The 72,089-nt window shown below is 45.9% G+C and overlaps 1 protein-coding gene across 1 annotated transcript; it reads right to left on the bottom strand.

Moving 5' to 3' along the window:
* Nucleotides 1-277: 277 nt before the first annotated feature.
* Nucleotides 278-43,382, bottom strand: LOC141121706 (von Willebrand factor A domain-containing protein 5A-like). The gene is made up of 20 exons (XM_073611422.1): nucleotides 43,187-43,382; nucleotides 38,776-38,836; nucleotides 36,636-36,838; nucleotides 35,668-35,890; nucleotides 31,651-31,820; nucleotides 28,626-28,740; nucleotides 27,644-27,813; nucleotides 26,429-26,517; nucleotides 19,556-19,700; nucleotides 19,092-19,171; nucleotides 18,619-18,733; nucleotides 17,478-17,636; nucleotides 15,149-15,246; nucleotides 14,012-14,217; nucleotides 13,799-13,882; nucleotides 12,298-12,354; nucleotides 10,649-10,732; nucleotides 7,707-7,849; nucleotides 7,222-7,348; nucleotides 278-412 (listed from the first exon to the last, which is right to left on the bottom strand). The coding sequence occupies exons 2-20, from the start codon at nucleotides 38,834-38,836 to the stop codon at nucleotides 333-335; spliced, it is 2,409 nt and encodes an 802-aa protein (XP_073467523.1). The 5' UTR covers nucleotides 43,187-43,382; the 3' UTR covers nucleotides 278-332.
* Nucleotides 43,383-72,089: the final 28,707 nt, after the last annotated feature.

A 72,089-nucleotide genomic window follows, 5' to 3' on the forward strand; every position in this document is an offset into this window, starting at 1 on the left:
CCGCATTCATCTTTGCCCAAATTCCTTCAGGGGCCTAGGACTCTAGCTCTGACTGGCCGGAGCCACGTGACGTCACTCAAATGTGCACAGGAGCCGTTCCTTCAGAGAGCATGTGCTGATGACATCATTGGTGCAGTAAACAGTAAATATCTCCTGAACGGCATACGTTTAGGAGATATTTACAGTACCTATTAGGTAAGCCTAGAATGAGGCTTACAACCTCTTTAAGACTAAGATTTCAGTTGGATAACATGAGTGAATAGGAAGACGTACAGGCTTTTATCTTCAGCAGCACAGCTTTTATTACACATGAGACTTCTCCAGCTACACAATCAGAGACCAAAAATTGCAACATCCACCGATGACTTAAAAAACTCGTTTCCGGCTTTGACCACCTCTGCCAGGGAGGAACCTGAGAAGACAAAAAAAAAAAAAATTAATAAAAAAGAACTTAAATTTTTCTCCCCCTCAGATTACAGATTGTCTTAGGAATTAACAGCGACATTCAATATCCCAAACTTGTGCTTTCTCCAATGCTGTAAGCATACAGTACATCAAAACCCAAATTGGACGACATTTTGATTGCCATTTTCATATTTCCCCCCCCAACCACTAGATCACTAGCACTATAAAGCCAGCCATAGATGGAGTGATTTTCTTTCCTACAACCATTGTTGATAGGAGAATACCCCTCACAGAACTATTGTGGGGGGCGTGGAGAGGTGGAAGGAAGGTTGCCAGGAGAACACACCGATTACCGCTAGTGGCTATAATCACATGAAAAAGCTGACATACTGCTTATACCAAAGTTGATGATTCAAATCTCAGCCGGTACCTGCTGAACTGGCAGAGATTCAAACCGTCCATGGCCGGCTTAAGTTATAAATATGGACGATGTCTGAGCAATTTGTTGTAGTTTCCAACAGGGATGTATGCGACTAACACACGAGTGTATTTGGGAAACAGTTTTCACCCTTATAGCAGGAAGCATCTAAGCAAGGACCTTCATATGATGTTGGAATTTTAATGAAAGTTGCAAAATGTTTATAAAAAAAAAAAAAAAAAAAAAAAAGCCGAGTTACTTACCAGTAACTCAGTTTCTGAGAGTCCTCCAGGACAGGAAACACGTTAACCCCACCAGATAAAAAGGGCGGTCCTCCAGGCCCCACGTCAGTATTTCTCAAGAACCGTAGGACGTACCTGTAAAACATATGCATAATAAACATAACCAAGACAAAGCCGGGTGGGAATCCAGCTGTCCCAGAAGACTCTCAGAAAAGGAATTACCGGTAAGTCTAACTCAACTTTTCTCTAAGCGTCTTCCAGGACAGCCATGATACGATGAGCCAGAACTTACCAGTCTAGGGAGGGACAACTGCCTGAAGGACCTTACGACCAAACGCCTGCTCCTGAGCAGATGGGAGATCCAGGCAATAATGTTTAACGAAGGTCGAAAAACTGGACCATGTGGCAGCCTTGCAAATTTGTTCTGGTGAGGCTCCAGCCCAAGGACGCAGACAAGGCTCTTGTTGAGTGCGCAGTGACAAAAGGCGGAGGAACTTCCCTAATTTTGTAAGTTTCAGAAAAAGCTTGCTTTATCCATCTAGCCAAGGTGGCTTTAGATGCACCCTTTCCCTTGTGTACCAGCACCTCCCCCAACACCTTTGTAAAGATGCGTGGGGCTGAGGATAGACCAAAGGGGAGGGCTTGAAATAGAAAGTGCTGAATCTCTGTTCCCATCTTGACCGCTAGTCAAGAATCTTTGGAAGGCTGGATGAATAGGGATGTGCAGATGGGCATCCCTCAAATCCAAAGTGGCTATGAAGCAGTTTGGGTAAAGCAGGTTTTTGATTGATAACACTGTCTCCATACGAAAGTGCCTGTACTTGAGCGAACGGTTCAGAGACTGGAGGTTCAGGATAAGCCGGTATTTTCCTGACAGCTTTCTGATGACAAATCAATGGGAGTAAAATCCCTTGCCCTGATCCGACCGGGGAACCAGGATCAGGACCTTTTGATCCATCAAATCTCCAATTTGGAGACCCTGGGCCTTGCTTTTACCCGATTTTGGGGAGGAAAGGTGACCAATAAAATCGCTCTGGTGGCTGGCAAGAAAATTCCAGCCTGTACCCATTGGTCACTAGGTCCCGTATGAATGGACTTGGCGATTGCTGCCCACTGTGGGAGAGAAGCCCTCAATCTTCCTCCCACTGGGAGATAAGAGTCACTGTGGCTTGGTGGGTTGTTGGAGTTTTAAACAAGACGCCCCTTTTACCTCTGCCCTGTCCAATGCTTTTTGGGCCCATTGTCCCTTTCTCTAGGACCTTGCTGCCTACTTTGGCCATGCAAAAAAAAAAAAAGAAAAAAAAAAAACCTCTGGCCATCGGCTCTCTTATTCTCTGGAAATGTTTCTTTTTTTTTTAAATCGGCTGTGTTCCAGCGCCTCTTGCAGACCTGGGCCAAAAAGATGATCACCTGTTAAGGGAAGACCACATAGGCGTAACTTTGAGGCAGCATCGCCTGACTAGGTTTTAAGCCATAGGCTTCTTCGGGCCGAATACACTAGCTGTCATTCTTAGGGCCCTTTCACACTGAGGCGGTTTGCAGGTGCTATTGCGCTAATAGCACCTGCAAACCAACCCGAAAGTGCAGCCGCTTTGTCTCCAGTGTGAAAGCCCCGAGGGTTTTCAAGCCGGAGCGGTGCGCTAGCAGGACGGGAAAAAAAGTCTTCGGAGCGGTGAAGGAGCGGAGTGTATACCGCTCCTGCCCATTGAAATCAAAGGGACAGCACGGCTATACCGCCGGCAAAGCACCTATGCAGAGGAGCTTTGCAGTGGTATTTAACCCTTTCTCGGCCGCTAGCAGGGGTAAAACTGCCCCGCTAGCGGCTGAATACCGACGGTAAAGTGTCGCTTATAATAGCGGCGCTTTACCGCCGACGCCACCCCCGCCCCAGTGTGAAAGGGCCCTTACTGAGTCTGCAGAGAATCAGCCAAAAACCCCACTGCACGAAAGAGGGAAAGATTTCAGAATCTGTTTTCTAGGAGATACTTGCCAACAAGTGCGTTTGTATTAACCATACTTCTAAATTTCTGGTTACACAAGGGGAGGCCAGAGCTGGTTTAAGACTCCCAATGGCTGAGTCCCAGGCTCTGTGAAGGATATCTCCTCTTTTACCCATCAGAACCCTAAGCATGCCCATATCAAACGCTAGGTCCTTGTTTTTTGAAAGAGATGCGTCTAACTTATGATTTTTGTTCCATGGCTGCGCTGTATCCTCTTCAAATGGAAAACTTTTTAGGTTACCAGAAAAGTAAGGTTTTCTCTGGATTTTCCCACTCCAGCTTGATAGTATCAAGAAGGGAACTATGCATGGGAAAAACTAGCCTCTCTTATGCAAACCTTTGTACATAAGGTCATGTACCTTCTCTTCTATATCAAGTGTCATATAGATAGCCTTTAATAAGTCATCTACATCTTCCAATGATAACTTATACCTGGAGCACCTTGCAGATTTTCTATCCTTGGGCCCTTTATCTGACCCTGGCTTCTTCCGGAGAAGAATGGGTAGATCCAGCTTCAGCCTCAGAGTCTTTACTCTCCGCACTCTGTGGAGCGCTAGGACCAGGTAAAAGTTCTAACAGGCGATGGACCTCTGAGGGAACTTGGATCTTATGCCGCGTACACACAATCGGACTTTACGGCATACTTAGTCCGGCGGACCTGAGTCCGCCGGACAATCCGACCGTGTGTAGGCTTCGGTGGACTTTTTTTCCCCCAAAAGTCCGCCGTACCTAGATTTGAAGCATGTTTCAAATCCTAGTCCGCCGGACTCAGTTCCTGACGGAAAGTCAGTCCGTCTGTATGCTAGTCTGGACAGGGTATTGCAACAAAATTTGTTTTTCCTATTGCAGCGAGCACGGGGCTTGCCAGGCCCTTAAGTCTCATATGGATTTTAAGGGGAACCCTACACCAAAAAAACGGCGTGGGATCCCCCTAAATTCCATAACAGACCCTGATCTGAGCACGCAGCCTGGCCGGTCAGGAAAGGGGGTGGGGACGAGCGAGCGCCCCCCCCCCCCCTCCTGAACCATACCAGGCCGCATGCTTTCAACATGGGGGAGTGGGTGCTTTGGGGGAGGGGGGCACCCTGCTGGGGCCCCCCCACCCCAAAGCACCTTGTCCCCATGTTGATGAGGACAAGGGCCTCTTCCAGACAACCCTGGTCGTTGGTTGTCGGGGTCTGCGGGCATGGGGCTTATCGGAATCCCCTTTAATAAGAGGGCCCCCAGATCCCGACTCTCCCATTCTATGTGAATGAGTATGGGGTACATGGTACCCCTACCCATTAACCTAGGGAAAAAAGTGTCAATAATAAACACTACACAGGTTTTTAAAATAATTTATTAGACAGCTCGGGGGGGGTATCTTCCTCCGACTTCGGGGGTCAGTCCGTTTCCTCTTCTCCCGGTGTCCGGTTGGTTCTTCTCCGCTCCCGGTGTTCCATGTTCCAGTTCTTCTGCCGGCTCCTCTGCTGTCTTCATGCCGCTCTTTTGCCAGCGGAGGCCCGGGCTTCTTGGCTTCTTCTCTCTTCTCCAGATGTTGACACAACGGTCTCTCCGGCTGGACTGCTCTGAGCACTCCGCTGTGACTTATATAGGCGTAGACCTCTGGGTGATGTTGACCCCGCCTCTAAAAACGTCACAGTCCCAGCATGCCCAGGGACTGACGTCATAAGGGGGCGGTGTCTCCGCCTATATAAGTCACAGCTGAGCGCTCAGACCGTCGTGTCAACATCTGGAGAAGAGGGAAGAAGCCAAGACGACAAGACGCCAGAAGTCCAGGCCTCTGCTGGCAAAAGAGCGGCATGAAGACAGCAGAGGAGTCGGCAGAAGAACTGGAACACCAGGAGAAGAGGCCAGAGAGCGGAGAAGAACCAACCGGATGCCAGGAGAAGAGGAACCAGAAGGACCCCCGAAGCCGGAAGAAGACCACCGAAGCCGTCTAATAAATTTTAAAAACCTGTGTAGTGTGTTTTATTGACACTTTCTCTAGGTAAATGGGTAGGGGTACCATGTACCCCATACTCATTCACATAGGGTGGGGGGCCAGGATCTGGGGGCCCTCTTAAAGGGGGCTCCCAAGTTCCGATAAGCCCCCCGTCTGCAGACCCCGACAACCAACGGCCAGGGTTGTCGGGAAGAGGCCCTTGTCCTCATCAACATGGGGACAAGGTGCTTTGGGGTAGGGGGGCCTGGTACGGTTCAGGAGGGGGGGGGGGGGGCACTCGCTTGTCCCCACCCCCTTTCCTGACCAGCCAGGCTGCGTGCTCAGATCGGGGTCTGGTATGGACCTTACAAGACCTAAGGGCCTTGCAAGGTGGCTCGCAAAGGTGTCACTCGCCGATGAAAGCGGCGAGATTGACTTTCTAGTCCCGTCGTACCCAAGTCACGTTCAAAATGAACGGACTTGTCCGTGTGTGGCCAAGTCCGTTCATTCTGAAAGTCTGCCGTAACTCCGGCGAAAATCCGTCGGAAAGACGGGCGGGAAGAATGTCGGACCAAGTATGCCATAAAGTCCGATCGTGCGTACGCGGCATTAGAGTTTTAAATGAGCTAAACAAGCTCATTGCTAACAGAAGTCAGCATTTTCTGACAGGAGACTACCGGGTCATCCTTAACTAGGCCGTCTATACAGGTGCGGCAAACTTCTTTGCTCCATGAGGAGCTCAGTTTGTTTCCGCAAACCGCACATTTGCTTTTTGATGGCGATGCTTGGGCCTCGTCCTGAGTCTTTGCCTGCAAGAGAACAAAATGACCCCAATGAATTTTATGCCACATACACTCCATAACACCCTGCACAGGTGGAAAGAGGGAAAAAAAAAAAAAAAAAAAAAAAAAAAAGTGCCCCCTTCACCTAGTCCCTACTGGTTAGGGAGAGAACACTCACAGGATGTGCAAGCTAGAAAAAAACAAAAACAAAACAAAAACACACTTCAGGCTTACCCGTGAGGTGCTGGGGTTAGGGCCTGCTTCCGCTGCCTGTGCAGGTATCACAGGGGAGTCCATCTCACCCTTAAGTGGTCTGCAGCCTCTGCCAGGTTTCACTGTTTTTTAACACCAGCCTCCCTGTTCACACCGTTTTAGAGACAGGAACTAGCGTCTCCGGCGCCCACTGATGACGTCACACACCTCGGAAGTGACCCCCACCAGGTACCACCTTGGAACGCAAGTTCCGTCCCTCCACTGCACACTCCAGCCATGCTGTTTAGCAGGGGAAAAAAAGCCAACTGCCGCCATGCGTCTCGCAGACCGGAGCTTAGACGTTCACCGCGGTATTCCCCATGCACTGAGAAGCAGGAACAGCAGCCACAAACCTACTCCCCTGGGTTGGATGTGCCACTCTGGGACCTAAGAAGGTAGGAATACCACCCCAATCAACACAGGAGCCAAGCTCATGAGACCTAGGGGAACCAGTTCCAGGAAACATGTTTAACCCCTCCCCCCGTCCAGAGGAAACACTAATACTAACATGGGGCCTGGAGGACTGCCCTTTTATCTTGTGGGGGCTAATGTGTTTCCGGTCCTGATAGCAGGAGTCCTAGAAGATGCTTAGAGAAAATTACTTGCTGTTTTGCTTCCCCACCTAAGAGGAGTTCCCTTCACTGGAATTAAGGCGCAGAGCCCAACCCCTGAAGAACCACCCCACACCATAATACCCCCTCCAAATGATTTGGAGGGGTGGCCCAATGCTTTTGGCAATATAGTGTGAGATATATAGATAGAATATTGAGCTAAAAGTTTGTAAAGAAGAATGCCCATGCTTGTACAACTAGGAATAGGCAACACCACGTCATAAAATGGTAGTCCCATCTTCCTTAAAGCAGTAGTAAACCGCTAAAAAAAAAAAAAAGGCCCCCTGCAGGTTTAAGTCATAATGTACTAATATGTACTGCAGCGCAACTGTCACAGCTCCCCGGAACTTTAGTCTTCATCCGGTCTCTTTGGGTTCACAGACTGGCTTTATGAATTGCCGGGGCCGGAATGACTCCACACCTGCGTATGGGAGCCCGGCCCAGAATAGATATATAGATATATAGATATATAGATATATAGATATATAGATATATTTAGATATATATTCTCACCAGCATTTTTGGGATAAATTGGAAGGCCAACTGTCTTCGATTGGTCTTCCTGTCTAACATCCTGCTCATCTTACCTGCACTGTCCTTGACCCAGGAGACAGCTTTTCCCTCCAGCAGCTCCCATTCATCTCTCTGGTCCAGACAGGAAGAATGAAGCCAGATCACCGCTAGGGCAGTTGCCCACACCGACCCCCCTACATTCTGCAAAAGGAGAAAGAAGATTTTCTTACAACAGGGTAGATTGAAACCTATATGCCACCTAAAATATACTACAACAGCATAAGAAAATCACTTCAACAGGACAACTGGATTTTTAAAACCAAAAAACTAGCCATAAAATCACCACAGGTTCCTTTACATGAAACCAACATGGCCTGGGTGGTTTTTCAGTCTGGTTACTTCCACAGGCTCTATATCTATATCTATATCTATATCTCACAACCAACAGTTCACAGCTTCTACAGTAGGAGTCAGCTGGAGAGCCTGAAGATGGAGGAAATGATCTTATAAATTCCATTTATGGTATTGCCCCCATTTTGTTGCAGCATTTATACATTACCGAAACAGGACAACTCTCTGCAAAATTCTCAGGTATTCCCAGAATGATGGCAAATTCAACGCTTGCTTCCCAGGAGCCATCTGCTTTTTGGAGAGCGATTAGTCTGTACAGGGCGGGAGTCTCCACTGTCGCAGGAGTAAGTTCTTTAAGAAGAAAAAAAAAAAAAGTAAAAAATCTAAAAATGTGATCACCCTGGTGCTGTTAAATTTCCTTGACTAAAACGACTAACATTTTGAATACCATTTTAGTCGACTAAAATGGGCATTTTAGTCAAAAAATATTAAAACTAAATTGAAAATTTGACTTCAAAATTAACACTGGTCTGTAGTGCATGTTCATACCTCAATACATTAAATGAGATTTTCCACTCCAGCAGTATATAAAAGGAGGTTGCAAAGTGTAGAGAAATGTTAAGTAATGCATTACAATTTAATTATACCCATTAGATTTTAGTCGACTAAAATGTACTGGAGATTTAGTCGACTAAATATGACAAACAATTGCAGAAGACTAAAATGGGACCAAAACTAAAATGCCAATTTAGGACTAAGATTAAATCGAAATTTGCTGCCAAAATTAACACTGGCTTTTCCATCAAGCAATGATTGTATGTAAAGAGCATTAAATAAGGGTATAGGCCAATAAGCCTTCTAGTATCCCTAGACAATAGACAAGTTTTTACAGGTCTTGGTTGAAGTTGGGAAGGTGCTGAAACATTCCTGCATTCCACTCCATCCAATAGCCCAGTCCTGTTGGAGATTTTTCCCAGTCCCAGAGAAAGGAAATTAGGGGATCCCTCTCCAAAGTGGATAGAAATCTTAAAGAAATGCCAGCACTTCAGAAGAATCCACAGATAGGACTTTATTAAAAATAGAACACAATCCACACAGAGAGCTAGCAAATTTCAGCCATTAGGCCTGGCTAAGGCCCAACTGCTGAAACGCTTTGGCCCTCTGTCTGGATTTTATGCTATTTAATAAAGACTATCTGCTTGTGGATTCTCCCAAAGTGCTGGCATTTCTTCAAGATGGTGAAAAGATCAGGAAACAAAAAAAAAAAAAAAAAACAAAAAAAAAACCCTGGTACTTTTTTTTCTTCTTTTTAGAGTCGGCGGTTGGCTCTCTCAATAGCCATTACAAGCAATGCTATGGTAAACCAGAAGCGATGACCCAACATGACTTCTGGATTACGCGGATATACACAGCGCCATTTTAAAAACTCAAAAACATTCATCTTGGGTGCTTTGAATGCTTTTAAGTGCAGAGAAGGGATCTGGGGTCTTATAGACCCCTCCATAAAGAGTACCTGTCGCATGCCTATTGCTGTCAAAAGGAGGTTTACATTTCTTGTGATAGCAAAAAGTGCTGAAAAGTTGTTTTTTTTTTAAAGCAAGTGTAATAAAAATAAAAATTATTAAAATAAAAAGTGGCCCCAAAGGTGAACCCAAATGCCACGTACACACAATTGGAAATTCAGCCAGCAAAAAGACCAATGAGAGCTTTTGGGTCGGAAAACGCGACCGTGTGTATGCTCCATCAGACTTTTGCTGGCGGAATTCCCTCCAGCAAAAGATTGAGAGCAGGTTCTCAATTTTTCGGTCGGAAAAAGTTCCTATCTGAGAATGCGATCGTCTGTACAAATTCCGCCGCGCAAAATTCCTACTCATGCTCGGAAACAATTCGACGCATGCTTGAAGTCTGAGACGAAACGCGTTGGGAGGACTCCACTGCCACCACGATTTTGTACAAAGTGCTTTTTATCACTTCATAAATGTAAGTGTTCTACCTTTTAATAAATTTTCATGGCTTACGGAATTATGCTATGTGGCCCCTCTTTTATTCCCTATGGGCCATCTTCTCCTGATGTGTAACCACCTGTATGGAGACGACTCCTTTATATGAAAGTAACTCCAGGCTCCAATCACTGAGGACTCAAGATCTCACCCCCATTGTCGGCTGACAATACAAGCTAGTTTGACTCAGAACGTATGTTCTTTTGAGTTCAAACCCACTGGTAAGCCCGCATTTATCCTGGTTGTGGCTTCATCACGTTGGTGTTCTTAATTTTCTATCACATTGGTTGTATGCACGGAGAGCGAGACCATCTCACCTCAGCATGGACTGTTATGAATCACTGCACACTGGATCTTTGAAGACTGCTTTAGACTTCATCACTTAATTTTATGTATTTTTGATTTTTCACATATCCCTTCATCACATGTGTTATTCATATTGATGCATATAAGTTTTCTGTGGTCCACATATTTATTCTATTCATGTTTATATTATAACCGCGGTAACTTACTTTGACACTTCAGCGCTACACTTGTTGCACCTGACGCATGCTCGGAAGCATTGAACTTCATTTTCTCGGCTCGTCGTAGTGTTGTACGTCACCGCGTTCTTGCCGGTCGAAAGTTCAGAGAACTTGTGTGTATGCAAGGCAAGCTTGAGCGGAATTCCGTCGGAAAAACTAATAGCTTTTTCCGGCGAGAATTCTGATCGTGTGTACGCGGCATAATATAAAAACCGCAACCTCCAAATATCCAGATTTTAATAGGGTCACTTTACTAAAGCCAAATAGACTGTGCACTTTGCGTGTGCTCCAGAGCTTAGTAAATAAGTGAAGCTTTACTTTGCAAAGAATACCCAATCACATGCAAGGAAAACAAAAACAAATCAAGCATTATTGCTTGCACATGATTGGATGATGGCAGTCAGAGCTTTTGCTCATTTTCCAAGCTCTGGAGCAACAGCACAGTATTTTGCTTTAGTAAATCTACCCCAGAGAATCCATAGAAGGATGTGCCATCACCCATGGTAGGTCAAAGCACTATGCAGTAAATGTCAGAACACAGGCACAGCTCCGTTACAAACTGGTACATTATAGACACATAGAAGTAAAAATCATTGGCATTATGTGTTCTGTATGCTCAGTATTACCTTGTGGGGTGTCACCTGGTAGCGGCCCAACGGCGGGGTCTCTTGCAAAATTGGGTGCATTACCTTCGCCACCTTGGCCAATGTCTGCACAGACACAAATTAAGAGCTGTCAAGTTGTAATCGAGGACTACCCACACAGAGCACACCCCTTACTAAAATCTCAAATTATATTTGCTCTGCCAAAGCCCATTCCAAAAGACTTCATACAGTATTAGGCGTAAGGCACGTACATATGCAAATTAATTCAGGAGCAGACTGCAGCCACACAAGTGTCCTCCAAGATGGTGAGAACAACCCAATACCCACCACAAGGAGTTCACAGGTCTTTTGGGGGACCCAGCTCCTTCTGATTAGGATAGGTTTGCCTGGTCAGGCCAGGGGCTGGGAAGGAGAAAAAGCTTGCAAGGCCTCTTCTTCCTAAAAGTAAAGACCCAACGGTGCCAGAGAATTTACTTGGGGTTTGGAACTCCAACGGCAGTCACTGGCACAAGGTCAGTGTGCCACATGATTTTGCAAAGCACCCACTACCAGGGCAGGCCTTCATGCCAACTCCTATCAAGCAGGACAACAGGTCTCACACCTGGCACATTGTGTTACCCATTTTCCATTAAGTACTTATAATGTCACAGAATTACAGGTTCCTTGGTCTCTCCCCCCCAACCTAGGGTTCTCGCCTCCCCCCCCCGATAAGGTTTAGACAAGGGATCCCTAACCAAGTCACAGAACACTGACACTCTTCCGGCAGGCTGGCCCATAAACAAAAGACACACACACACACACACACACACACACAAAACACTGTACACCCACTTGCTGACCAATGATATACAATTGCTGGACTTTAAGTAGTTATGCCAGCATCATGCCTGCCCCGGTATAATATAAATATATATAATTTTTTTAAGATCTGGCTGTCAGCTTTTTAAAAGCAATCCTAGCGGCTAACTAGCTGGTGGATTGCATTTACAAGCAGGAGGGGGCGTCCGGTATTATCGGGCTCCTCTGTCACATCGAGAGACGCGCCGACATGAAGAAGTGGAGAGCCGAAACAAAGCCCAGGTCGACTTTGATTGACTCTTGGCTATGGTAACCTGGAAGCGATGACCTGACATCACTTCCGGTTTACCCGAATGTCAATGGTGCCATTTAAAATGGAGGAAAAAAAAAAATATATAAATTATAAATAAATAAATTAGGGGGAGGGATTTGTGGTCTAGACCCCAGATCTCTCCATAAAGAGTACCTGTCACATGCCTATTGCTGTCACAAGGATGTTTACATTCCTTGGGACAGAAAATAATAAATAGTATATAAAAAAATATAAAACACATGCGCAAAAGGTGAATGCGCGTGTCGGCCCCACACACACGCAATTTGCAATCGTCCCACACGTGAGGTATCACCATGAACATCAGATCACGGACAGCAATGCTAGCACTAAACCTCCTGTGTAAATTTAAATTGGTAACCAGTAAGGACTTTGAAATCATAGCCCAGGGATAGTAAAATTTACATAATTTGTTGCCGTTGCACAGGCGAGAGCAATTTTAGGGTGCAGCATGTTTGGTAATTTATGCACCGTAACATTTAATATTTTACAAAAACAAAAAGTGCCAGAAAAGGCTTGGAGCTCAAGTGGATACTCTTACCTTGTGGGATTTCAAGTGATAGAGGAACACAAGCGAAGTCTGGCCCAGCAGCAGCATCTTCAGGAAGATTAGACACATTGTTAAAGCCTGTTCCCCTGGACTTCATACATTGCAAAAAGAAAAATTGGATGCAAATGCGCCCATTCAGGGGGTGCATGTGCCATTTTTACAGACTACAGCTGTCCGAGGGCTCTTTCAGCCTTAAAATGACCCATTAAAGTAAATAGGCGAGGTAAATGTGGGTCAGATGGGTGCCTTCCAATTGTCAGACCTAGTCTGGCCCATTATATTCAGCGGTCGATAGTGAATGTGTTTACTTGGCTAGTAGTTGGAACAAGAAAGGAAATAAAAAATAAAATAAGGCTGCTGCCAGATACACTCACCGACCATTTTATTAGGTACACCTGTTCAATTGCTTGATAACACAAATTGCCAGCCAATCACATGGCAGCAATGCATTTAGGCATCTAGATGTGGTGAGGACTTGAAGTTCAAGCTGAGCATCAGAATGGGGAAGAAAGGGAATTTAGGAGACTTTGAACCCGGTACAAGCAAGGTGTACCTAATAAAAGTGGCCTGTGAGTGTATATATTGTCCACCAATATAGATATAATCTACTGTAGGATAAGGGCAGCGCTCAAATCACAAATACAAATGAAGTGAAAAGCACGTTGCCCGTTTATGATGAAACGCATTGGGTGGGGCTTTCACAAAAGCATGGACTTCTGATAGCTTAGAAGTCAACATCTGGAGAGTACGGTGTGTACACTTAAAGACAAGGAGAAGAGCACATCTATTGATCACCTTTGCACGGGTGTCAGTGACTTATGAGCACAAAAGCACTTTGTTCACGTGGCTAATATTTGGATACACAAATATTCCTCTATATATTTAGGATTTATATGAGCACTGCCCTTACCCTTTGCGATTTTGAATGCCACGGTTCCCCCTACCTTACACAGGGAAGCTAGTTATGTGCATGCATTGTGGGGAAACATGCCAATGGGCCCTCAACACACCCACCCATCTAAAAAGCACACATGTCCCCAATGCAACGCCTACATCTAGCGACACCATCATAAACAGCACGAGCCTATACGGTGTCAATGCACTGTTAAAAGTAGCAATAGGGCAACGATAGTCCAGTACTTGGGAGGGTTTCCCTGTGGCCTGAGACTCATCGGCAAACGCTACATATATTTTAGTGGCCCCGACACTAGTGATCAGTAACTAAACACATGACCGAGCATTGGCTTCTCTGCTGCAGAGACCGAGGACTGGCTCAGTGTTCTCTGTACAGCACTATGGAATATGCCAGTGCTATATAAAACCACCAACAGTGTGAGATGGTGGAGGAAACATTTGAGTGCAAGTTCCCTCGGGTTGCAGAGACTGATGTGACTGGCTCAGTGACCTCCCTACAGCAATTCTGAACGTGTTGGAGCTATACGCTCCTAAGTCACCATTTGACCGATATGGATTTTCTAGGTGTTGAACTCACCAGCCATCTCAAGGATTTGAAGTGGAGCCATCCGTGCTGGGGCAGCGTAGCAACATACTGGTGGAGGCATAAAACAGGCCATTGCTGCAAACACAAAGTACATTCATAGTGCTGTGAGAGCTGAACACCATGGGCATATGGCAGAGCTTTAAATCAATCTTTAAAACTGCACAGGAAAAAACAATGTGCATTCACATTGGTTTTAAAACTTACCAACTGGAGGCATGAACCTCTGCACAGGAGGACCCTCCACACGTGTCTTGGAGTCCTTGTTGACGGCTACATAGGCTGTGAGAGAGGAGACAACACCAGACTGCAGACTGGTCTCCAAGATCTTCTTCTTCACTTCTTCAGACTCTTCAGAGTCACATTCCAAGAAAGAAATCAGATTTTTGGCAGCCAGTCTGTGGATGGTCGGTCTGAGAACCAAGAAGGGACACACAGGAGAAGAAGACTTAACACCTTATAAACTCAACCATCCTTTAAACCGGTTCCTTTTACTCAGGGGAGGGGGAAGGCCCACCCGATCTGTCAATGGAGGTGCGAAAAGGGGTATGACCACACGTTTAGATTGAAAACACTCTGCCCTACATTGGCATCCACGTCCCAGTGACAATTAGTTTCCTGTCTGCCAAAAGTATCGTCACTGGGAAAGAATATAATTTACCTCCAAAGAAAAAACTTCACAGTAAGAGCTGTGAAGCTGGACCTGTTCCCGAATATAACGGGATGAGTATTTAGGAGGTTAACACCACCAGGGAACATCCGATTGCCCCCCAGGGGAGGAGGGAGGAACCCCCCCCCCACACACACACACACACACACACACACACCTGTTGCAAATTGGACCACACTATTGCCTTCCTCTGAATCCACTGTAGGTGTAGTATTGGATATGTTGAGGCTTTCCATTTCTTATTTTTTTTCTATTGGCTTAACTAGATGGATTTGTGTTTTTCAACCTGACTTGCTGCTATACATGAATAGAAAACACACACACACACACACACACACACACACACTATTACTAGTGTAAGCCAGCTTAACTGTGGAACACACACTTTACTACCCATAAGTAATAAAAATAGAAGAGGAACTCTCCCTGGGGGATCCCCAGATGGCAATAAAAACTTGACAGGGGTTCAAAGAATACAACCCCACTGCATCCAAAATTGAGATATTCTTGGCTTGACCTACACTTTAAATTGGTTAGAAGATATCAAACCATCTTTATTTCCCTCCCCCAACAATACTAGTTTCTGCCTTGCAAACTTTTGTGTCTTCTGTTGGCCCCCAAGGTCAAGTGCCTAATGGAAGACTCCGTCACCTCCATCGATGTCTCTGGATTACCTGTCTACGTTGCTCATCTTCAGAGGAAACTGCAGTTCGTTTGTGAAAATTTCATCTTTGTAATTGTATTGTAGAGAGACCTGGGCTTCCTTCTCCAGCTGAAAAAAAAAAAAAAAAAGTCTAGAATGACTATGGTACTTATGTAAGGTCTTGTAGATAAATCTCTATGCCATTCTGTGCCACTAGATTATCTGAACATAAAGCTGAACTCCAGGCATAAACTATCTCAATAGCCACAGTGGAAATAAAATTTGCTGTGTGCACAAAATGCTTTTGCAAACCCATGGCCATTCGATCAAGGTCATTGGCCAAATATGCCAGTGGCCATATTTGAGCAATGATGCTGCTGCTACCCTGCCCCTTCGCTTAAGTGGCATCACCAGTAGTTCCTAGAACATGGTCATGGCCACTGATGGGGCCCGGTACAATAGGGTCGGTTGTACTGCCCTATCAGCTCTACAAGGGGGCCCAGAGAGACTGTAAAATTCTTTTTTTTTTAGCAAAAAACAAAACTGAATTTAACCACATCAGCACTCCTGCTTGCTTACTGGGGTGTAAAATTACATTTTACTAGGCCCCATCAAGTCAGAGGAGCAGAGGAGGTGACAGCAGGAGGGAACCTTTCACACAAACTTTCCAATTAGGTCTATCTGTTCATGCGGACCTGATTGAAAGCTCCATGTAGGTCCTCTGATGGGGCAGTATGGGGCCCCATGATTTCAAACAGCGGTCCTGGACGTGGTGGGTGCAAAAACAGAGCTGGCTTTGGAGTTTTGGCTCCCAACAGTGGGAAAATGTTTGGGAATCCATCTCAAAACACCAGAACAGTCAAAGTTAAGTTTAAACCTAGATGAGGCGAGGACAACCGTTTGCAAATCCCTACCCTTCAATGCTCAGGATTGGCTTCCTGATAGTGACAGCAGCAGAACATATATATAGTCAATGTGTCAGCATGAGCGCTTGCAGACCAACAGGAAAACATGTGACAGGAAAATGCAGAAGCACAATTAGGGAGACCGTTGTACCCCATAATAGGAAGTGCCTTTTCAAGAACATTATGGCAGGGTCACCAGGGATTTTAACAAAATACTTGTAGTGCATCCCACAAAAAGGAGATGCAAGTGAAATGGGATCCCCCACCCTGCACACCAAGTTTCCAGACACTCCATCAGAAAACAGTCCAGCATTTTGTTTGCGTTTTAATGAAGGGATAAAACTTGGATGGGGAGTAGGGGGTATTATGGGCTGCCAACTTGACTTCAAGAAGAGGAGCAGCACCAATCTGATGGCAACAATTTCAACAGGTATTTATTAAAAAGGTAATACATCAGCCTAGTAGTAGTAGTAGAGATCCAGGATGACTGCCACTTGACTTCAGACAGAGTCAGGGACAACTTTCCTATATGCACTCTCCTCTGCCCCTCCAGCACACTTGCTTGCAGAGCTCCACTGGCACACTTTCAAAAGATGATCCTGACAGTACCCAGTTAGATCTTAGAGCCACAGCCTGTTATAGGTAGGTACCAGAGGCCGCTTTAAACGTGTAGCAAAAGTCAGTGTCCAGTTTGCATCCCTGTGGCTGATGCCAGCACCACCTCTTCAGGCACTGCCAGCCTGCAGCTGCCCCTCACTAGACCTTCTGGCTACTACCATAGTCCTCCTAGACTGCTAACTTACCAGCCCACCCAGCTGACATCTCAGGAGATCTCCTGGTTGTGCTGACTTGCTTCTGCTGTCCTCACACTTGCTCCTGTGCATCCAGGAAAGGATTCCTCCATGTGTTGTAGAGGGTCCGTCCAGCACCTGAGCCCCAGGTTCCCCCTTCCAGAGTAGGGGGCACCCTCAAGGGCCACCGACAGCCTCCTCAGAACTCCATCTCCCACTGGCATGACCCATGAGTATTTATGGAGGTACCTGCCCCCTGCCAGCTCACTTTCCTGCCCCCCCCCCCCCCCCCATCAATACTTCAAGCACCTCCTCTTAAACTCCATCCACCATTTCTGGAGGCTTCTCCAGGGTTGCAGAGAGCAGGGGGGAGTTAGAAGAGGTGCTGCTTGCCGAATCATCCAATTGCGCCCCCCCCGTCACTCAGCCCTGACCCAGATTCAACCTAGGCCTGGCTGCCAGCCAAGCCAAATTTACCTACACTAATGACTATGTACACTAGCACCTAGCTAGAAGGGTGCTACATACTCAAAGATTGGAAAACTTTTGAAGGGAAAAAAAAAAAACACATAATTTTGTAGCCCAATTAGATTTTAGTCCTAATTTTTATCAATTTTTTTAATTTAATTTGAAATCTTGTGAAAAATACAATATACATAGTTACCTTTCCCTTGAACTGGACATAGACTATGGACCTCTGACCCTGGAAGATGACAGTGGGGGCCTGAGACACCAAATTCTGCTCCACATCGGGAGGAAGGGTCCAGTTTAAGGAAATTTCCTTTATGGTGGGTTGTAAGGCACATTTCAGAGCTTTCAGAACCTGGAGGGGAAAGAAGGCAGAGGTAATCATACAAGGCATTCCCACACTGGAATGTAATAGAGGTTGCATTTAAGACGTTGGTTTGTATTATAAAGCAAGCTAATGGTGGTCATATACATTAGCAGGGTTTCTCAACCAGGGTTCCATGGAACTCTAGGGTACCTTTAGAGGTTGCTAGGGTTCCTTGAGCAGTTTCTGCCTCTCAGATAAAGTTCCCACTGACATTATCTTTTTAGCTCTCTGTAAGGGGGTAACTTTTCCCCAACGACCAGAAAGCCATTTCAAGGGTTCCAGTGGGTTGAAAAAGGCTGCATTGGAGGGTGGTTGGACTTGGCAAGTGGTCTGACCACCAAAATTCCTCATTCCAATATATCTATACCTATGCATACTCCTTTTTGCAATTATAGGTCTCCGTAGACCATCATGCTGAGTTACCAAGAACATGTTTTGTTGTACCAGAATTTTAGTACAAATTAAACACACACACACACACACACACACACACACACAAATTGAACCAATATAAGAATTTGCAGATTTACAATCTGTATCGGTCTCTCAACCTTTTTAAAGTCAGGACCACCCTTAGAAATGTGGTTTCAGTCTCAGGTAACCCTTACTAAAAATGACTGCATCTACAGGTACATTAGTGGGATGGTCAATAAGAATTACAGTTATGTGGTCGACAGCAATAAGCCCCCTTTTTAGAGCTAGCTAAAAAGCCAATTGGTTTCAGTGGCAACAAGAAAATTGCTCCTTGTTTAAAGGAACCCCTAGCAAAATTTAAAAACCCTGGATGAGAAAGGCAGCTATATCTTTTTTATAGCTCTGAATAAAGGGGGAAGATCTTTGACCCCATGCAATGCACTGGATGTTTGGGTTTTTAAATGGATATTCATTAAAGAAAATGTGGACCCTTAGACATTTTGTTTGTTCTACGCACATATGGTCATTTGAGTATTAATCCACTTCAAAAACTCACTTTGGGCTGCAGACGATCTTTCCCAGTAATGAAGTCATAGTTGCCGCTTGCTACCCGGGCCATGCCTTTAATGAGAGCAGTGGAGGCTCCTTCACCAATCCCAAAGGTAAAACACCTATAATTGTAAAACAGTGTGCAAGGAATGATGGCATTCAACTCAAGGATAATACCCATAGTGTATTTAAATTCAGGGGTTGCCAAACTGCAGCCAGAAGGCTGGATGCAGTTCTTTGCTAGCCTCTATACAGCCCTTGGGGCACTACTCCCACCACTATTCCTACCACCAGGACATTTTGTACCCCCTGCTGGCCACAATCTGTCCCCCCTAAAGTATAGTAAACTGGCCCTTCGTTTGAAAACGTTTAAAGACCCCTATTTTAACTGAATCAAACTGACTACTTCAAACAAAGATCTGCCGGGTAGACGTTGGATACGACACAGTCTCCCTACATTAGACAAGGAGAGGGCATTACCGGTGATTGTGCGCATTTCTCTGGACCTCCGATATCACTTGCTGAGTGTTCCCCACTTCGCCATCTGTGAAGATAAAGACCTGGAGAAAAAAAAATAAATAAAATAAATTTACCACCGAACACTTAGGGCAAATGCTACTGAAGTCATCTTAGCATCCATCACAAACCTTCAAAATTATAAATGTCCAGAAATTGAGCCCTTGTAAATACTAACTCGAAAAGGTGAATAGATAAAAGAATTTTAGGCATATTTAAATTGGATGTACAGTTGGATAAATGGCTATTAGAATGTATCTGGTTTATAAACCAGATGCTCTGGATGGACAGGAGCATGCAAAAAGGCTATGCATTTGCCCAATAAATTTCAAATGGGAAAGAAACCCCTAAAGGTTTTATTTGATAGAGGTACATGTGCAAAACCTAAATCAGAGATGCCCATCGTTTTCATTTCCGACTCATCTTACTTGTCTCGGGTGTTGTGGTCTTCCAGCTGTTTTGTAGATTTTCTTTAGCGGCTCCAGGATCTCAGTTCCTCCCAAGTCTGCAGACATCTGGTTCACCTTATCAACTGCTGCCTCCAGAGTCTCCTGTGTGTACTCCATACTTTCCCTGTCAAACATCATCCGCAATTTATATACACAAATCTATAGACTACCTTTCACAAATAAGAGGAAAAAAACATGGACTGGAAAAGAACAGCATATAGGGATATAATGGAGGAAGGTGAAGGTGGAAGAGCGTACAACCTATTGGGGTCCAAGAGATTACAGAAAGTAGAAGAGCCTACATGTAGATTGTAGGCTCTTCCACCTTCAGTCCCCCCCCCTCCCTTTTACATATTAGGGTGTAAATGAGTATGCAGAAGGCAAAACAAGCTTATAATGTATTAGGATATATGGGCGGATACAGAAGGTAGAGGAGCTTACAATTTATTAGGGCAGTGGTCTTTAAACTCCAGCCCCTTGCTTGCCTTTATCCAGCCTATGGGCTATTGTTCCTCCCACTGATACGAGACACCATTTCTCCCACCAATAATGGGGCATTATTCCTCCCCCAATAAAAACCATGGGGCACCATTTCCTCTCACTGATAGACATTTTCTAGTTCTGCTGCCCAGAGTCCAGCCCCCTCTAAAGTCAGAAAGAGGCCCTTTCTGTTTAATTTTGGAGACCCCTTTGTTAGGGTAAAGGGGAGGATACAGAAGAATAGCTTGCAATCTAAGGGTATTAGAGTGAGGGAGTCCATAAAGTGGAAAAGCTTACCATAAAATGGGGTATAAGTGAATTGAGAAGGTAGAAGTGCTTACAATTAAGGAAGGCCCTACTGATCCAATGGCTTTCTGGCCATTGGATCAGTAGGGCAAAGCAAGTCACTGACAAAGCAAACATGCATCCTTACCTTGCTCATTTGTTCTAGGTAATTGAATCACTGAGCAACTACTCCTTTTGTACACATTTTTCCAGTTGTAATACCCAGTATTCTACAGCCATATTTTACCAAGACTTTAAGTCTTGTGGTATATGGTCACTGAAACAGAACTGGTGTGCAATATATTGGGCATAAAGTGGCTAATAGTTGACACCTGGCCATCACACCCATGTATAAGAGCTTGTTTGACATCCCATTCCAAATCCATAGCTACTAATATGGGAGTTGCGCACCCCCCCCCCCCCCCCCTTTGTGGCTATAAACCTCTGGGAAGGCTTTCCACAAAAATAAAAAAAGTGTCTGGAAATGTGTACCCATGCAGCCATACATGACCTATGTGAGGTTAGATACAGGCGTTGGATGAGAAGACCTGGCTTGCAATTCGTTTCGCAGTTCCTTGTAAATGTAGGGTTGAGGTCAGAGCTCTGAAGGCCACTTGAGTTACTCTACACCAAACTGTTCAGACCACATCTATGTAGCAAAGTTTGTGCCACAGTTGTGTGCAGACCACTTGTGTTCCTTTACACAAAACTGGTCCAACCATGTCTTCAGGGAGCAAAGATTCAGTAAAGTTGACGTCGGAGCTTTGTGTAGGACACTCAAGTTCCTCCATAGCCAAACCACATCTTTATTGCTTGATGCTTATAGAGCTTACTTTGTACACAGGCACAGTCATGCTGGCATAAGAAAACAAAAAGACCTTCACAAAACTGTCAAAGTTGATCCGACTTGTCTAAAATGTCTTTGCATGCTGTAGCATTAAGAGGTTGTAAAGTCAAGTAACACCATTTACACTATTGCATAGCTAAATGCAAGTATTTAACAGACCCATCTTTGTAGTTTTAGGACAACTTTCCTTCATCAGCTTAAAAAAAAAAAAAAAAAAAAAAAAAAAAAAAAAAAGCCCCACTTCAGGTCACGTGATGGCTCTTCATTCACAGACCTGCAGATGGGCATATTCATATTGGGGCTTCACGTCATAACGGGAAGTGACGTTTGCTGCCAATCATCCGCATTTCCACTGAAGAAACACAATCATAGACCCAGTGGCATTACGTCACTTACTCTTCACCTTTCCCTAGCTGAGCTCTGTTAATTGAAAATTGAAAAGGCGCCCCCCCCCCCCCCACACACACAGATAGCAAGGATAACTTGCCACAAATTTGTGGCAGTGTTGAATTGTGAGTCTGTTAAAGTGGGATTCCGGCCATAAAAAAAAATTTTAAGTCAGCAGCTACAAACACTGTAGCTGATAACTTTAAGTACTTACCTGTCCTGAGTGCCTGCGATGTTGGCCGCCCGAGGCCAAACCATCCCTCAGCTCTCGGGTCCCAGCACCGCCATCCTAGGTAAGGGAAACAGGCAGTGGAGCCTTACGGCTTCACTGCCAGTTTCCTACTGCGCACGCGTGAGCGGCACTCTGAATGGCCCCGTGGTGTTCTGTGAATACACACAGTTCCCAGAAGGCAACGGGGCCACTCACCGAGGAGCAGAAGACGCCATGGAAAAGGAAGAGGCAGATTAGGAAGACTGCCTAGCAACAAGGGTTTAGGTAAGTTTAAAAAATTCTTCAAAAAAAAAAAAAAAAAAATTAGGTTTTTTGGTGTAATTTTTTTTTCAAGGTGGAGCTCCACTTTAACTTGCTGCACATTTTCACTGGCAAGTTGTACAATTGCAGAGCACTTGAAGCACAAGTTCTAGTTGACACTTTTCCCAATTTGTAGCAAATTTGCATTGCAAGACTCTAGCAAGAGCAAAGTTGCAGTGGCGAGTCTACAGCAAGAGCTCAGCAAATCTACAGCATGAAAATTCAGGCCACAGTGACCCCCTGTGGTGGGATGACTATTGCACAACATAACTGAACCAGCAGACTTGCAGAATGTTTGCAAAGAAAGTGGATCTGGGGGTCATGCAGTGTGGACTGCTGCAATTGTGCAACAAACTCGTGAAGCTTGGCAAGTCTAGCAAGTCATTTTCAAACTTGCAGCTGAATAGCTTGCCATCTGGGGCATGGCTTTGAACTGATCACAGAAGATACAGGCATGCCATGTGCTTGCACAGCGTGCCTTTATCTCCAAACAGGATGACAGATTATGTAAACTGACCACGCTAACATGGATTAGCTTCCATGCTTAGTGTGGTCGGTTTAATACTAGGAAGAGGGCAACCGGGATCAACCAGGTAATACAGAGGCACTCTAAAGACAAATATGAAAAAAAAAAAAAAAAAATGTTTAGGCATGTTAGATCGTGTTATATAAAAAACGCAAGTATGTTAATGCACTGTAAAATAATAATTTGGCCTCCAGCCCTTCACTGGAAGAGTCTCCATTTAGGAGGAGGGTTCACATACCTTTTGGCTTTGTAGTGTAAATCTTTAGAAGCCTATGGAGCCACCACTCCCTCGCTCTAGTCTCCAATTACCCAAGTGCTAGTGTAGTCCCAGGTTATGCTATATTTCATGAAGTGACAGACTCAATACCATTTGGGCGCAGTATCTGAATTTATTAGTATACATTACATGGGCAAGTTTCCAGAGGGAGGGGAGCAGTTAAAAAAAAAAAAAAAAAAAAAAAAAACTCTGCCCAAGGCTTAGTCTTTGATTACAATGAGCATTGATTGTGCAGATAAGGAATTTCTCCCATATACACCCTCATCTGAGGACACTTCAATCAGAAGTTCGTTCATCTCAGTATTGCCAAAAAACACCTTTAATGATTATGCAAACCCCAACTTTTCATTATCCCGATGTGTGCCTGCTGTACCATGTACTTGAGGAGTCTGTCCTCTTTGTATTGCTTCCTTTGTGCAAAATCTCTCCTGTTCTGCTTTCCATTACAGACAGACCACATTAGGCATGGGAGCACAGCCTGTTCAGTTCTTTAGCAGTGCTGAACATTCAGCCTGCTCTCCTCCAATGAGGAGACTTGTCCCAACATTACCCCCTGCACAGCCTATTACTGGGAGGACCAGTGTGCTGCCGTTTCTCTTCCTCCAGCTCTGAGTGACTTCTGCAGCTGAGAATATAGGTCATGTGATCACTTGGAGGGGGAGAAAGGTGTACATACACTTTGCCTCTCATTTCCATTTTAAACTGAATGGGTTGTGAGGGTTTACATACATTACCAAAATTATTGGGACACCCGCCTTTACACGCACAAACTTTAATGGCATCCCAGCCTTATGCCGCGTACACACGGTCGGACTTTGTCTACAAAAGTCCGACGGACCAAAGCCGGCTGACAATCCGATCGTGTGTGGGCTTCCCCGGATTTTCAGCGGACTTTTCCAGCCACAAATCTGACGGACTTTAGATTTGAAACATGCTTCAAATCTTTACGTCGTAACTCCACCGGACCCAGAAATCCGCTCGTCTGTATGCTAGTCCGACGGACAAAAACCCACACTAGGGCAGCTATTGGCTACTGGCTATCAACGTCCTTATTTTAGTCCGGTGTACGTCATGTACGAATCTGTCTGACTTGTGTGATCATATGTAGGCAAGTCCGTTCGTTAGAAAGTCTGCCGCAAGTCCGCCAAAAGTCCGTTGGACGGGCTGTCGGACTTTTGTAGCCGAAAAGTCCGACCGTGTGTACGCGGCATTAGACTACTAGTGCACAAAGGTCCATAAAAACACATGGATGAGCGAGTTTGGGTTGGAGGAACTTGACTGGCCTACACAGAGTCCTGACCTCAACCCGATAAGAACACCTTTGGAATGAATTAGAGCAGAGACTGCGAGCCAGGCCTTCTTGCCCAACAGTGCCTGACCTCACATGTGCTTCTGGAAGAATGGTCAAACATTCACATGGACACACTCCTAAACCTTGTGGACAACCTTCCTAAAAGAGTTGAAGCTGTTACAGCTGCATAGGGTGGGCCAACTCAATATTGAACCCTTCGGAATAAGACTGGGATGCCATTAAAGGTCATGTGCCTAACAAAAGAAAAACACTTTATGCTACAGCGATATTTCAAAGAGGGGGGAAAATACTGGACATCTATTGGCAGTGATCTCTCGGGCACAACGGGCAAAGTCAGATTGATGCCATTTAGACCCCGGCCGGGGTAATTGTTCACGGTTCGGATCAGGTGGAATCAGTGTTTGGGGAATATTTTGAGGATGTTTATACCTCCAAGGTCTCTCCCACAGATATGGACTTAGCAACCTTCTTAGATCAGTGTCCTCTCCCAGCTCTGTCTATGGGTGATCGTAAGAAATTAAACGCTATCAAACTGGAACTCACTAAAGCAGTTGCCTCTATGGCCAATAGTAAATCCCCGGGCATGGATGGTCTCCCAGAGGTACAGTGAATCACTCCTACCACCCCTGTTAGATACCTGAAATGCTGCTGTGCGATGCGGAAATCTCCCACAATCTATGAATGAGGCTGTCATAGTGGTCATACCCAAGCCGGGCAAGAATCCGTTGCAACCCAACTCGTATAGGCCCATTTCACTTATAAACTCAGACAGTTTGTCTCCGTGGCTCAAAAATTGTCATTTATTTATCCTTCACAGGGTGTACAGGACCCCAATATAACTACATAAATGGGGTAGGAGAGATTCCCCCTTGTGCCCAAAGTGTCAGCTACATGAGGGTACTCTGATTCATCTGCTCTGGAAATTCCCCAAATTGTTCAGTATTGGCATGATGTTGTCAAGCTTAATATTTATCATCAACTACCGGTGGACCCGATTACATGCCTATTGGGAGGTCTGGTGGAGGAATTGTACCCTCCCTCTACTTGAATCGCTTTAATTAGGTTGCTTCATCTGGCCAGGAAATGGATTGCAAGATTTTGGCTCTCACATCTGCTCAGTGAGTAGAACTGGTGAATACTTGTCAGGGGAAAAAAAAAAAAAAAAAAATTGCTCATCAACATAGGAATGTACCGGGTAAATTTACCAAAGTCTGGCAGGAGTGGTTGGAGAACCTTGAGATAGCCCCTCCGCAACTTGTTCATGCTAGATTACTACAGGTATAGGTAAGGAAAATGGGAGTGCACTAGCTTCAGCTATATGGATGAGTATGGGATCTTTTGTTCGATCAAGATACTTCCTTTTTTTCCCATTTTTTATACTAATAAATGGTATGCACTTCGGGAGCTGTACGTTTTCAGTTCTGAGTTATGCCCCGTACACACGGTCGGATTTTCCGATGGAAAATGTCTGATCGGAGCGTGTTGTCGGAAATTCCGACCGTGTGTGGGCTCCATCGGACATTTTCCATCGGATTTTCCGACACACAAAGTTGGAGAGCAGGAGATAAAATTTTCCGACAAAAAAATCCGTTGGTCGGAAATTCCGATCGTGTGTACACAAATCCGACGGACAAAGTGCCACGCATGCTCAGAATAAATAAAGAGATGAAAGCTATTGGCCACTGCCCCGTTTATAGTCCCGACGTACGTGTTTTACGTCACCACATTTAGAACGATCGGATTTTCCGACAACTTTGTGTGACCGTGTGTATGCAAGACAAGTTTGAGCCAACATCCGTCGGAAAAAATCCTAGGATTTTGTTGTCGGAATGTCCGAACAAAGTCCGACCGTGTGTACGGGGCATTACGGTTATTTTAACATTGATTACCATGTCCGATACTACACTTATTGTGCAGTTGAGTTACAATATTTCAATGTATAACTTGTACCCGATTCTTGAGTATGCTCTACCAGTTATAACCATCTTATTTCACTTTATGCACAATAAAAATATATATTTTCTTTAAATCAGAAAAAAAGTTCATGTGCGTGTAAATGCAGGTGTCCCAATACTTTTGGGGATTTAGTGTACACTTTAAGAATTCCAGGTCTGAATATTTTTTTACATTGGTCCAGTTCTCCTGTGCCACCCCAGAAAACGATTTTGAAAGTTCCCTTTAACACACATGTTACTGTTATACTTACAGAAATAAAGACTCAAACGTGGAGCCAAAGCCATAGATGTTGAAGTAACATCCAAGGGGTAAACTCTTCAATAGAAGAACCAATGTCTCCTGGAGGGATGATAGGAAAAAAAAAAAAATAAATAAAAAACCCACACAGGGCTTCAGGTTTATAAAATACCATATAACCATGGGGCAGGCCATTAATACTCTAGTAGTAGATGAAAGTTGGGTGGAAATCCAGTCTATTTCAAGTCACTGCTATCTGGGACTATATTAAAAATGTACCCATCCCTTCAATCCTGGTGACAGCTGTTTTACCAGATGGCAAGGGATGGAAAATCTGCAACAGGAACACAGAAATAAGTTGACAGGGATTCTAGCCTTCTGTTACAAAAAAAAAAAAAAAGTTCCCCAAAGGCCCCTTTCACATTGAGCAGACTCCATTTTGATCGGGGGGGGGGGGGGGGGGGGGTCTGGCGCTCTGTCCATAGATCTGCTGAGCAGAGCGGGCATGTCCATTCAGGTTTCTGCAGAGTGGGCACCATGCTGCTCCATGGAAAGCCAAGAGCAAAAACGGACTTTGCTGGTCGTTTACACTGAGCTGCCTACATAAGGGGGGGGGGGGGGGTTGGGGCAGATCCTTTTTTTAGCAGGTCAAAGTTAGTCAAAGTCAATTCCATAGGAGGTGAATGGACCTTCCGATCAGGTGTGCCAGAAAAACAGACAGGCAGACCTGATCAGAACCATCATGTGAAAGTGGACCAGGAGCTCAAGGGTCCATCTCACTCATCCAGACTTTGTTGTGTATTGAGATACAGACCTGGAACCTCATGGTCTCATGCTTCTCCACACAGGTGGTCTTTAAGACAGGACTAAACTCCTACAAACCAGGGCAAGGAGGGGTCTTGCCATAATGTGGAAAAATGCACAAAGGCAAACCTACTTCCAAGTTTGTTGTCTTCCATCACTGAGAGCCCTTTCTCATTGCTCTATCCCCTACCACCATCTTCTCCACTTCTAGTCCATTGTCTTTACCTTTACTATTGGGCAGCTGCTGATAAATTTGTGCACATTTGCTAGATTTAAATCCGCCAGCACCATGACTACTGTAAGATATCAGGATTGTACACTACATCTGCGCAGCAGTTCTTATTGGACATGGTTAGTTGCCCATGAGTACCCCCCCCCCCGCAATGATTCCCAAGCACGTACTGCTTAGGCGCAGTACACTGACCTTAGCGCTCTGGATGCGCATTGGGGCGTTGGGCTCAGAGTTCATTGGACAGTCCATACTGCCAGACCGGTCCACGACAAATATGAATTCTCCACACTTGGACTGCTCCTGAGTCTCGGGAAAGCTGGGGTAGAAATTCAACATGGCGATGGGATACGCCATAAAAGAATCTTAACAGGAGAGAGAGTCAATCAAAAAACATCAGAAGTACTTTACTGCACAACCAAAGAGCAAACAAGAAATCATAAGGGAACCACCACCCAACTCTACTAAAATTGCATTTAATTTTTTTTTTTTTTTTTTTTTATTAAAGTCTGCATACACATTGGAGAGATTTTCCATCGTGTCCCGTCCTAGCAGGAAGTGGTTGGAAATCCCCCAATCAGAACATAGATGGGGAAAAAGAACCTTCTCCACTCTATATGAACAAAAATACATTTTCTGGTTGGAATTTGATTCAAAGTTCAATGAACGTCAATGCATTCCAGGTGCATAAAAAAACAAAGATGTTCATAGTCCTAGAGGTTTCTTCAGAAAGTAGTCACAGCCAGGAGTAGGAAAGCCTGTCCCCTGCCAGCATGCTCCAAAGAAAGACCCTTGCTCTGTGCATGGAAACAGTGCTCCGACATGCCTACTATCGAGTCAGAACAAGAGCTCCTCAACCAAAACCCATAGTCCCTGCTGAATGGAAAGCTCTGACGCTGCATAAGCAGGCGGTGTGTTGTACCTCTGCAGAGGGACCACAGCTTCCAAAGAGCAAGGGTTCTCTGCACCATGCTAACTAGAGAGGCTTTTATAGAAGGAAAGCCAAATAAGACTGCACACCTTTTGTTTGTTTTTATTTAAACTGATTGTTCAATTGGGCTTTATTGTAATGCATTTGTATGAGGGTGGAAGGGTTCCAATGGAAGATTGAATGATTGAGGATCAATATGCAACATTAGCACGCTATAAAACTCCGGTCCAAAACAGATCAACTGACCTTCTGCAGCATCTGGAAGACCAGACTCCAGAGTGACACTGGGCTTGTTCACTTCATTGTAGTAGGCCAGAATTTCTACATCTCGATCAAATTTATGGCCTTCAGCCAATGAGACCTATGGAGATATGGAAAGATGTTTTCACACAGGACAATCCACAAGGGAGTACTTTATGGATCTCTTGCCAACCATATATATATATATACACACACACACACACACACACACACACACACACCAACCAAAGTAGAGGCTCTTGCAGCAAAGAATCCCCAAGGAGCCACTGGATATAATGGGTTCTCCTACATATCCTGTGGCTACCTCTGGATCTAACAGGTCACAAACCTCTGACAATCAGGCCCCAGCCTCCAGGGTCTTTTTACCATTTAATGCAGTTTGCAAACTTGGAGGATTTAGGGGGTTGTAATATTCTCGTTTAATGGTAATAACGATATTTCAATAATTCATATTGATGAGGAAAGTGCCAAGAAAGTCCGTTCAGTTCTTGTGTAAGAACTCAAAAATGGATTTAATAAAATTAGCAAAATATTACAAGAATAGCAAAGTATAGAAGGTCATTAATAATGTATAATATTTTTAAGATGAAGATTGAATCAGATGTGTGTGTAGATGTAGCCGTTCGTGCTGTGTGTCAAAACTGTTACTGGCTTTTTTTTACTCCTAAATTCAGCCCCCACCTTCTCCTAAAAAGGTTTGTCTTATAATTCCACAGAAAATCATGGGCTTTTAATGTAACAGTTTCCCTCCCACCTCACTCGCAAGGGTGGGGGTTATTCAGTCACTAAGCTTTGACATTCTTGAAGTGTGGGCAAAAACACTGTGTAAATCTATTTTAACATACAATACACGTTTCCTTTAACTTCTAAAATCAAATACTACATATCAGTATATTATTAAAAAAAAAAACCACAATGTTCTTATTAATATCTTAAATCAAGAAATATTGTAATATAAAGGCCTTCTCTTAACACATTGAACTTTTACATCATAAAGTATGTGAATCCTTCCTTCGGAAGGGACAGACAGACAGACAGAGACAGACAGAGACAGACAGAGACAGACAGAGACAGACAGAGACAGACAGAGACAGACAGAGACAGACAGAGACAGACAGAGACAGACAGAGACAGACAGAGACAGACAGAGACAGACAGACAGAGACAGACAGACAGAGACAGACAGACAGAGACAGACAGACAGACAGACAGACAGACAGACAGAGACAGACAGACAGACAGACAGACAGACAGACAGACAGACAGACAGACAGACAGACAGACAGACAGACAGACAGACAGACCACTTGTTGGGTTGGTGCAGCATGGTGTAGCAGAAGTAAGAGGCCCAGCGTGCAGTAACCGACGTATTGAAGAACTCACAAACAGTACAAAATAGCCTGGAGGGGGAGCTCCCCTGACTGGGAGCTTTCAGTCAATGCAGAGAGTCAGCAGCAGTAGGCCCGAAATGAAGACCGCACTTACCAAGGGAGGTGGAATGCAGCCTGGCCAGTCCAACCCAAGAGGGAGCTTGCAGTGGTGCAGACGTAGGCCCTACTTGTTCCTACTCCCAACTGCTAGTACTGTCCCTAAGAGGAGGGTGTGCACTCTACACTAGCCACTTCACAAAATGTGTGCCAAAACCCAGGGGCAGGGACCTAAATATATTCTGCGTGATGCAAGATGGCCACCAGGGTCACCTGGATGCAGCATAGCCAACTGGAACACTGCTCCAGAGAACCAAAGAAACAGTTTCCCTTGGCTTCCCCTCCAGCTGCAATCCCGCTCTGGATGAGCACCACCTATAGTGGGGGGGGGGGGGGGGGGGAAGGGAGATGCACCTGCCTACACTAAAAATAGATGTTGGACAGAACAGCCAGATAACTCTGATCCTTTGAGAGCAATCACAGTATTTCCTTGCTGCTGAATCTGACTTTTGGCCCTTTGGAAGCAGAAAACAAAATTGCTGAGCCTTTGGGCAAAAAATCCTTAAAATTTTCAGGCATCAGCTCTTTTGAGACCCTCTTTAAACAAGACCACATCTTTGGCCTAGCTCCTTTCAGTTTTCCACTCCCACTCTTAGTGCCCAGGGTTCTCAGCACATGGTTAATGCTGGGATCAGTCCCAGACAACAATTCTCCACACAGGCCCCCTTTCAGTGAGAAGTGCCAAGAGAGATAGTTCTGCAAAAGGTGTTCCCAAACATTTTCTCCCTTGACAAGGGGTCTCCAAGCTTTTCAAACACATGTTACAACTGTTGGCAGGTCAAAAAAAAAAAAAAAAAAAAAAAAAAAATTGTAAATAAGAGTACATCCTAACATCAGAATCCCGATTACATCATGTTCCCCATCAGAGTCCCCATTAGTGTGCCCCAATCAAACTTCCCCTACCGTCAAAGTCCCCATCAGAGTTCTCCCCCCCTTACATTAGTGCCCCCAGCAAAGTAATCTGTACCACAGTAAGACTTACAGCCTGGTTGTAGCAGAAGTGCAGATGCCAGGAGGCAGAACAGGTTTGAAAGGGTGGAGATTATGTCCTCCTGTGAATGTTGGCCATTAGTTTCTAGGGCACTGGAAAAAGCAGAGACCATAGGCAGCTTCATACATTAAGGATACACCACTGGCCCTAGCTGAGGGCCAGATAAAAACCTTGTAGCAGGCTAGATGTGGCCCACAGGCAGTAGTGGAGACCATGCCTCAACACCATCAGGAATTGATCGATAAAGGTTCATGACAGCTTCAGGTTAGGATACAGAGACACTAGGGTAAACAGCTCCCTTCTAAGTGAAGGCACCTTCATAATGTTGAGGTCACCTGAACTTGGTCTCGCCTGGTCATTAGCAAGTGCATACACCGGAGAGTCCAGAGGAAGGAGAAGCAAAAGAGCAAAAGGCCACGTGCAAGTCAGCCCTGCCCACAAAAATACAACTGCACAGGATAGGGGTGCTACAATGTAAAAACTTAAACAAGGAATATAATAAGTGAACATCAGAAAGGACTTGTTCCCTCACCTTGGCCTCTGTCTTGTCGTCATTGGTGTACTGGATTGGAGTGATGTTACATGGACTCTCGATCTTGTTAATGCCGTAGGCAGATTGGAATTGGGCCTTCAGACTCAGTGTGTATGGAAGATCACTTATTGGCACATTGGGTAGGGTGGCTGAAATGCTCTCCTTTTCACCTTAGGAAGAAATGTAATGAACACAATAAGTAGGAATTGGTATGTCCCAACTAATCATTTATATATCGTCAATTAGGAGACCTTAGCTTTTCTGACCAGAGACTTTTAATGGACCAAACTGTTACGATATCCCCTTACTGACACCACTGCATAGCTACACCAGGAGCACATGCGAAGAGGTGGGTGGCGAGTGCCTTGTGGTTTTCTTCATTGGATTATGACCGGCACAAAAGGCCCCCATACATGGGAAAGGATAGGACCACAAAGGGTAGAAAATACAACTCAACATTAGCCATTCCATTGAGAAGTGGTTAGATGTGCCGTACTGGGCTCCAACCGGAATCTTGAAGCGGGGGTCCACCTATCTTTTTTTTTAGTTAATTCACAAACTTTTCTTCTCAGCATTACATACTCACATATTGTGTGTAATATGTCCGCCTGTGTCAGATTTCGTTGGAAAGAATAACTTATATTATTCACTGCAGGAGGTTTCCATCTTCATTGTGGGCATTTGAAGCCCACAAGCATTTATTTCCTGGATACGGTGAATGCCGTGCTCCCAGCATTCACCGCTCATTCCCGCACATGCTCAGTGGCATCCTGGGAAGCCTGAGACTAGCTCCCAGGAGTCTGGGAGAGGCTAGAAATACGCCTACTCCCACGGGAGGAGAACCAGGAAGTGCAAAGAAGAATAGAAAAATAAAAAAGGTAATTACGGCGATTTAAATTTTTTTTGAAATGGCATGTCAGCATCTAGGCAAGGAAGAGAATACATACAGATATTGTTCAAAATTTGGGTGGAACCCCGCTTTAAATCACATTGTGTTTGCCTTATGCATTTCTCCCTGGATTTGTATATCCTCTGGGGCATCTGGTCTCCTACAATGAATATGTTGGTAGGTTAGTTGCCCCTAGTTAGTTTGTAGATTTGTGCAGTAGGCTCACACTGATCTGAATCGTTTTAAAAACACACATATATTGTAACATTTTAGGAGCCAACATACAGGTGTGCCTCAGGTCTCTTCAGAGGGCATTGAGCCATTCACCAGATGAGCTTACACTCTGTCTCTCCCCCCCCCCCCCAATCACACTATTACACATAGCTCTGACAAATACTGCAGTGCTGTACAGAGAACACTGAACCAGTCATATCAGTCTCTCTACCAGAAGAGCTTACACTCCAACATCCCCCCACATCAGTCTCAGCTATGGAAGACTATTACATTCTAAAAATTCCAACCAGTGTAACGTGAATAAAAGCCATTCTGGCTCCATGTTTAGCAGTCCTTGAATGAACTTAGCATTGGGGGTTTAGCATGATAAGGGTATCACAATACCAATGATCCCAAAGCAAATAATATCAGCAAATACATTGCAACATTAAAAGACTCCAGGGAGTGTTCGGTCTTCGTACCAAGCAAATGTACCCAACCCAAAGCTCCAGACAAATTCACTAAACAAACAGATGATACATACACCAAAGAACCATTCCATCTGAAAAAGGGTTTCCATTTGTCTATTCAGGCCTGAGATTTACACAGCTCTGTCACAGCAGCATGTCTGACGACACGGTAGATGACCCGATTTTTTTTTTTTTTTTTTTTTTCAGCTGCAGTTCAGTAACCCTTCTAGATCTTATCCCTCCCCAGCCTGTGACTGAATAGTGAAATGAAAAGCAGCAGACTGAGCTCATCTCTCTCCTACCAGCATGTCCATGGTCAGCCCATTCGCACTTCATGACAGCCGATTGGCACTGTGTGCTGCTTCCATTTCAGTCTGAGCCCTACTGTACCGAGATCGGCAGGGGTTGATGTCAAATCAGATTCAGGCAATTACACCAGCCCCGACGTCCCTTTACCAAGGGCTTAATGTTGGGGGCTGGGAGAGATCAGCCGATCATTAGACCACCGATTGGCTGACACTGGGGTCACATGAGAGAAAGTTGTATTTGACAGTCACTGCTGGGAGTGCGCTCTCACATAAAGCTCTGCTGCCCATGGATGCACATGTCCAGTGTGTAGGCATTAATGCCCACCCTCTTTGCTGCCGCCCATGTGTTATGTGGACAGTAAGAGGTTTGAACACACATTTAATGATGTATTAAAGCGGTTGTAAACTGCTGGGTGCTTGCTTTTATTTATTTTTTCAGACCTGCAAAGAAAAGGTATAATGTGCATCGGATACTAGCTCATTGTGAAACTTACCTGAAAACTAAGCATTCCAGAAATGCGATCACATCACTGGAGGCCGCATCCATCTTCCTCGTCTTCCTTCCAGGCCCGCAGACCCCGGCTGTGTGACTGGCCGTTGCCGTGATGACGTCACTCCTTCACATGCGCAGGGGAGCCGTCATTTATGGCACAGGATTCTGAAGGAATGGCCCAGGTGGCCGTTGCGTCAGAGAGCATGCGCCAATGAGGTCATTGGCTGCATATATAATAAATATCTCCTGAACGGTGCAAGTTTAGGAGAGATTTACAGTACCAATAGGCAAGCCTTAATATAGGCACAACTACAAGCTTGAGGTTTTCAACCACTTTAATGAAAGGTGAATTTGATATGTGGGTCTGAAGCTCAACTTGAATGCCACTGCACAAAATAAATTCACTGGCCTTTGGGCAGTTTTCAGTCCATATTCCTCTCCGTTCATAAATTGCTTATACTTGCTGTGCACTGAAACAAAAGTTCTTACCTTACAGAGGTTGGACAAAAATTATGGAAATGCCAGGTAAAAGAATGAAATAGTTACCAAACATGGTGTTGGACCACCTTTGGCATCCAAGATGGCCTAAAATCTCCCGGGAATGGACAAATCTAACTCTTGGATGGTGGCTAATGGAATCCAATACCACATGCAAAAGTAATTTCAGTTCTCGCTGAGATGCTGGAGGCAGAAAATGAACCTGAACCCTGTTCTCGAAATGGGCTACAATGGCTCTGATATTGAGGTCTGGTGACTGTGGCTCCCAGAGAAGGTGCGAGACTTCATACACATGCACAAACCACGATTTGACAAAACCAGCTATTTAAATATGAGTATCATCTTGGTAAATGGCTCTGCCTTCAGGAAACAATGTCTGGACCATGAGGTGCACATGGTTGGACAAAATCTGTAGCGGCAGCAAGACAATGTGAGGAAAGGGGGGGGTAGCTTGTTTTAAGAGGTCCCCCTTTTCCATCATGGGATGGTGGCGGTAGGAGTTGAAGGCCCCCCACATCGATTAATTTCAATAGGGGAATTTTGTGATAGTTCAAAAAAGGTCAGCTGATTGGGAATGTTCTGGAAGTTCGGGGGGGGGGGTCCTTGAGCATAAGTAATTTAAGATCACCCGACCCCCCAAAACATTATAGAAATTTCCAGGACCCTTATTTAAGCAGGAGGTGGATGTATGCAAGTTGATAGAGGGATATTTGTAGAGCATCCCCACCGATTTTGACAAATTTGGTTTACAGTTTTAAGTATTTATTGATAAAAAAGAAAAAAAAAAAAAGTTATGGCGAATTGTTAATTGTTTATATTTGTGAAAACCAACAAACAAGGCCGTGGATGTTCTTAATCCGGTTTTGGTGCGTCTAGTGTTTTGTACGTTTGGAGTTTATGCTGCCCATCATCCCATGTTCCGTCACGTCCGCTTTCAATGCAAAACATGTCGTCACTTTCACATATGAAAATCATGTACAGTTTCCATATTTTTGCCCAACCCGTAAGTCTGAACAAAGTATATCCACTTAGAAGTGTTGCAAGTCAATAATTCCAGACTTTACTGGATGTATTCTGAACCATAATTACCCAATAAGAAATACTAGACTTCTCTCACCTTTAAACTTCACAGAAATATGCTCCTACCTTTTGGGGTATATCGGGGGTTGAGCACAGCGGGTAAAACAAAACGCACAGCTCCATCTGCCTCCACTGACAACTCCCGCACGTAATTCATGGTGACCTCGGCCTCCTGACCAGGAGGAAGATTCCCAACGCTGATACTGAATATGTCCCCGGAACTCTCATCTTCCTCCAGAAGGAAGGCCTGTTGACCCTGGCTGATGGCTTCATCGTAGGTTTCTTTAGCCTGAAAGAGCAATAAGAAGAATGGCAAAGGTTAAAAATGAATGCAAGCCTCGTGGATTGTGCTCATTAACCCTTCTACATTGTAAAAACCATAAAAGTCCTGGAATTTATTCCATTCTTAACCACTTGCCTACTGGACACTTCACGCCCCCCTCCTGACCAGGCCAACATTTTCAGCCTTCAGCATGGTCACACTTGACAATTGCCTGGTCATGCAACATTGTACCAATACGACCCAAACCTCCCCTGTCCAGAGGTTTAACTAATAAGAGGTCTTGGACATGTAATCCTGAAAATTATTCAAATTATATCTGTGGTGCCTACAGTGCTGCCTTTTCTCTGGACCACAACTGCTGAAATTTGTGAGGGGTACAGTAGAGACCAGGATCATTTTAAATGCAAGTATTCTGAGTCAGTTTAATAAATTGGTGGGAATTAAATGCAAGACCCATTAGGTACCGAACCCTACTGCCATACATTGGCCTGTATGCAAATGTTAACTTTTGCAATGAAAGTCAAAAGCTGTTCTGCCTCTTCATGCCTTCAGGAGCATCCTACTGATCAGAGGCAGACCAAGTTTATGGACAAAAACTGCAGGAAGGAAGGGACAGGTCAAGATCTGCAAACCTGCAACATTTAGGATTGCATAAAAAAAAAGACAGATGGCTGAAGGTTAGGAGGTTGTTCGGCACTGTAGTGATGTTTCCTGGATAGCAGTTTTACACCCCCAGCAGTGTGTCCAGTACCTGCTTCTTCTCCTGGAGGTCGGCTACAATCTTCTTCCCCTCTATTGTGGCCTCAAAGCTGTAGACTGCGGAGTCTTCATCCATGGGGAACACAAAGATGGCTTCCACCGCCTTCTCCTCCTTGTTCTTATACTTGAGAGTCGCCGATACATCCGCCACAAAGCCTTTCACCTGGACATCAACCCAGATCCCCTGTAGAGGAACTGGACACAGAAGCACAGGCATTTACTTCAATTATACAGTGCTACCACCAAATCTTGACAGCATAGCATCACCCAGTCTGTAGTTGTAGCACTTGCAAGATTTTAACGTTTTAGAGAAAAAAAAACCCCATTGATAGTTCAAATGGTGGAGGTGCCTCCGCTATTCGAACCACCACTATTTCTTTTTACTCTTCTTCCCCCCCCCTGTACATCACCCCCTAGAATCCTATATGGGGACCTAGGACTCAGACCCCTGAGGCATTGGGGGACTAACTCTATCCCATGTGGAGATGGGTGTATGTCAAGAATACCCCTATGCAAGGTTGCGTGTTGGTACACAACCTTGCCAAAATGCAAGTTACCATGTTTACTTCTTATATCTAAACCAGCACCCTTATAAAAGGTTATATACATACTGCACTAGGGCTCTCCTGCATCTCCTCTTATTTATAAGGTGGACACCCCACATTGTTCTTTGGACCCCCCCCCCCCACTTTGCCCCTTCACTTCCATAAGGGGAATCCACCCAAGAATTGTAGACATCCCTTGGATTACAAACATTCTCCCAAGAGAGCTATATCTAGAGCATAGGGCCTCACCACCGGCAAACATTATACTGGTCCCAATGGCCTGTGGTGTAGATAGGGACTAGCAGTACAAGATAGGCCACATTGCTATTAGCATTCACCTTTATTGTGCCAATATTAACGCTACTGCGTCTAACAATAGCGGTAGTTGTACAGTTGTAAAGTTGGACCTGTTTATCAGCAGTCTATGCATCTGAAGAAAGGGCATAATTAATAAAGCCTAATGCCGCGTACACACAGTCGGACTTTGCGGCAGACTTTGACAGACTTTCTGAATGAACGGACTTGCCTACACACAATCCACCAAAGTCCGTCGAATTCGTACGTGATGACGTACAACCGGACTAAAACAAGGAAGTTCATAGCCAGTAGCTGCCCTAGCGTGGCTTTTTGTCCGTTGAACTAGCATACAGACGAGTGGACTTTTCGACCTGACTCAAGTTCGACGGATAGATTTAAAACATGTTTCAAATCTAAGTCCGTCCAACTTTTGAGAAAACAAAGTCCGCTGGAGCCCCCACACACACACACACGATTGAATTGTCCGACTAAATCCCGTCCGTCGGGCAAAGTCTGCCGCAAAAGTCCGCTCGTGTGTACGCGGCATAAGTGTTCAGAAAAAAAGGGGGATGGAGAGCTGAATTTCTACTCAGCAGAGCCAAGTGAAGAGAGCTGATTGGAGGGAAGGTGACACACCCCCCTCCACACAGCAACAGAGCTGAGACTGTCAATCTGCTGGAGCTCCCTCCCCTGTCACCATTTTTCTCTTGTTGTCAGGAAAACTCTGAAGTGACTCATGCTGATAACAGAAGAACTAGACAGCAAACAGAAATGACACTTAGTGCTCTGGATTGAGACAAGTACAAGCTATAGAGGGATATGCTTTGTGTATATTTCATGTCTGATGTTTACAACCACTTTAAAGGGAAGGTCACCATTGGGAAGCCCTGGAAAACCCAGCTTCTCCTCTGAGTTAGTGCTACACACGTGGCAGAAGTAAGGGTAAATCTCGCTAATCTTTTAGCACTAGCAAAAAAAAAAAAAAAAAAAAAAAAAAAGTTGAACATTCACTTCCTTTACATAAAGATTTCTTATGGTGACATTCAGTACCATGGTCCTTCATCTTGGAAGCACATTATAGAGAACAAACTAATCCGGAGGTTCCCAAAAAGGGGCAAGTCCCTCCTAAAAGGAAAGATAAGGTCCTCCTTTGCCTACATAATTTACACCACGCCCAACCTCGCATTATCTCCCCTATAGACCTTTTGTAGCAGGTCATGATGGACTTCTGTGGAGAATTTCTCCTGAAGGAGAAGTTGGGAATAAAAGGAAAGACAAAAAAGGACTTACTAGGCAGCTTCTGGTTTGTTAGAAGTCCGCAGCATTGCGAGCACGGCAAGCTCTCAGACATCTGCAATGGAAAAATAAACACATTTCTTACACGGCATTACTTCAAAGACCTATTAACCACCAGGCCTATTTTTTTTTTTTTTTACACTTGGTGTTTACAAGTTTAGCTCAGGTTCACACTGACATGCGGGAATAAAGTCATGCGTGTTCAGCTGAACTCGCACAATCTCACATGTCAGTCCTGACTTCGGTGGCGATTTCAGAGACATCTGTGCAGGTTTCTGCACAGAGATCAATGAAAATCGCACCTCAAGTCTCCAAAAGTAGTACAGAAACTACTTTTGGGAATCGGTGCGGTGGCGCAAATGCGGCTTTGCACCGATTCGGACACTGCCATTGCCACCAATTTGGCATTCGATTTGACATGTCAAATCATATCAACGTGAACCAGGGCTTAAAGCAGGTTTTGGGCTAGAAAGTTACTTCAAACACCCAAACATACATTTTTTTTCTCCAGGCACCCTAGAACAGTGGTCCTCAACCCCTGTCCTCAACCCCTGTCCTCAGGGCCCACTAACAGGCCAGGTTTGCAAGATAACTGAAATACATCACAGGTGATATCATTTGCTGCTCATTGATTGCAGTATTCTAGTCTGCATCTCCCCCAAGGTAATACATAAAACCTGGCCTGTTAGTGGGCCCTGAGGACAGGAGTTGATGACCACTGCTCTAGAGAATAAAATGGTGGTCGTTGCAATACTATGTCACACCATTTTTGCGCAGCGGTCTTACAAATGCTTTTTTTTTTTGGGTTAAAAAAAAAAAAACAAAAAAAAAAAATTACACACAAGTGTAGCACTGGTATTTTTAATACAGACGCTATAAGTAAAAATTTAGTTGTCTGAAGCTGTAGTTTAGCTCAGACTGCAGTTATTGTAAATTCTGGTTCTGCGGTTTTCCCCTTGGCCTAGGGATGGCTCCCTATTTCGGCCAAGGCTGAAAATTGCAACAAGCTGGGTGTATTGAGTGCCTACTTGCCCGGAAACAGTCAGTGGGTGTGGTCTGCCTGCTGTGCATTCTGGGAGAGGGTACTTAAGGGGAAGACCTCGTGACAGAAGAGCTCTGACCTGATGGCCCTCCTGGCCTAAGGTATGTCACTGCCGTCAAGTTTGTGTCAGGGCCGGCTGGCCCGAGGCATTGTTACTGAAGGTAGGCCCAAAAGTCTTGGGGCCTACCAATCCAGGGGTAGTCCTGTGCTGTCTTGCCTGTGGGAAGAAGCTGAGCGACTGGAGAATCCAGGGGAGGACTTTTCAGGAGAGGACTGTGCAATAAGGCCAGTGCCTCTAGAAGAGCCTGGAGGATGTATCCTGGGTCACCTACCACGCAGTACCGTAAGTTCAGGAAAAAGGGAACCAGTACTATGATCAAGCCTTTGATATTGCAACAAGTTGCTAATTACCCAATCCTGTGGCAGAGGATTGTGTAACAGTTATACCACATCTTAAAGTCTGTGGCAGAGACTATGACCGAGCATCGCACTGGCTGCTAGGTCAGCGAGAGGCCTGTCCGGTGGTTGCTAAATCCAGTTGTGGAGCTGTTGCTCTCTGGATCAAAGAGAGAGTGTTCCTGATCTGCAATTTTTTAGCACTGATCGCTGTAAAAATGACAATGGTCCCAAAAACGTGTCAAAATTGTCCGATGTGTCCGCCATGTCGCTGTCACGATAAAAATCGCAGATCACCGCTATTAGTAAAAAAAAAAAAAATAAATAAATAAATAAAAATGCCATAAAACTAACCCCTATTTTGTAGACGCTATAACGTTTGCGCAAACCAATAAACGCTTATTGTGACTTCTTTTTCCAAAAATATGTAGGAGAATACATATCGGTCTAAACTGAGGAAAAACATTTTTATAGCAAAAAGTAATAATGCGTTTTTTTCAAAATTGTCGCTCTATTTTTGTTTATAGCGCAAAAAATAAAAACCGCAGAGGTGATCAAATACCACCAAAGGAAAGCTCTATTTGTGGGGAAAAAAAAAAAAATTATTAAAGCGGAGTTCCACCCAAAAATGGAACTTCCGCTTTAAGGGAGGTGACCCCTGACATGTCACATTTGACTTTTTTTTGGGGGGGGGGGGGGGGGGGGAACGGGACACCGATACCCTCTTTTTAGAAGGTCCCAGCTCCCACTTCCTCCCGTCGCACCGGAAGGGAGATCACCTCTCCCCCCCCCCCTCCCTCTCGGCAATCATCTGGGACACGTCACAGGTGATTGCCCGGCCAGTCACGGTGCGGCTCGCGCATGCCCGACTGTGAAGCCACAGCCAGGAACCCACAGTTACAATTCCGGCACGGCAGAGAGGAGGGGGAGACGAGCAGGGCTTCATAACCCCACATCGCTGGACCCTGGGACAGGTAAGTGTACGATTATAAAAAAAAAAAAAAAAAAAAGTTAGTATTTGTAGCTGCTGACTTTAAATTTTTCTCTTTTTTTTTTTTAGTTAACAGAACTCCGCTTTAAAGTGTATCCCCCCCCCCCCCCACACACCCACAAAATTGCATTTGAAAAACCTCTACGCAAATACCGTGTAATTGCAACACCCACCAGTTTATTCTCTATGGCGTAGAGATAGAGATAAATAGATATATATACACACACACACCATTTATTACTTTGTACTGAACACACAAAAAAAAAAAAAAATAGAATCAATTTAGGCCAATATGGATGCTGCTACATATTTTTGGAAAAAAGAAAAAAAAAACCCATCACAATAAGCGTATACTGATTGGTTTGCGCAAAAGTAGGGGATAGATTTATGGCATTTTTAATTATTTTTTTTAATAGTGATGGCAGCAATTTTTAGCGGGACTCCAACATTGCAGCAGTCAAAGCGGACACCTGACATTGACACTTTTTTTTGGGGGGGGGGGACAAATTACAGTGCTAAAAATACACACTGTCACTGTACTAATGACACTGGGCAGAGAAGGGGATAACATCAGGGCTGATCTAAGGGTTAAGTGCGTGTATGTGTATGGCCTGACTGTATGCTTAGCAGGAACAAGATCTCGCTGTTCTTACCTGAGGGCGAGCTACCTTGTTTAGATCAGCAGACCGCCGTGTCTCTGTGGGACCGATCACGGCGTGGCCGGCGGACATCACATCTGCCAGACCTGTTGACTGGCTCCCACCCTGGCCACACACACACACACTGACTTTTGCACAGAATGATGTACGGGTACGTCATTTCGTGCAGTAGAGCTGGCCTGTCCCCATTTGCTTAACCACTTGCCGACCGGCCGCAGTACATGTACAGCGGCGGGTCAGCAAGTGGGGACTTGTCGCAAACACATCCCAACTACATGCAATGAATGGGGCTGTGGAGCGTTGGTTAAAGCAGAGATCAGATCACCTCCACCTGCATGACTCCCAACTTTTCTTTAGATGGGAATGAGGGACACCATAGGTGTGCGCAGCTCAAATACATATGTTTATGTACTGATGGTGTCAGTAGGGCAGTGTCAGTAGTTGTATTTTTATTCTTTTAAAATTATGTTATAACTTTTTTTTTTGGATGAAATATCAGTGATCTAAACAGGGGGGGGGGGGGGGGGGGGAATATGCACCACGCAAGGCGATAACACCTCGCACACGCCTATGCGGGACACCTATCAGCAAAAGTATGCAAGCATAGGACACACCCCTTGCCAGGAAAAAAAAAAAAAGTGTGTGTGTGTGTGTGTGTGTGTGTGTGTGTGTGTGTGTGTGTGTGTGTGTGTGTGTGTGTGTTTTGTTTTTTTTTAAGGGCCCTTTCACATGGGGCAGATCAGTGATGATCCGCCCCGTGAACATCCGCTTGCTCAGCAGGGATCGCTCCGCCGATCCCCGCTGAGCAGGAAAAATGACAGATCCACAGTGTGCAGCGACGGACCTGTCAGAGCGCCACTCTATCCTATGGGGGGGGATTGGATGATGACGGACCGTGGAGTGCGTCGTCACCCGATCCGATCACGGATGGAAAAGTAGGTTTTTCCTCTGTTACACTTTTTCGGATCGGAGCGGGTCGGATGTCAGCGGACGTGTCACCGCCGACATCCGACGCTCCATAGATAAAAAGTGCTTTTTATATACATCTATACAGAGCAGACCAAAATAGGGACAAATGAGGAGGAATGAGGGACATTGCTCCAAATCAGGGACAGTTGGGGAGGTATGTGCAGCCTGTCAAAGCACCTCTGAAAAGTGCACCAAACAAATCACTTTTCAGGAGGTGCTGATCCTCCTCACTCCTGGATGTGATTGAGTAAAACCTGTGACCTCCATGCACGTTCCCTATATGTTATGTGCAGCAGCTGCTGTAATCCTAGACTTAGAATCCCCCCCCGGGCCGCGCCCTGGACGTACCTTGTGCAGGACAGATGGCGGTCAGGCGGTGTCCCCTGCAGGCGATGGCTGGTCTCTGGGATGTCTGCTGTGTACAGGAAGAGAAGAGGAGACAACAGAGACTGCAGGAGATCTTATAGATCACTGGGTGTGTCCGGCATGCAGCAATCATACACAGCTTGGCTTAAAGGGACACACCATCTTTCTATGATGTGTATGGGTGGGGGGAAGGTCAGTGCCGGAGTGTTCACATCTGCAACCTTACCCAGTGCAGTCCCAACACAAGAACAAGGCAATGACGTCCTATGACTTCAGCTCACAAAACAGAACAAAAGAACAAAAAAAAAACAAGGGTGTGTTGCATGGCCGTGCATCACACAGCATGTTCTGATTTCTGATGTACTATAACATTCTGGGGGGTTATTTACTAAAACTGGAGAGTGCAAAATCTGGTGCAGCTCCGCATAGAAACCAATCAGCTTCCAGGTTTTATTTCCAAAGCTTCATTGCACAAGCTGAAGCTGGAAGCTGATTGGCTGCCATGCACAGCTGCACCACATTCTGAGTGCTTCACATTCTTGTAAATCTACCCCCCCCCCCCCCCCCATGGCCTTTTTTTTTTAATGACAATTTTTTTTTTTCTTTGCATTTCAGTGTAAATATGAGATCTCAGGTCTTTTTGACCCCAGATCTGATATTTAAGAGGTCCTGTCATGCTTTTTTTTCTATTACAAGGGATGTTTACATTCCTTGTAATAGGAATAAAAGTGACAACATTTTTTTTTTTTAAAGAACAGTGTAAAAATAAAAAATAAAGGTAAAATAAATAAGAAAAAAAAAAAAAAAATCTTTTAAATGCGCCCCATCCTGCCGAGCTCGCGCGCAGAAGCGAACGCATACGCGAGTAGCGCCCACATATGAAAACGGTGGTCAAGCCACACATGTGAGGTATCGCCGCGATCGGCAGAGCGAGAGCAATAATTCCAGCCCTAGACCTCCTCTGTAACTCAAAACATGCAACCTGTAGAATTTTTTTAAACATCGCCTATGGAGATTTTTAAGGGTAAAAGTTTGTCGCCATTCCACGAGCGGGCGCAATTTTGAAGGGTGACATGTTGGGTATCAATTTACTCAGCGTAACATTATCTTTCACAATATAAAAAAAATGGGCTAACTTTACTGTTGTCTTATTTTTTAATTCTAAATGTGTATTTTTTTTTTAAAAAGTGCGCTTGTAAAACCGCTGCGCAAATACGGTGTGACAGAAAGCATTGCAACAACCGCCATTTTATTCTCTAGGGTGTTAGCAAAAAAAAAAAAAAAAAACGTATAATGTTTGGGGGTTCTAAATAATTTTCTAGCAAAAAAAACAGTTTTTAACTTGTAAACAACAATTCTCAAAAAGAGGCTCGGTCCTTAAACCTACAAGTGATTTTTTTTTACCACTACTATTCCTTTATATTGGCTTCTGGAATTTACAAATGCAGCAATTTAGAAATCAGATGAGAGGTTTATCGCTGGGAAACACTGATAGATAAAAAGTGCATTTTATATACAACTATACAGATCAGACCAAAATGAGGGACAAATGAGGAGGAATGAGGGACAGAGGGACATTGCTCCAAATCAGGGACAGTCCCGTGGAATCCGGGACAGTTGGAAGCTATGAATGCATTACAATGCATGTTCACAATCCACACAAAGCATTAACCCCTTCCCCTCTCACCTGATCACCCCCTATGGAGCAGAGACATGGATATAATTCTGTTACGGATCTGTTTATTCAGCAATAACTTTGTCATTAATAAAGATAACAAGGAAATACGTATATTGTTTTTTGTTTTTGTTTTGTTTTTCGAGGCTTTCTTTTGGTGATATTGTCTTGCAACAATGATTTATTTTTCGCAATCCTCAGACAATAAAATGTAACAAAACTAAACAAAATGCATTTTTTTTTTTTGAGCAGTGTTATGCCCCGTACACACGGTCGGATTTTCCGATGTAAATTGTGTGATAGGACCTTGTTGTCGGAAATTCCGACCGTGTGTGGGCTCCATCACACATTTTCCATCGGATTTTTCCGACACACAAAGTTGGAGAGCAGGATATAAAATTTTCCGACAACAAAATCCGTTGTCGGAAATTCCGATCGTGTGTACACAAATCCGACGGACAAAGCGCCACGCATGCTCAGAATAAATAAAGAGATGAAAGCTATTGGCCACTGCCTCGTTTATAGTCCCGACGTACGTGTTTTACGTCACCGCGTTCAGAACGATCGGATTTTCCAACAACTTTGTGTGACCGTGTGTATGCAAGACAAGTTTGAGCCAACATCCGTCAGAAAAAATCCTAGGATTTTGTTGTCGGAATGTCCGAACAAAGTCCGACCGTGTGTACGGGGCATTAGTTTAACCGCTTGACAACTGTATAACTTACATATACAGCGGCAAGGTGCCTCTGCTGTGCCGGTGTTCTATCGAAAGAATGCCTCCCGTCAGCTAATGCCTCCGATGGGTCTGCGCATGCGCAGTACAAAACGTCACTCCAGCTGATATGTTGATCAGCTGGCGTGACGTCAACACAGCGCATGCACAGATCGTCTGAGGCATTATCAGGCGATCGGCAAAAAGCTGAGGGAGAACGTACTAGTCAGAAGTGTGGGTTTTCCGTGTGTTGCAGGGCGGGCTCAGTGTGTGTGTTTTTTTTTTTTTAATAAAGGAATTGTCCAAAACTGTCTCCTGTCATTTTTACTTTTTAGACACTTTTTTTTGGTGAATGGGTAGGGGCGGGTTCAGTGTGTGTTGAAGGGCGGATGTTGTGTGTGTTGAAGGGCGGGTTTAGTGTGTGTTGAAGGGCGGGTTTAGTGTGTTGAAGGGCGGGTTTAGTGTGTTGAAGGGCGGGTTCAGTGTGTGTTGAAGGGCGGGTTTAGTGTGTGTTGAAGGGCGGGTTTAGTGTGTGTTGAACGGCGGGTTTAGTGTGTGTTGAAGGGCGGGTTTTGTGTGTGTTGAAGGGCGGGTTCAGTGTGTGTTGAAGGGCGGGTTTAGTGTGTTGAAGGGCGGGTTTAGTGTGTGTTGAAGGGCGGGTTTAGTGTGTTGAAGGGCGGGTTTAGTGTGTGTTGAAGGGCGGGTTTAGTGTGTTGAAGGGCGGGTTTAGTGTGTGTTGAAGGGCGGGTTTAGTGCGTTGAAGGGCGGGTTTTGTGTGTGTTAAAGGGCGGGTTTAGTGTGTGTTGAAGGGCGGGTTCAGTATGTGTTGAAGGGCGGGTTTAGTGTGTTGAAGGGCGGGTTTAGTGTGTGTTGAAGGGCGGGTTTAGTGTGTGTTGAAGGGCGGGTTTAGTGTGTGTTGAAGGGCGGGTTCAGTGTGTGTTGAAGGGCGGGTTCAGTGTGTGTTGAAGGGCTGGTTTAGTGTGTTGAAGGGCGGGTTTAGTGTGTGTTGAAGGGCGGGTTTAGTGTGTGTTGAAGGGCGGGTTTTGTGTGTGTTGAAGGGCGGGTTTTGTGTGTGTTGAAGGGCGGGTTCAGTGTGTGTTGAAGGGCGGGTTTAGTGTGTTGAAGGGCGGGTTTAGTGTGTGTTGAAGGGCGGGTTTAGTGTGTTGAAGGGCGGGTTTAGTGTGTGTTGAAGGGCGGGTTTAGTGTGTGTTGAAGGGCGGGTTTAGTGTGTTGAAGGGCGGGTTTTGTGTGTGTTGAAGGGCGGGTTTAGTGTGTGTTGAAGGGCGGGTTCAGTGTGTGTTGAAGGGCGGGTTCAGTGTGTGTTGAAGGGCGGGTTTAGTGTGTTGAAGGGCGGGTTTTGTGTGTGTTGAAGGACGGGTTTAGTGTGTGTTGAAGGGCGGGTTCAGTGTGTGTTGAAGGGCGGGTTTAGTGTGTGTTGAAGGGCGGGTTTAGTGTGTGTTGAAGGGCGGGTTCAGTGTGTGTTGAAGGGCGGGCTTAGTGTGTTGAAGGGCGGGTTTAGTGTGTTGAAGGGCGGGTTTAGTGTGTGTTGAAGGGCGGGTTTTGTGTGTGTTGAAGGGCGGGTTTTGTGTGTGTTGAAGGGCGGGTTCAGTGTGTGTTGAAGGGCGGGTTTAGTGTGTTGAAGGGCGGGTTTAGTGTGTGTTGAAGGGCGGGTTTAGTGTGTTGAAGGGCGGGTTTAGTGTGTGTTGAAGGGCGGGTTTTGTGTGTGTTGAAGGGCGGGTTCAGTGTGTGTTGAAGGGCGGGTTTAGTGTGTTGAAGGGCGGGTTTAGTGTGTGTTGAAGGGCGGGTTTAGTGTGTGTTGAAGGGCGGGTTTAGTGTGTGTTGAAGGGCGGGTTTAGTGTGTGTTGAAGGGCGGGTTTAGTGTGTGTTGAAGGGCGGGTTTAGTGTGTGTTGAAGGGCGGGTTCAGTGTGTGTTGAAGGGCGGGTTCAGTGTGTGTTGAAGGGCGGGTTTTGTGTGTGTTGAAGGGCGGGTTTAGTGTGTGTTGAAGGGCGGGTTTAGTGTGTGTTGAAGGGCGGGTTTAGTGTGTTGAAGGGCGGGTTTAGTGTGTTGAAGGGCGGGTTTTGTGTGTGTTGAAGGGCGGGTTTAGTGTGTGTTAAAGGGCGGGTTTAGTGTGTGTTAAAGGGCGGGTTTAGTGTGTGTTGAAGGGCGGGTTTAGTGTGTGTTGAAGGGCGGGTTTAGTGTGTGTTGAAGGGCGGGTTCAGTGTGTGTTGAAGGGCAGGTTTAGTGTGTGTTGAAGGGCGGGTTCAGTGTGTGTTGAAGGGAGGGTTTAGTGTGTTGAAGGGCGGGTTTAGTGTGTGTTGAAGGGCGGGTTCAGTGTGTGTTGAAGGGCGGGTTTAGTGTGTGTTGAAGGGCGGGTTCAGTGTGTGTTGAAGGGCGGGTTTAGTGTGTGTTGAAGGGCGGATGTTGTGTGTGTTGAAGGGCGGGTTTAGTGTGTTGAAGGGCGGGTTTTGTGTGTGTTGAAGGGCGGGTTTAGTGTGTGTTGAAGGGCGGGTTTAGTGTGTGTTGAAGGGCGGGTTTAGTGTGTGTTGAAGGGCGGGTTCAGTGTGTGTTGAAGGGCGGGTTTAGTGTGTTGAAGGCGGGTTTAGTGTGTTGAAGGGCGGGTTTTGTGTGTGTTGAAGGGCGGGTTTTGTGTGTGTTGAAGGGCGGGTTCAGTGTGTGTTGAAGGGCGGGTTTAGTGTGTGTTGAAGGGCGGGTTCAGTGTGTGTTGAAGGGAGGGTTTAGTGTGTTGAAGGGCGGGTTTAGTGTGTGTTGAAGGGCGGGTTCAGTGTGTGTTGAAGGGCGGGTTTAGTGTGTGTTGAAGGGCGGGTTTAGTGTGTGTTGAAGGGCGGGTTCAGTGTGTGTTGAAGGGCGGGTTCAGTGTGTGTTGAAGGGCGGGTTCAGTGTGTGTTGAAGGGCGGGTTCAGTGTGTGTTGAAGGGCGGGTTTAGTGTGTGTTGAAGGGCGGGTTTAGTGTGTGTTGAAGGGCGGGTTCAGTGTGTGTTGAAGGGAGGGTTTAGTGTGTTGAAGGGCGGGTTTAGTGTGTGTTGAAGGGCGGGTTCAGTGTGTGTTGAAGGGAGGGTTTAGTGTGTTGAAGGGAGGGTTTAGTGTGTTGAAGGGCGGGTTTAGTGTGTGTTGAAGGGCGGGTTTTGTGTGTGTTGAAGGGCGGGTTTTGTGTGTGTTGAAGGGCGGGTTTTGTGTGTGTTGAAGGGCGGGTTTAGTGTGTTGAAGGGTGGGTTTAGTGTGTGTTGAAGGGCGGGTTTTGTGTGTGTTGAAGGGCGGGTTTTGTGTGTGTTGAAGGGCGGGTTTTGTGTGTGTTGAAGGGAGGGTTCAGTGTGTAGAAGGGTGGGTTTAGTGTGTGTTGAAGGGCGGGTTTTGTGTGTGTTGAAGGGCGGGTTTAGTGTGTTGAAGGGCAGGTTTAGTGTGGTGCAGAGCGGGTTCAGTGTGTTGAAGGGCGGATTTTGTGTGTGTTGAAGGGCGGGTTTTGTGTGTGTTGAAGGGCGGGTTTTGTGTGTGTTGAAGGGCGGGTTTTTTGTGTGTTGAAGGGCGGGTTTTGTGTGTGTTGAAGGGCGGGTTTTGTGTGTGTTGAAGGGCGGGTTTAGTGTGTTGCAGGGCAGGTTTAGTGTGGTGCAGAGCGGGTTCAGTGTGTTGAAGGGCGGATGTTGTGTGTGTTGAAGGGCGGGTTTTATGTGTGTTGAAGGGTGGGTTTTGTGTGTGTTGAAGGGCGGGTTTAGTGTGGTGCAGAGCGGGTTCAGTGTGCTGAAGGGCGGATGTTGTGTGTGTTGAAGGGCGGGTTTTGTGTGTGTTGAAGGGCGGGTTTTTTGTGTGTTGCAGAGATATGGAGTAAAACTGTCCACATAGACCGTCCCCCGCACCGCCAGCTTTACCCCAAATCTCTGCATACTTAGATGTGCCTCTTTTAATTATCAACCATGTGAGGTACTAAATGTTGTACCTTCATTAACTGTAACCACATTGCTACACTTAGAGGCGCCTCTCTTCTCTTTTATACTCTGTAGATCCTGCTGGATTTTGCTTCTAATCCCCTTGTGGAGGCTTCAACTTGTTAATGGACATTTTATGGTTACACAACCTTTCACATTGCTATAATCATTTTTTATATGGACTATAACATGAAAAATGTATGACTTGTGGAACGAATCATCTGAGTTTCCATTATTTCTTATGGGGAAATTGTCTGTGATATACAAGTGCTTTGGATTACAAGCATGTTTCCAGAAAGAATTATGTTCACATTCCAAGGTTTTACTGTACATGGTCCAGCAGGAACATATCAGGAACATGAGGTGTTGGGTTTGCATATCCTTTAGCTCAGCGTTAAAGTGGTTCTAAAATTAAAATGTGTTTTTCCCTAATGCATATAAACGGGCCTCTTGCACACTGCTGCTTAAAAACACAGCAATTTTACTGTGGGCATACAGATTTTTTTTTTTTTCTTATGTCAATGCAGACCATTGTTTTCAATGTACAAACAAATGGCCCCTGCCCCCACCTATAACTGGCCTTTGCAGCAAGGAGGAAATGGAAGGGCAACGCAAGCAAAACAAAACCGAAGGAATTCCCAGCTCTACTTACCGACCAGCCTGCAACCAACCGCATTGACCTGTCTAACAATATGCATTAAAAACAGAGGTTTAGTCTGCAGACATTTGCAAATACATGCGTAATCTGCAAAGCCCCGTCAAGGCACCTCAGTATTATCTGCAGTCCTAACTTTTTGTGAGCCTCCACAGTGAAAGCACATACATTATAAATTGAGGCCCGGAGTGAGTGGAAAGTAATGGAGCTAGCAGAGGGCCGGCATGACAGGAGTGAGAAGGGGACATAAAGGGGTTAAGCGGGGCTTTTTTTCTCAAGCAATAGGTGCTGGAACTCAACCACGACCCCCCCAAAACCCCTCCCCCCACACATACCCTCCAAATCACATCAAATAGTGGGTGTGGTCATATTTCACAAACAGTAGAAGGGTCTTAAAGGGGCATTAAATATCAGGATTGCATTACATACAGAGTGCAGAGTTCATGGGGGTTACACACAGAGTGCAGAGCTGTCACTTGTAAACACAGAAACCAGACTAGGGATTGTGGTGAGCAGACACCAAAGGGTCTGAGCCAAAGGTGGTGAAACTGAGTTCCACTAAGTTCCCCCCGAAAAAAAGCCCTGGGGTTAAGGATAACTTTCACATTGTTCCTCCTGAGGCGATTCTCTGCGTCATCGGATTTAGCTGCCAGTGATTTAACCGTGCTCTCCAGCACTCAAATGTATCGGTCATTGCTGGCAGTCGGGTCCTCTGTGGCTGATATGCGCGATTCAGATTCCGTGAGGCGCCCTCTGATCTTATCCAGGTCTGCTCTTATACAGTTGCATCCCTCCGAGAGCTCGTCAATACGGGTCAGCAGGGAGGATCTACTGTCTTCTATGGCCAGGAGGATCACCGCCGTGTCTCCAGAAGTGGAAGACTCCTGGCTCGCGGCCATGTTTAGCTCAGCCAGCAGCGCGTGGAGCCTCTCAGCTAAGATAGCGTCAGGGCGCCCGGCCGGCATCGGCGGGTGCTTTTTACTGGAGTTCGGGCCGCGGTTTTACCTTTGGTTGGCATGAATGGAGGCACAACGACAAGTCCTGTCTATTCCCGGTACCAGGGTCACCCGTACAGGATCCTTTGGTGCACTAAAGGATGATTGTTTTTCAGGATGGCAGGAGCTTTTCTCGAAGCGACCTTCCTCCGCTACACGCCCTGTAAGGGGTTAAGGATAATGCTCCGTACACACGGTCGGACTTTGTTCGGACATTCCGACAACAAAATCCTAGGATTTTTTCAGACGGATGTTGGCTCAAACTTGTTTTGCCTACACACGGTCGCACAAAGTTGTTGGAATTTCCGATCGACAACAACGCGGTGACGTACACCACGTACGACGAGACTAGAAAAGGCCGGTTCAGAACCAAGCGCGGCACCCTTTGGGCTCCTTTTGCTAATCTCGTGTTAGTAAAAGTTTGGTGAGAGACGATTCGTGCTTTTTCAGACTCGTGGCTTTCAGATCGTTTTCTGCCGTTCAGTTTGTGCTTGTGGGTTTGTATCTGCTCTTCAGTGCGTGCAGTCAGTTCGTATCGGAGTTTCCTGTGCGATCTTGCCCGCTCGTTGCTGTTTTTCAGGTCGCTCTTCACAGGCCTTGCTGTTCTTCAGTGCGTTCTGTTACTTCGTTCTGAGCAGCCGACCGTTTTCTAGCCATGTTTCGTATGCGTACTCCTCGTAGAGTTCATGCTGTGCGGGGGCTTGGTGTTGGGGTCCTGACCTTGACACAAGTCCAGTCCATGAACAGGGTGGGGAGGAGTTCATGGACCAAGAATTGGTTGCTTCAGCGTGACCAGTTCTCTCATATGCCTTTGCTCCGTGAGATCCGTGAGAATAATCCTGATGATTTCAGGAACTTTCTCAGGATGACGGACCCCGTATTTCACCGTTTGTTGGCTTCGCTGACCCCCTATATCAGCAGCCAGGATACCTGCATGAGGCAAGCCATCACTCCGGAGCAGAGGTTGGTCGCTACCTTGCGGTATTTGGCCACAGGGAGAAGCCTGCAGGACCTCAAGTTCTCGACAGGCATCTCCCCCCAGGCTCTTCTTTGTGGACATTTACTGCTTGTGTTTGTTTGAGCTGACCCTGACAGAAATGTGTGGAGTGCAGAAAATGTCATGATTGTGTAACCTTATACAAAGCACTGTTGGCTGTTATTTACTAAATGCAAAGACACTTTTCACTACAAGTGCACTTGCAACTGCACTGAAACTGCACTTGTAGTGCAAAGAGGATTTGCCCTTAGGAAATTACCCCCATTTTCTCATAAAACAACAATTAAATCACCCCAAAAATGTTGTAGCGTTGAGACAATAATCCACACATTCTTGATGAACAATCTTTTTAATACCTGCACAATCACATGTGCATTTACCAAAGGTTTTTCTGACAAACCAACATGTTTGTTGTATAACAATTTTTGTGGTGTCATTATCCAAAATCAAAATGTGCATTTTATAGAAAACAGGCCTGTGTAAAACCCACAAGAAAGACACAAATCTTGATCTTACAAAGTTCACATTTGGTAGAACTTGAAGGCAATATCAGACATGAGTATTTAGGAACTGTGTTTGATATTGCGTTCAGATGGGGGGAAATCACCCCTGGAAAAGCCAAATTTGGAAGATGCACACAAATTTCACAATGTCAACATGTGCGACCTGCCATCAGGGGGGATCAAGGGACGTGTTTTGGGGGAGAAAGCCCTTCCTCACCGCTACTTTATTATTGAGGAAGGGGTTGCACCCCCAAAACGCGTCCATTGATCTCCCGTGATGGCAGATAGCACATGATGGCACACTGTGTGCATCCTCCAAATTTGGCTTTTGGAAAAATCACAAAAACATTTAGCACATTGTAGCACACAAAAGAAGAAAGTGATTTGGAGGGGTTTTAAACCCGCCCCAAAACATCAATGATGTTTTTATATTTTGGAATAACATCATTGATGTTTTGCTTGATGTTTTCCAATTGTAAATTACACCCCATGATCTCCCCGATCAGGATCTGGGCACTTTCTGATGTGAAAGGATCTTCATCCACAACCTCACAATCACCTAAAAAGAGAGGAACCCAAAAAAAATTAGGTCTAAAAAAAATGCCGCCATCCATCTCTTATCTGAGCCTGTGGTCGCAGACACTCAACTGTTGTGGTGACTAGTTCCACCACGTCTTCCTCCTCCTGCTCATCTTGTGTTGGGGGGATTTCCCCTTCTTCCAGGGGGGGGGAGGGCTCTGGTCTCCTCGGATGAGGGGTGTCCTCCGAGTCTTTTCTCCCCTATGTAAAACAAAAATGGTATAATTAGCACACAGATATTTAATGTCAGAACTATAAAGATGAAACATTGCTTGGAAGTGGGGTACAATGATCTATTTTAGCAGAGTTCCAAGATGTAGCATTTTTAGTGTCCTTTGTCAAGCTGCAATACTTTACCTGTTTAGTACAAGCTTCACAGATGTATCCCCCCCTATAGTATACACTGGAGCACCTGTGTGCCCCCCCTAATAAAAATGGTGTTCTGGGGTCCCACACTAGTGCTCCAGTGTCCAGATGTGAAAACAGCTGCTGAGTGTCCTCTCCTTACACACAATCTAGTTTGCATTTCATTCTAGTAACAAACCCATCTACACAACCCAATTCTTTGAAGACAAGTATAGGGCCTCAAAATGGTGGCCAAATGCATATGGCCTAAACAATGGTATTTTATAGTCCGAAATAAAAATGTGTGATCCGAACGAATAATGTGCCCATGAACATGAAAGTTGCCATTTTAAACTGTACAACAGTTCCTAAAAGCACATGGAGCAGCACGAACGTAATAAACATAAAGAATAGGAACACAGCACAACTACTTACTTTTTTGCAGCACTCTCCGGATCTTTCTGTACTGCTCATGTTCTCGTAATTTCAGGTCCGACCACCGCTTCCTGAGCTGATCTTTCGATCGTCGTACCCCGAATTTCCGGTGCAGACTCCTGACCACTTTCGCCATGATCTTGGCCTTTCGGACATTGTGGTTGGGGTAAGGCCCATACTTTCCATCATAGTCGGCCTTCTTCAGGATGTCCACCATCTCCAACATCTTCCCAAAGGACATATTTGAGTCCTTTAATCTCCTTCTGGATTGGGACGTTTCAGGCTCCGGCCTTTCCTCCTCCTCCTCCTCGTTGCTGTACTTAGCACGATCCTGCTGTCTATCCGCCATGTGCTCTTCCTCCACTGTGCCGAACGAAAAGGGGCGGGGAATAGAATAGAAAGAACGTCCGGGGCGGGCGGAGTTTTACGCATGCGCAGTGTGTATAAATCGTAACGCCCGCGTCTTACGTACGATCTGTGAGCGGAGGAAGGAGCATCGGAGACGCCGATCGTGCTAACGAAGGTAGGATCTAAACTTGGGCCTATACTGCTTCGAAATTGAAGCCTATATTGTAACAAGATTAGGGGAGTTTGGCCTGACATTAGGGTTTGTCTTGTGTTGTGTCTTGCAGAGAAAATGGATGGGTTCAACGACCACAATTTCCTGCCCCTGTTCATAGACAAGTACAGGGAGCTGCCCTGTCTGTGGCAGGTGAGACACCCCCACTATAACCACAAAAAAAGAGGCAGGCAGCGCTGGAGAAACTGCTGGAGTTGGTGAAGCCGGTGGTCACCACAGCAACCATCCCCTATTTAAAAGCTAAAATTGGTGGCCTGAGGAGCACTTATCTTAGGGAGCGCAAGAAGGTCACGGATTCCCAGAGATCAGGAGCTGGAGAAGATGACATTTATGTCCCCAGGCTGTGGTACTATGAGAGACTGCGATTTCTGTCAGACCACACTGAAGTCAGGGAATCCCTCTCCACTCTTCCTTCCACTCTTCCTTCCATCCCAGCTGAGGCTTCTGATGTCCAACCTGGGCCTTCCAGCCAGGAAGAAGTGGAGGAGCCCAGCTGGAGTCAGGTATAGCATTCTTCTACAGATTTCTGGTCAATAAATAAATGATGTTTACTAGATGTTATTATTGATCACTAATTGCTGATTAAAAAAAGTGTTTTACATATCAATAGACAGTAGTGGGACAGTAGTGGGAACCCAAAATTGGGACAAGAATGCAAAATGCTGGGCTTAGAAGGATAGTCTGTTATATTTGTTAACATTCAATTTGCAGCAGTCAGGAGGTGAAAATTGTGTGTGATTGATGAAAACAATACTAAAACTATGTCCCTTTTTCATACACAGGAAGACCTCAGCCAGGAGGAGGCTGTGGAATGTGGCAGTCAGGAGGAGGCGGGGATTATTAGTGTCAGCCAGGAGGAGGCAGGGATTAGTGGCAGCCAGGAGGAGGCGGGGCTAAGTGTCAGCCAAGAGAAGCCTGGGACAAGTCGCAGCCTGACTGAGTCTCAGGTTCCTCCCCTCCACCTGCCATACAAAAGGGCCAGGAAGGCCACTCCCAGTCCTGTGCAGGATTCAGCATACAGGCTGATCCAGGAGGCTTCTGCGTCCCTGAGAGCCTTCCCCAGTCCTGAAGAGGCCTTTGCCTGCATGGCTGCCACCAAATTGCAGGGCATGCAGGAGGGCCAACGCAAGATCTCTGAGGACCTGATTTATAAAGTCCTACGTAAGGGGTTGAGTGGGGAACTGACACACAAGACGGATGTCATTGAGATCGACGATCCTCCTCCTCCTCCTGCTGCCACAACTCCACCACCACAGCCAAAGCCTGTAAGGAAGCATGGAAGGAAGACCAAAGAGTGATGACCCTGGGTTCAGTCTGGTCTGACAGAAGATGCAGTCTCTCGTATGACCACAGCCTGGGGACACAGATGTCGTCTGCTGCTTTCCGGATCTCTGGGACTTCTGGACCAGACTGCCCTCCCTTAGATATGGACTCCTCAGGCCACCAATTTTGCTTTTAAATAATTGATGTCTGCCCTGGGGGTCCAAGGTTTCGCCCACTTCTGCAGTTTCTCCAGCGTTGCCTCCCTCTTTGTTTATAGTTGTGACCCCTTAATAAAATATTTTTAGGTAAATTCTACTCTCCTGTGTGTGTTTTCATCCAAAAAGGACAGTTTGTTGGTGACGATTCAGGTACATTTCTAAAGTACAATGTGAAATTAACAAGGGACAACAACACCAAACAATCTCCTACAGATTAAATAGAACAACATATCAATGGTGTTGTGGGAACTTGTCACAAAAAACACACAAACATTTTCGGGAGTACAAATCAAAATCAACAAAAAAAAAAATTGAAAAAGAGAAACACAAAAAAAGATTCTACATTAAAGTCAAAAAAAAAATATGTTGTCAGATGTGAGAAATCAAAATATATTGAGGGAATCCCGATAAATAGTAACAAAAGAAGTTTGTGAGAAGTGTGTGTGAATATGAGCATCAAAACTACTTAATTCTTGTCACATTATAAAGAAGAAGAGAGTGCGCTGTATTAAACCATTTTGAACATTGCAGTTTGATGAAAGTGCTGTATCCATTACGAATGCTAAGTTTACCAGAACGAGCTGTCCCGTGTCGGAATTTCTTCTGAGCATGCGTGGCGTCGGAACAGGCCACACACGGTCGGAATTGACGCGATCGGATTTTGTTGTCGGAAAATTTTATCTCCTGCTGTCCGACTTTGTGTGTCGGAAAATCCGATGGAAAATGTCCGATGGCGCCCACACACGGTCGGAATTTCCGACAACACGCTCCGATCGGACATTGTCCATCGGAAAATCCGACCGTGTGTACGGGGCATAACAGGGTAAAAGTGGGGAGAGGTGGATTGGAAGAAAGGGAAGGAGGGGAGGGGTTTAGTTTATTTATTGGATAGGGGGTTCCCTGGGCAGCATTGCAGGGAGAAGTCTAGACAGGGAACAGTTTCCCACCCTCCCTGTTTTTTGTTTTGTGTTCATTTTGCTTTATTTCAGGTGCAGTGCAAGAAGGACATGTCATGGCAGCAATGGAATTGGCCGTGGTGGTCTTTGATGGTGGCAAGATAACCTACGAGATGGAAGTGTGAGGGACTCATTGGTGGTATGGGCCCTCTGGTGTATTCCAGCTAACATGGTTTAGCTGGATGATGGTAATGGTTGCACTGCGGGTAATGGGTTGTCTCTGAGCTGGTATTACACGGCTGGAGGCCTAGTACGGAAAAAGACCTGCAGTATAGAAGTGGAACAGAGCTAAGTTGGTAAGTGCCGTCAAAGACCACTGGGGGGGGGGGGACGGGACTGATAGTTGGAGTTTTGTTATGTAAAAAGATTGTTATATATTTTAATTTTGAATAAAAAGGCTGCTATGGCCAGTTATACTCCATCTCAAGTGTGGTCTCGTTAATTGTAGGTAAAGTTAAGTGGGGTTAAGGGTGGAGTATACAATGGTTGGCAGTTACAAGAAGGTGGAACATCTTATCTACCCTGGTCATGGATAGACAGAGGGCAGGGACACATCTGGGATGTGTGTTCTTCTTGAATCTTCCTGAGCTTTGTGTATTTCTTCCAGATCTGTGCAGTAATCCAGCAAGAGACTTCCTGTAATAAAGGTGCAGGGGGACTGGTCTTGTCTCCATCCCATCCTGTAGTTTTCTGTAGTGGGTGGAGCCTGTTGGGCCCCTCCCACAGCTCTGCTCTCTGCACAGGCTATGTACAACAGTAATGATGTTACTCAGTGGCGGCCGCTCCATACGGAGCGCAGGGGCACCACCCCCCATGCCCCTAATCTACATGCAGGGCGCCGGACACATGGATTCCAATAAAGTTTTTTTTCGCCTATGGAGATTTTTAAGGGTAAAAGTTTGTCGCCATTCCACGAGCGGCCGCAATTTTGAAGCATGACATGTTGGGTATCAATTTTACTTGGCATAACATTATCTTTTATTATATTATTATATAAGAAAAAAATGGGCTAAGTTTACTGTTGTCTTATTTTTTAATTAAAAAAAGTGTATTTTTTCCAAAGAAAGTGCGCTTGTAAGACCGATGCGCAAATACGGTGTGACAGAAAGTATTGCAACGAGCGCCATTTTATTCTCTAGGGTATTAGAAAAAAAAATATAATGTTTGGGGGTTCTAAGTAATTTTCTAGCAAAAAAAAACCTGTTTATAACTTGTAAACAACAAATCTCAGAAAGAGGCTCGTTCCTTAAGTGGTTAAACTGACATCGGCGATAGGGCACAATTCCTCCCATTGGCCACAGTCCGGCCCCCATAAAGTCTGGAGGACAGTAAACCGGCCCTTTGTTTAGAAAGTTTGGAGACCCCCTGATCTATGTGACAGCGCTGAATGGTCGCCTCAAAGATACCCATTTTCTTCTACTTAAATATGTCTGCTTTTAGTTGAGGTCACAGTTCTGGTGAAAACGGTGAGAGTCAAAAAACTGGTCTGACCACATTGGTTTAATATTCAGAAATGTTTACATTTGACCTCAGGCAATCAAATCAAATCGTTTTGATCCTCTTTGTAGAATTCTGCTGAAACTGAGAAGTATAGCCAGAGGCCATCCTTAGGACAAATACCAACACGTCTCACGAGGAAGCAGTTGAATGCGTGAGATTCTACCATTATACAGACTGAAGACAGATGTAGACAAGAAATAGAGTACATGAGGATCCCTTTAGATGTGAGAACTCAGGCTAAAGCCCAACCCCGGAGTGTGGAAAGGTGGAACTTCTGTCAGGTCCTACTATCACAGGGACACTGTATGTATTGAGGAAAATTCCTGCAATAAAGGAAGAAACAAATAACATTTCCCCTCCATTCATCTTCAGGTTTTATGCTTGGGGTTGGGATAGAGCTATGTTTGTGTTGGGTTAAGGGCTATGGTTAAAGGATAAATTCAGTTTTACACTAAAAATAAATACATAAATGCACTTTTTTTTTGCAGGTAAAAAATATGCATTTATTAATTTTTTTTTTTGTTAGGGACCTGTAAAGCATTGCACCCATAAACAGCAGATCGTGGGTGTAAGGCCATGGTCCTGCACACTGTCTATCTGTCTGCCCATACCTCAGATACGGGCAGACAGTTACACTCTGACAGGAAGCTCAATAAACTACCTAGAGCAATCAACATCGCTCAACCGAAAGCCGCACAGGGTTTGTTGACTTGTAGTTTTGCCATTCACAGTTCTGTGAATGGATGTTGCGGCAGGACAGACCGGACCCCACAAGGCCATGTTTTCTTCAGATTGCTGTCAAAACTGGGACTCGGGGGGGGGGGGGGGGGCGGATTGGTGCATTTGTAACATGTTATGCCCTGCATATGGGTGTAACATGTGATATGTTACAAAAAGGTGAACTTATCCTACAAGTAATGCATGTGCTGGGTTAGGGTTATGGTTAGGTTATTGATGGGTTGGGTTATGGCTATGGTTAGGTTATGGATGTGTTGGATTAGGGCTATGGTTAGATTATGGATGTGCTGGGTTTGGGATATGGTTAGGCTATTAATGTGTTGGGTTAGGGCTATCATTAAGTTATGGATGTATTGGGTTAGGCGTATCTTCTTTTTTTTTTTTTTTTTTTTTAAAAGCCCGTGGTGTGTGAACAAACTTAGACTCCACCCGGTGCAAAAAAAAAAAAAAAAAGTGCACACCAAAAAAAGTGAAACACAAAACGTGCACAGGGTATACACATGGTCCTCCTCCAAAGAGAAGGGACCCTTTCCCTGATCCCCCGGGGGCGTTAGGCTCCAGACCGGGACTGGGGTACTTCACATGGTCCATCTGGCCGAAACCAGACGGACCCTGTTTCCTGGGAGGTCTTCTGTTGCTCCATTCCATCTCTTTAACTCTAGTATAGGACCATTTCTTCAAGCACATGAACTCCAGGCACACATCTGGCAAGAGGATCAAACTATTCCTTCAGGCCTTGGTGGAGCCCCACAACTGGTGCTCAGCCTGCACATAGGGGAAACTCCCCTCAGCCAAGGACCCCTCATGTTCTCAAAGAGGAGATTGAAGAATTCCTGTATAACAGGGCTGTGCATTACATTAGAGATTGGTCCAACTCAATTATTACAAACCAGAAGTTGGCCAGCTAACAGACAGGACTTTCCCCATTACACCCGTTACAGAGCTATGAAGCACACTCAATAGAATCTGGCAGATAATACAATACAAGTCACTAAGCAGCATATTCTAAGTAGGCCTTAAAAAATATCAAAACACTTCATTCAGTTTATTCACAATCCCTTCCAGGAGTTCTAGAATCCCTGGCAGGACTTACAGTGGTACTCACAGAATCCCTCCCAGGACTTCCCAAGTTTCCAGAAATGTCCTCTGACATGTCCTCTGACTAGAGGGGTATCCAGTCTTTAAAGTGGCTGGTTTTGTTACTTGTCACCAGCTACCCCATAGCTAAAGAGCTATAACACTTGCCTGCCAGTTGCCTATTTGTTGATGACCCTGATTCATTGACTTGACTACTCTCTTGCTTGCTGAAGGCCTATTTCTCTGCTCAGACCTGAATAAATTCTTGCTAGCTGCCTGCCTAGTGCTCTGCTCAGACCTGACTACTCTCTTGTCTGCCCTGACCTCTTTCTGGACCTGACTACCCTCTCATCTGCATCCCTTTGAATAGTCTCTACACATAGCCTCTTCATAACAGCCTCCACCTTAGTGGGTGATCCTGAGGGCTGCAAATTGGTGTCAGTTTGCAGCAAAGTAAGCTGGCACCACAGTTTTCCTCTGCCCATCTATACCATCTGCACCTCTGGAGAAGATCAACTGCCACTTAGATTTCAGGCCGGAGCCTGTGCAAACAGCCAGAAGACATATTAACACACTAAACAGTAATGCCATTAGGGAATACATTTCTAAGGCGTTGACTTCAAGTTCCTGTAACAGATGCATTGGAAGGTGACAGGATAGCAGACTTCTACGGTGTGCTTTTTTCTTTTCATTGTGTATATAGCCCCATCCCAATTAGGCTACTAGGTTTATGTAATCAAGGGAGCAGTGATTGTATGGTCTGGTATTTTCAGGGCTTCATAGGCTGGGAGTTTACTTCCCCCTGCCTCTAGAGCTTAGAGAGGGAGAATTAAAATAAGCAGCCTGAATATTGAGCAGGGCCTAGCCAACCCCTGGGAGGTGTGCCTAGATGGTGTCTGGGATGCTGTTAAATAGTCTGGAGACCTGAGGAGATTGTCCTTTTCCCTCCTGAGGGATTGGATCTGTGAGCTGAGAGAAAGGGGACTTCTTGCCTCTAAACCCCCTTTTAGACTGAATGCTGGACTACTCTACAAGAGGCTGCATGTATGGACTGATTTTGTTCCAATGAGTAGAGCCTCTTACCTGAGTAAAAGTTACTTCATGGCCCCCAGCCATGAACCTGTAGACTGTTCCAGTCTGCCTTTACCTTTGCTAAAAAAACTTCATGGTCTTGGCCATGAACCTATAGACTGTTGCAGTCTACCTTTGCCTGGCCTTCAACCTACATCATGGTCCCCGACTGTGGACCTGTAAACTGTTCCAGTCTACCTTTACTTGTGCTAAAGCTACTTCATGTTCCCCAGCCATGAACCTATAGACTGTTCCAGTATACCTTTGCCTGACCTTCAACCTACTTTATGGTTCCCAGCCATGAACCTGTAGACTGTTTCAGTCTACATTTACCTGTGCTAAAGCTACTTAATAGTCCAAAGCCATGAACCTGTAGACTGTTCCAGTCCACTTTTACCTGTGCTAAGACTACTTAAGGGTCCCCAGCCTTGAACCTATAGACTGTCCCAGTCTATCTGTACTATCTATCTGTGCTACTGATACCGAGTGAGACATTTACTCTACTAACAATTCCTGATGTTTTGAAGGGTCCCACACTACCCCAAATCCCTTCCCGTTACAAGTGTCTACAGGCAAATACATTTTTTAAAGACAACCCCCAGGGTGTTAAGTGAGCTGAAGTTAGTGGACGGTTGCTGTGTGCCCGGCTGCCTCTGCACTGTTTTGGCAAAGAACCCTTTATTATTTACAGCAGCCCCTCTGGGGGTAGCGCTACATGTAAATGGGTGGGGGGGGGTTCAAGATTTGCCCAGACATGGGCATTAAGTAAAAGCTAGTTGGAATGAGCTATTGGGGAAAACTGTGTTCTGCTTTATAGTCTCCAAAACTTTTTAAAGCTGAACTCCAGTTATGCCCAGAGGTTGACCTAAAGTTTGAAGACCAACAAACAAGAGAAACAAGAGGTCGTTTTTTGTTTGTTGAGAGTCCAGACTGAATATCTTCTGCAAACATTTCTTGCTATAGTATATACAGTATTCTTTAGTCACAAAGTTGACTAGAAAGGGAAACCAAATGAAAAAAAAATGACTCCAGTTTGTGTTAAGGCTCGTGCCTGCCCCCCTCTAACCATGCTGCCTATGTGCCGTTATGTAGCGCTGTCTACAGGTTGGTTCTTGTAATTGGAATATGTGGAAAATGATAGTGACGCAATCTTGAAAAGCTTGACAGCTGTCTTCATCCCAATCACCCACTCCGTAATCATTCTGGTATTTCACATCTCAGTCTCCAATTACAATCAGTTATCACTTTAATGAAGCAGGACAGCTGCCCGGCTCACAAATTCTCATCTCTGCTCTTACAACGACACCGCCTCCTCTGATACAGACAGATCACTGAAGATGAAAAGCAGCATTCGGAAAACAACTCATGATGTTTTTGTCCTAAAAAGAAAACCTGTGCAGGAATTATTTATAATTATGGTCAAGGAGCTATGGTGACATATGCATTCCTGTGATGGCCATATAGCTATTCTCAGAGCGGGTTTTCTGACAGTGACCATGCCTGTGCAATTAGCCTTGGCACAGCCGTGTGTAATGTCCATTGGAACCCCATGTTACAAGGTGACAACACAGGGCCAGAGTTGGGAGACTGGGACAGAGCATTGTCACCCTCTAACAGGAAGTGCCTAAGCATCTTCTTTAATGACAGGATCAGCAGGCATTGTTTTAATGAGAACTGCAGATAACAGCTTTACATACAGTATGTAGCACTTTCTAGTGCTTAAAGTTCGTTAGGAAAATTTAGCTGGCTCACAATAGTTTAAGTGATCCTGGGTAATTGCTGTGTGTTCAGATTTAGGTCAGCTGGCAGGATCTGCAGGCCAGGCTTTTGGTACCTCCCCTCCGGCTTCTGGAAACTTCTGGAACATTCCAGAACATAGTGGGAGGGGGTATGGAAAAGGAAGCCTGAATATTTAGGGGATCTCTACCAATTCCTGGACAAGGACGATCCAGAAGGCGGGGAGTTGGCCCTTAATTATTGAAGACCCTGGCCAGCAGGAGTTGATTTTGGGTGGTAGATAGAGTGCTGAGGCTAGAGTTGTGAGGCCTGTGAGGGGACCCCGGGGCTGGGGGGCTCTGCCTCCAGGCTGGAGCTGAGGAAGAAGGAAGAGAAGCTGAACAGAGGGATCTCCACTACCCTATCGTCTCATCCAGGAGACACTCTGCCAAGTGAGCTAAGATCTGTGCAGCAGGAGGCCTGAACAGCAGTCTATGCAAGCAGCAGGATACCAAGGGTGAGTACCTCTACTGAACTCCCCCAGGACCAACAAGCATACTTGCCAACAGTCCAGATTTTCCCAGGACATTCTCAGTATTCAGACCTAAATCCCCGTCTTACCGTGTGGGAAAATTCATGGTGTTCCGTGATGAATCGCCTGTCACCGCCGCTAGAGATCCGGGGGGCGCCAACTCTTGTTTGTTCCCCTCGGCCTCCATGAGAGCTGCTCTTTGCAAAAATGGTGGCGGAGACAATATCACCTATGCCGACCCTGGACCTCTAGCGGCTCTGGCGATACAGCAGCATGGAGTTCTCAGAATCTGATGGCAAGCTGCATCTTGGTGACAAAGAACAAGCTGCATCTGGTGACAAGTGAGCACTGCATCTCTGGTGACAAGTGAGCGCTGCATCTCTGGTGGCAAGTAGCAAGCTGCATCTCTGGTGGCAAGTAGCAAGCTGCATCTCTGGTGACATGTTAGCGCTGCATCTCTGGTGACAAGTGAGCGCTGCATCTCTGGTGGCAAGTAGCAAGCTGCATCTCTGGTGACAAGTGAGCACTGCATATCTGGTGGCAAGTGAGTGCTGCATCTCTGGTGACAAGTGAGCACTGCATCTCTGGTGACAAGTGAGCTCTGCATTTCTGGTGGCAAGTGAGCGCTGCATCTGTGGTGACAAGTGAGCACTGCATATCTGGTGACAAGTGAGCACTGCATATCTGGTGACAAGTGAGCACTGCATCTCTGGTGACAATTGAGCACTGCATTTCTGGTGACAAGTGAGCGCTGCATCTCTGGTGGCAAGTAGCAAACTGCATCTCTGGTGACCAGTGAGCGCTGCATCTCTGATGACAAGTGAGCACTGCATATCTGGTGACAAGTGAGCGCTGCATCTCTGGTGACAAGTGAGCGCTGCATCTCTGGTGACAAGTGAGCGCTGCATCTCTGGTGACAAGTGAGTGCTGCATCTCTGGTGACAAGTGAGCACTGCATATCTGGTGACAAGTGAGCACTGCATCTCTGGTGACAATTGAGCGCTGCATCTCTGGTGACAAGTGAGCACTGCATCTCTGGTGACAAGTGAGCACTGCATCTCTGGTGACAATTAAGTGCTGCATCTCTGGTGACAAGTGAGCGCTGCATCTCTGGTGACAAGTGAGCGCTGCATCTCTGGTGACAAGTGAGTGCTGCATCTCTGGTGACAAGTGAGCGCTGCATCTCTGGTGACAAGTGAGCGCTGCATCTCTGGTGACAATTAAGTGCTGCATCTCTGGTGACAAGTGAGCACTGCATATCTGGTGACAAGTGAGCGCTGCATCTCTGGTGACAAGTGAGTGCTGCATCTCTGGTAACAAATGAGCACTGCATCTCTGGTGACAATTGAGCGCTGCATCTCTGGTGACAAGTGAGCACTGCATCTCTGGTGACAAGTGAGCGCTGCATCTCTGGTGACAATTGAGTGCTGCATCTCTGGTGACAAGTGAGCGCTGCATCTCTGGTGACAAGTGAGCGCTGCATCTCTGGTGACAATTAAGTGCTGCATCTCTGGTGACAAGTGAGCACTGCATATCTGGTGACAAGTGAGCGCTGCATCTCTGGTGACAAGTGAGTGCTGCATCTCTGGTAACAAATGAGCACTGCATCTCTGGTGACAATTGAGCGCTGCATCTCTGGTGACAAGTGAGCACTGCATCTCTGGTGACAAGTGAGCGCTGCATCTCTGGTGACAATTGAGCGCTGCATCTCTGGTGACAAGTGAGCGCTGCATCTCTGGTGACAAGTGAGTGCTGCATCTCTGGTGACAAGTGAGTGCTGCATCTCTGGTAACAAATGAGCACAGCATCTCTGGTGACAATTGAGCGCTGCATCTCTGGTGACAAGTGAGCACTGCATCTCTGGTGACAAGTGAGCGCTGCATCTCTGGTGACAATTGAGCGCTGCATCTCTGGTGACAAGTGAGCGCTGCATCTCTGGTGACAAGTGAGTGCTGCATCTCTGGTGACAAGTGAGTGCTGCATCTCTGGTAACAAATGAGCACTGCATCTCTGGTGACAAGTGAGCGCTGCATCTCTGGTGACAAGTGAGCACTGCATCTCTGGTGACAATTGAGCACTGCATCTCTGGTGACAATTAAGTGCTGCATCTCTGGTGACAAGTGAGCGCTGCATCTCTGGTGACAAGTAGCAAGCTGGATCTTTCTTTCTCGCTCCCTCCATCCCTCTCTTCCTTCTCCCACCATCCCTCTCTTCCTTCTCCCTCCATCCCTCTTTCATCTCAGACTTTAACCACACCCCCTTTAAGCCACGTCCAATATTTAGTTTAAACCACCCCCATTTTTGCCAAGGCACGCGCCACATTCCGCCAGCTATGCCACACCTGCAAACGAATGCCCAACCCCCTACTTATAATAAGACTCCGCCTATAGACAAAAAAGTGTCCCTATACATTTTTTGACAAGGGGAAGGCTGCCAGAGGCAACATTTAACAAGCTTTTATTAGGACAGTGTAACAGCTAACCTAAATCTCTTGCTCTTAGACACTTTTCAAGGCAGCCAGGTGGGTTGGTATTTTTTTGCAGCGGGGACGTAGAACACCTGCAAGCAGTTGTGACTTTGTGAGTTTCTCCAAGGGGACACAGAGCTCCTAAATGATGACATTTGGTACTGCTCCGTTAAAAGACAGACATTGTTCCAGAAGGAATACAGTCCAGAATCCCACATAGGGAAGAAGTTTGTCCTCCAAGTTGTTCTACCAAGTTCAAGTTGGGCATCCCATAATATTTCATCCCTATGCAAGTTAATTTCCCACCAATAAAACAACAAAAACAAGCCGTTGGACAGGTTACTGACTCTGTAAGTTGGAAAATTGTGTGTTGCCTGGCTGTGCAGGAATAGGGGGACCCAAAATCCAGCGGCTCTCTAGGGGGTAGCGCTACACATACACTATATTGTCAAAAGTATTAGGACGCCTGCCTTTACACGCACATGAACTTTAATGGCATCCCAGTCTTAGTCCGTAGGGTTCAATATTGAGTTGGCCCACCCTTTGCAGCTATAACAGCTTCAACTCTTCTGGGAAGGCCGTCCACAAGGTTTAGGAGTGTGTCTATGGGAATGTTTCACCATTTTTACAGAAGTGCATTTGTGAGGTCAGGCACTGATGTTGGACGAGAAGGCCTGGCTCGCAGTCTCTAATTCATCTCAAAGGTGTTCTATCGGGTTGAGGTCAGGGTGGTTCCTCCACCCCAAACTCGCTCATCCATGTCTTTATGGACCTTGCTTTGTGCACTGGTCCAAATCATTTGGTGGAGGGGGGGTTATGGTGTGGGGTTGTTTTTCAGGGGTTAGGTTTGGCCCCTTAGTTCCAGTGAAGGAAACTCTTAAGGCTTCATTATACCAAGACATTTTGGACAATTTTATTCTCCCAACTTTGTGGGAACAGTTTGGGGATGGCCCCTTCCTGTTCCAACATGACTGCCCACCAGTGCACAAAGCAAGGTCCATAAAGACATGGATGAGCGAGTTTGGTGTGGAGGAATATTGACTGGCCTGCACAGGTCAAACATTCCCATAGACACACTCCTAAACCTTGTGGACGGCCTTCCCAGAAGAGTTGAAGCTGTTATAACTGCAAAGTGTGGGCCAACTCAATATTGAACCCTACGGACTAAGACTGGGATGCTATTAAAGTTCATGTGCGTGTAAAGGTGTCACAATACTTTTGACAATATAGTGTCGTTTCACATTACTACATTTTCAGATGTTTTCAGTCTCCTCACCTGACATGGAGAGAGCTGCCCTGATGTCAGCGTCTTTCTCTGTATCTTTAGACTGTAAGTGCAGGTAGGGTTGCCACCTTTTTTTCAAGTCAAACCCGAACACTTTAGCGGTGCACGACAAGGCACCCCAACTGCGGTGAGTTTTTGCCGCTATTGTCACCCCGAAAAATCGCGGCAAAATCACGTAAACAGAATCGTGGGATGCCTGTCACCCAAAAGAAGTTTAGCTTAGCCAATGGGGTGCCATTATCCCCATCCCCTCCTATTACAAATCTTCTTCCCCTACCAGCACAAATCCTCCTCCCTCCAATACCCCCCCCCCATAGCAGCCGACAGGGGGTACCACGGGGGGCCCCAGCACACAGGGGGGACCGGAAAGCAGGGGGATCGGAGCAGCGGGGGGGGGCAATTACAGAGGGGGGGCAATTACAGAGGAGGGGGGCAATTACAGAGGAGTCAAAACATAAGGGAGAGAGAGAGGCGACAGACAGCTGCTGGTGCTGTAGTTTTTAATAAATTAAATGTTTAAAAACAATTTCATTACAGAGGAGGGGGGTAATAACAGAGGAGGGGGTGCAATTACAGAGGAGGGGGTGCAATTACAGAGGAGGGGGTGCAATTACAGAGGAGGGGGGCAATTACAGGGGAGGGGGTGCAATTACAGAGGAGGGGGAATTACAGAGGAAGGGGTGCAATTACAGAGGAGGGGGGGCAATTACAGAGGAGGGGGGCAATTACAGAGGAGGGGGGCAATAACAGAGGAGGGGGTGCAATTACAGAGGAGGGGGGCAATTACAGAGGAGGGGGGTGCAATTACAGAGGAGGGGGGCAATTACAGAGGAGGGGGGCAATAACAGAGGAGGGGTTGTGCAATTACAGAGGAGGAGGTGCAATTACAGAGGAGGGGGTGCAATTACAGAGGAGGGGGGCAATTACAGGGGAGGGGGTGCAATTACAGAGGAGGGGGAATTACAGAGGAAGGGGTGCAATTACAGAGGAGGGGGGGTGCAATTACAGAGGAGGGGGGGCAATTACAGAGGAGGGGGGGCAATTACAGAGGAGGGGGCAATAACAGAGGAGAGGGTGCAATTACAGAGGAGGGGGGCAATTACAGAGGAGGGGGGTGCAATTACAGAGGAGGGGGGCAATTACAGAGGAGGGGGGCAATAACAGAGGAGGGGGGTGCAATTACAGAGGAGGGGGGCAATTACAGAGGAGGGGGGCAATAACAGAGGAGGGGGGCAATTACAGAGGAGGGGGGTGCAATTACAGAGGAGGGGGGCAATTACAGAGGAGGGGGCAATTACAGAGGAGGGGGTGCAATTACAGAGGAGGGGGGCAATTACAGAGGAGGGGGGCAATTACAGAGGAGGGGGTGCAATTACAGAGGAGGGGGAAATTACAGAGAAAGGGGTGCAATTACAGAGGAGGGGGGGCAATTACAGAGGAGGGGGGCAATTACAGAGGAGTCAAAACATAAGGGAGAGAGAGTGGAGAAAGACAGCTGCTGGTGCGGTAGTTTTTAATAAATTAAATGTTTAAAAACAATTTAATTACAGAGGAGGGGGGTGCAATTACAGAGGAGGGGGGCAATTAAAGAGGAGGGGGTTCAATTACAGAGGAGGGGGGCAATTACAGAGGAGGGGGTTCAATTACAGAGGAGGGGGGCAATTACAGAGGAGGGGGTTCAATTACAGAGGAGGGGGGGCAATTACGGAGGGGGACAATTGCAGAGGAGGGGGGCAATTACGGAGGGGGACAATTGCAGAGGGGGCAATTACAGAGGAGTCAAAATATAAAGGAGAGAGAGAGGCGAAAGACAGCTGCTGGTGATGTAGTTTTTAATAATTTAAATATTTAAAAACAATCCACTCACTCTCCATGTCAGAGCCGTGAAGACCGCTGTCCCATTCTCCCCTCTGATCCACGCTGTGCCACGAGGGAAACCCGGGCGCAGCATTCTAAACCCGTACTGTCCGGGTCAAAACCGGACAGGTGGCAACCCCAAGTGCAGGGCACCTCACTGAGGGTGGATCCATGACACCCTGCGCACACAGTGGGGTTGGTTTACAAAAGGCACATAGACCTTGCACTTTGCAAGTGCAGTTGCACTCATTTTCTTTAGTAAATGTGAATGAGGTGAAGCTTTACTTTGTAAAGAATACCCAATCACGTGGGAAGGGAAGTAAAAAAAAAAAAAAAAAGGCATAGTTGCTTGCACATGATTGGATGATGGAAATCAGCAGAGCTTTACCACATTTTCTAATCTCTGGGGAAAATAAGTGCAACTGCACCGTCTATTTGTCTTTAGTAAATCCACCCCAGTATGTCTCACAGAAGACTGGAAGACTGAGGACATCTTGTGGTGGAAAAAATTACTGCAGGGTCCAGTCTGAGCAATTCTGTTCACAGTGGTGTTGCTAAAAATAGTGCAGGCGCCTTTTTACATCCTTTTTTTTTTTTTTTTTTTTAATGTATTGCCTTAAGTTGGGCTTTAAAGAGTATGTAGATGCATTTACATTATTACATGTCTCTTTAACCGCTTTCCATCCGCTGTGCGTATTTGTACATCCTGGGACGGGAGCGGTGATATCTTGGCAAATGCAACAAGGATCGAGATATCATGCTGGCAATTCCCTACAAAGTAAAAGTGATCAGAGTGGCTAAGCGGCCACTCAAACACTGTTATCACTTTTACAGGCGGGGGAAGGAGGTCGTCCCCCACCCCCGACCTCGCCACTGCTGCCACCTCTACCGGGCTCTCCCATCCCATTGGGGAACCCAGTACTGATGCCACGACCTTGGAATGGAAGTTCCTGACCCTCTTCTGTGACGTCAGAAACTGGAAGTGATGAAGATTTAGTCCTTTTCTGTGTAGCGGTGCCCCCCCGCCCTCCAGAGGCCTGAAGGTGACCTCCTGAGTCAGGGGCAGCTGACATTCCTTCTCAGGGTGCAGGTCACTGGGCATGGTGGGTGTAATGCAAGATGGAAACATGGGCACCAGTGACTTTTTGAATGCAACAAAAGAGATTTTATTGTTAACAAGAACTGGGGGAGAGAGGGTTTAGGGCCAGGACACCCTTAGGGAAATGCAATAGCAATTGGCAGACTCTGCAGATTAAAAATAGTAATAATCTATATAGGTGGAGAGCCTTTAAGCTGAATGTAGCGCACTGTATTTTGTAGAACTGCTGTCTCCTATAGCAACTGAACTTTCAACAGTCAATAGAGATCTCACAGTATCCCGTTGTAGATGTTCTGTAACACCTCACAGTATCCCACTGTAGATCTTCACACTGAGCTCTCGGTCTTCTCACTAGAATTCCAAGATCCCAGTCATCACTGGATCCCCTGAGCTCTTCCACAGCTAACCCGCTGTATTCTCCTTAAGCTTCACCCACGCTAACCCGCTGGGTCCCTGACTTGACTCTGCTGAAGCTTTCCCACTTCTTCACCGTCCCCGGCTAGTGAAAAAGGCTGCTCTGGTACTTCTTCAGACTTCATGCACTGGCCTCTGGTAACAGGAGTGGTTGTCCCATGGTGGCAACTGCTTCCCCTTTACCTCTGACCTTGATCCTCACTTGCCCCTGGTAACAGGAGTGGTTGTCCCTTGGTGGCAACTGCTTCCCCTTTACCTCTGACCTTGATCCTCACTTGCCCCTGGTAACAGGAGTGGTTGTCCCTTGGTGGCAACTGCTTCCCCTTTACCTCTGACCTTGATCCTCACTTGCCCCTGGTAACGGGAGTGGTCATTCCTTGGTGGCAACTGCTTCTCCTTTACCTCTGACCTTGATCCTCACTTGCCCCTGGTAACGGGAGTGGTCATTCCTTGGTGGCAACTGCTTCTCCTTTACCTCTGACCTTGATCCTCACTTGCCGCTGGTAACGGGAGTGGTTGTCCCTTGGTGGCAACTGCTTCCCCTTTACCTCTGACCTTGATCCTCACTTGCCCCTGGTAACGGGAGTGGTCATTCCTTGGTGGCAACTGCTTCTCCTTTACCTCTGACCTTGATCCTCACTTGCCCCTGGTAATGGGAGTGGTCATTCCTTGGTGGCAACTGCTTCTCCTTTACCTCTGACCTTGATCCTCACTTGCCGCTGGTAACGGGAGTGGTCATTCCTTGGTGGCAACTGCTTCTCCTTTACCTCTGACCTTGATCCTCACTTGACCCTGGTAACAGGAGTGGTCGTCCCTTATGGCAACTGCTTCTCCTTCACCTGTGGCAACATTCGGTTCCCCGTCCGGCTGAACCTCTGCAACTTGGCTAGGCTCCCGACCTGAAGCCCCAACCCCACACTGCTTCTCACAGTCCTGGATAGGCCTCAGACAGGGTAGCAGCCAGGTGCTCCCGGATAGGCCCCAGGTTTCTGGCCTAGCAACTGGGAGCAATACAACACACGTCCACCCAGACAGCCCTCCGAGTGGCACAGAACCCCGATCCCCTGACTCCACCCAAATAAATAGACTCTCCCAGCAGGCCAAGGGACAAATAAGACCCCTGCCAATCCACTCCTAACCCGAATTCACTATGCTCTTGTCATTCTAATGCCACCTAGTGACAGAAGAGAGAGGTGCACCAAATTCAAGTTTAGGGCAAAAGTCAGTGGATCACCCTAACATTTAAGCCAGGCCAGTTACACATGTGTACGCACACAT

The sequence above is a fragment of the Aquarana catesbeiana genome, linkage group LG01, assembly GCF_042186555.1.
Source record: "Aquarana catesbeiana isolate 2022-GZ linkage group LG01, ASM4218655v1, whole genome shotgun sequence".
NCBI classification, from domain to species: domain Eukaryota; kingdom Metazoa; phylum Chordata; class Amphibia; order Anura; family Ranidae; genus Aquarana; species Aquarana catesbeiana.

Bases quoted from the DNA above. Each gene is read 5' to 3' on its own strand.
- LOC141121706 (XM_073611422.1), bottom strand. From the start codon at position 38,836: ATGTCTGAGAGCTTGCCGTGCTCGCAATGCTGCGGACTTCTAACAAAC. The intron at 12,355-13,798 runs GTGAGTTCAACA...ATCTTCCTGAAG, and splicing joins TCAAATCCTTGAGATGGCTG to ATGCTGCTGCTGGGCCAGAC. The intron at 10,733-12,297 runs GTAAGAGTATCC...GTGTCTGTGCAG, and splicing joins ATCACTTGAAATCCCACAAG to ACATTGGCCAAGGTGGCGAA.